The sequence below is a fragment of the Convolutriloba macropyga genome, chromosome 4, assembly GCF_964194025.1.
Source record: "Convolutriloba macropyga chromosome 4, txConMacr16.3, whole genome shotgun sequence".
Taxonomy (NCBI): Eukaryota; Metazoa; Xenacoelomorpha; order Acoela; family Convolutidae; genus Convolutriloba; species Convolutriloba macropyga.
In genome coordinates this window covers 43,341,696-43,413,784 of record NC_134471.1, presented here as the reverse complement: position 1 = coordinate 43,413,784, position 72,089 = coordinate 43,341,696, and the positions used below count along the sequence as shown (strand labels likewise).

The window sequence follows — 72,089 nt, the reverse complement described above, 5'->3', positions numbered from 1 at the left end:
AATCTTTTCGCTGGTTTTTAGGAATGGTTTGTTCTAGGAAACGTTATAGTTCGTGGATTAATCAAGAAAAACCTCGAATTTGCAATTTAGTGAAAAATAACTTGATTTATGGGTGCATTTTTTTTTTGCTTGCGAGAGGGGCTGTTGGTGTCCTTTCTTTTCGACCTCCTGGAGAAACATATATTGGTTTCTGATGGTCGTTACTGGTTCCAAACGCTTGGTAGACATCTGGAAACGGGTGCATAAAATATCTGAGGCCTCTGATGCGTTTTCATCTTGGTGCTTTTTTGGCCTGAATGAGGTTGCGTTTTTTCTCATGTTTGCTGTATGTTTCATCAAATTTCTCATCTATTGGAACTTTTTTTGCTCCCAATGTGACTAAAAGCCCCTCTATATTTATCAATAGACATAGTGTGATCAATTGGAGCCCAAAAGAAGGCAATTAGTGGTTTTGAAAGATGAAAATTTGTGCCATATGTGGAAATTTACTAGAAATGAGTTTTTTTCGAACTTTTGAGTGGTCGGGATTCCAAGACAGTGAATCTTTTCGCCTGGTTTTTAGGAATGGTTTGTTCTAGCAAACGTTATAGTTCGTGGATTAATCAAGAAAAACCTCGAATTTGCAATTTAGTGAAAAATAACTTGATTTATGGGTGCATTTTTTTTGCTTGCGAGAGGGGCTGTTGGTGTCCTTTTTTTCGACCTCCTGGAGAAACACATACTGGTTTCTGATGGTCGTTACTGGTTCCAAATGCTTGGTAGACATCTGGAAACGGGTGCATAAAAAATCTGAGGCCTCTGATGCGTTTTCATCTTGGTGCTTTTTTGGCCTGAATGAGGTTGCGTTTTTTCTCATATTTGCTGTATGTTTCATCAAATTTCTCATCTATTGGAACTTTTTTTGCTCTCAATGTGACTAAAAGCCCCTCCATATTTGTCAATAGACATAGTGTGATCAATTGGAGCCCAAAAGAAGGCAATTAGTGGTTTTGAAAGATGAAAATTTGTGCCATATGTGGAAATTTACTAGAAATGAATTTTTTTCGAACTTTTGAGTGGTCGGGATTCCAAGACAGTGAATCTTTTCGCCTGGTTTTTAGGAATGGTTTGTTCTAGCAAACGTTATAGTTCGTGGATTAATCAAGAAAAACCTCGAATTTGCAATTTAGTGAAAAATAACTTGATTTATGGGTGCATTTTTTTTGCTTGCGAGAGGGGCTGTTGGTGTCCTTTTTTTCGACCTCCTGGAGAAACATATATTGGTTTCTGACGGTCGTTACTGGTTCCAAATGCTTGGTAGACATCTGAAAACGGGTGCATAAAAAATCTGAGGCCTCTGATGCGTTTTCATCTTGGTGCTTTTTTGGCCTGAATGAGGTTGCGTTTTTTCTCATGTTTGCTGTATGTTTCATCAAATTTCTCATCTATTGGAACTTTTTTTGCTCTCAATGTGACTAAAAGCCCCTATATATTTGTCAATAGACATAGTGTGATCAATTGGAGCCCAAAAGAAGGCAATTAGTGGTTTTGAAAGATGAAAATTTGTGCCATATGTGGAAATTTACTAGAAATGAATTTTTTTCGAACTTTTGAGTGGTCGGGATTCCAAGAACGTGAATCTTTTCGCCTGGTTGTTAGGATTGGCTTGTTCTAGCAAACGTTATAGTTCGTGGATTAATCAAGAAAAACCTCGAATTTGCAATTTAGTGAAAAATAACTTAATTTATGGGTGCATTTTTTTTGCTTGCGAGAGGGGCTGTTGGTGTCCTTTTTTTCGACCTCCTGGAGAAACATATATTGGTTTCTGATGGTCGTTACTGGTTCCAAATGCTTGGTAGAAGTCTCGAAACGGGTGCATAAAAAATCTGAGGCCTCTGATGCGTTTTCATCTTGGTGCTTTTTTGGCCTGAATGAGGTTGCGTTTTTTCTCATGTTTGCTGTTTGTTTCATCAAATTTCTCATGTATTGGAACTTTTTTTGCTCTCATTGTGACTAAAAGCCCCTATATGTTTATCAATAGACATAGTGTGATCAATTGGAGCCCAGAAGAAGGCAATTAGTGGTTTTGAAAGATGAAAATTTGTGCCATATGTGGAAATTTACTAGAAATGAATTTTTTTTCGAACTTTTGAGTGGTCGGGATTCCAAGAACGTGAATCTTTTCGCCTGGTTGTTAGGATTGGCTTGTTCTAGCAAACGTTATAGTTCGTGGATTAATCAAGAAAAACCTCGAATTTGCAATTTAGTGAAAAATAACTTAATTTATGGGTGCATTTTTTTTGCTTGCGAGAGGGGCTGTTGGTGTCCTTTTTTTCGACCTCCTGGAGAAACATATATTGGTTTCTGATGGTCGTTACTGGTTCCAAATGCTTGGTAGAAGTCTCGAAACGGGTGCATAAAAAATCTGAGGCCTCTGATGCGTTTTCATCTTGGTGCTTTTTTGGCCTGAATGAGGTTGCGTTTTTTCTCATGTTTGCTGTTTGTTTCATCAAATTTCTCATGTATTGGAACTTTTTTTGCTCTCATTGTGACTAAAAGCCCCTATATGTTTATCAATAGACATAGTGTGATCAATTGGAGCCCAGAAGAAGGCAATTAGTGGTTTTGAAAGATGAAAATTTGTGCCATATGTGGAAATTTACTAGAAATGAATTTTTTTTCGAACTTTTGAGTGGTCGGGATTCCAAGACAGTGAATCTTTTCGCCTGGTTTTTTGGAATGGTTTGTTCTAGTAAACGTTATAGTTCGTGAATTAATCAAGAAAAACCTCGGATTTGCAATTTGGTGAAAAATAACTTGATTTATGCGTGCATTTTTTTTGCTTGCGAGAGGGGCTGTTGGTGTCCTTTTTTTCGACCTCCAGGAGAAACATATAATGGTTTCTGATGGTCGTTACTGGTTCCATATGCTTGGTAGACATCTGGAAACGGGTGCATAAAAAATCTGAGGCCTCTGATGCGTTTTCATTTTGGTGCTTTTTTGGGCCTGAATGAGGTTGCGTTTTTTCTCATGTTTGCTGTTTATTTCATCAAATTTCTCATGTATTGGAACTTTTTTTGCTCTCATTGTGACTAAAAGCCCCTATATGTTTGTCAATAGACATAGTGTGATCAATTGGAGCCCAGAAGAAGGCAATTAGTGGTTTTTAAAGATAAAAATTTGTGCCATATGTGGAAATTTACTAGAAATGAATTTTTTTTCGATCCTTTGAGTGGTCGGGATTCCAAGACAGTGAATCTTTTCGCCTGGTTTTTAGGAATGGTTTGTTCTAGCAAACGTTATAGTTCGTGGATTTATCAAGAAAAACCTCGAATTCGCAATTTGGCAAAAAATAACTTGGTTTATGGATGCATTTTTTTTGCTTGCGAGAGGGGCTGTTGTTGTCCTTTTTTTCGACCTCCTGGAGAAACATATATTGGTTTCTGATGGTCGTTACTGGTTCCAAATGCTTGGTAGACATCTGGAAACGGGTGCATAAAAATTTTGAGGCCTCTGATGCGTTTTCATCTTGATGCTTTTTTGGCCTGAATGAGGTTGCGTTTTTTCTCATGTTTGCTGTTTGTTTCATCAATTTTCTCATGTATTGGAATTTTTTTGCTCTCAGTGGGACTAAAAGCCCCTATATGTTTGTCAATAGACATAGTGTGATCAATTGGAGCCCAAAAGAAGGCAATTAGTGGTTTTGAAAGATGAAAATTCGTGCCGTATGTGGAAATTTACTAGAAATGAATTTTTTTTTCGAACTTTTGAGTGGTCGGGATTCCAAGACAGTGAATCTTTTCGCCTGATTTTTAGGAATGGTTTGTTCTAGCAAACGTTATAGTTTGTGAATTAATCAAGAAAAACCTCGACTTTGCAATTTGGTGAAAAATAACTTGATTTATGCGTGCATTTTTTTTTTTGCTTGCGAGAGGGGCTGTTGGTGTCCTTTTTTTCGACCTCCTGGAGAAACATATATTGGTTTCTGATGGTCGTTACTGGTTCCAAATGCTTGGTAGAAGTCTCGAAACGGGTGCATAAAAAATCTGAGGCCTCTGATGCGTTTTCATCTTGGTGCTTTTTTGGCCTGAATGAGGTTGCGTTTTTTCTCATGTTTGCTGTTTGTTTCATCAAATTTCTCATGTATTGGAACTTTTTTTGCTCTCAATGTAACTAAAAGCCCCTCTATGTTTGTCAATAGACATAGTGTGATCAATTGGAGCCCAAAAGAAGGCAATTAGTGGTTTTGAAAGATGAAAATTTGTGCCATATGTGGAAATTCACTAGAAATGAATTTTTTTTCGAACTTCTGAGTGGTCAGGATTCCAAGACAGTGATTCTTTTCGCCTGATTTTTAGGAATGGTTTGTTCTAGCAAACGTTATAGTTCGTGGATTAATCAAGAAAAACCTCGAATGCACAATTTGGCGAACAATAACTTGATTTATGGTGCATTTTTTTCTTGCTTGCTAGAGGGGCTGTTGGTGTCCCTTTTTTGACCTCCCGGAGAAACATATATTGGTTTCTGATGGTCGTTACTGGTTTCAAATGCTTGGTAGACATCTGGAAACGGGTTTATAAAAAATCTGAGGCCTCTGATGCGTTTTCATCTTGGTGCTTTTTTGGCCTGAATGAGGTTGCGTTTTTTCTCATGTTTGCTGTTTGTTTCATCAAATTTCTCATGTATTGGAACCTTTTTTGCTCTCAATGTGACTAAAAGCTACTATACGTTTGTCAATGGACATAGTGTGATCAATTGGAGCCCAAAAGAAGGCAATTAGTGGTTTTGAAAGATGAAAATTTGTGCCATATGTGGAAATTTACTGGAAATGAATTTTTTGAACTTTCGAGTGGTCGGGATTCCAAGACAGTGAATCTTTTCGCCTGGCTTTTAGAAATGGTTTGTTCTAGCAAACGTTATAGTTCGTGGACTAATCAAGAAAAACCTCGAATTCGCATTTTGGTGAAAAATAATTTGATTTATGGGTGCATTTTTTTCTTGCTTGCGAGAGTGGCTGTTGGTGTCCTTTTTTTCGACCTCCTGGAGAAACATATATTGATTTCTGATGGTCGTTACTGGTTCCAAACGCTTGGCGGACATCTGGAAACGGGTGCATAAAAATCTGAGGCCTCTGATGTGTTTTCATCTTGGTGCTTTATTTGGCCTGAATGAGGTTGTGTTTTTCTCATGTTTGCTGTTTGTTTTATCAAATTTCTCATGTATTGGAACTTTTTTGCTCTCATTGTGACTAAAAGCCCCTATATGTTTGTCAATGGACATAGTGTGATCAATTGGAGCCCAAAAGAAGGCAATTAGTGGTTTTGAAAGATGAAAATTTGTGCCATATGTGGAAATTTACTAGAAATGAATTTTTTCTCGAATTTTTGAGTGGTCGGGATTCCAAGACAGTGAAACTTTTCGCCTGGTTTTTAGGAATGGTTTGTTCTAGCTAACGTTATAGTTCGTGGATTACTCAAGAAAAACCTCGAATTTGCAATTTAATGAAAAATAACTTGATATATGGGTGCATTTTTTTCTTGCTTGCGAGAGGGGCTGTTGGTGTCCTTTTTCTCGAAGTCCCGGAGAAACATATATTGGTTTCTGATGGTCGTTACTGGTTCCAAATGCTTGGTAGATATCTGGAAACCGTTGCATAAAAAATCTGAGGCCTCTGATGTGTTTTCATCTTGGTGCTTGTTTGGCCTGAATGAGGTTGCGTTTTTTCTCATGTTTGCTGTTTGTTTTATCAAATTTCTCATGTATTGGAACTTTTTTTGCTCTCATTGTGACTAAAAGCCTCTATATGTTTGTCAATTGACAGAGTGTGATCAATTGGAGCCCAAAAGAAGGCAATTAGTGGTTTTGAAATATGAAAATTTGTGCCATATGTAGAAATTAACTAGAAATGAATTTTTTTCTTCAAACTTTTGAGTGGTCGGGATTCCAAGACAGTGAATCTTTTTGCCTGGTTTTTAGGAATGGTTTGTTCTAGCAAACGTTATAGTTCGTGGATTAATCAAGAAAAACCTCGAGTTTGCAATTTGGTGAAAAATAACTTGATTTATGTGTGCATTTTTTTCTTGCTTGCGAGAGGGGCTGTTGGTGTCCTTTTTTTCGACCTCCTGGAGAAACATATATTGGTTTCTTATGGTCGTTACTGGTTCCAAATGCTTGGTAGACATCTGGAAACGGGTGCATAAAAAATCTGAGGCCTCTGATGCGTTTTCATCTTGGTGCTTCTTTGGCCTGAATGAGGTTGCGTTTTTTCTCATGTTTGCTGTTTGTTTCAGCAATTTTCTCATGTATTGGAACTTTTTTGCTCTCAATGTGACTAAAAGCCCTTATATGTTTGTCAATAGACATTGTGTGATCAATTGGAGCCCAAAAGAAGGCAATTAGTGGTTTTGAAAGATGAAAATTTGTGCCATATGTGGAAATTTACTAGAAATGAATTTTTTTTCGAAGTTTTGAGTGGTCGGGATTCCAAGACAGTGAATCTTTTCGCCTGGTTTTTAGGAATGGTTTGTTCTAGCAAACGTTATAGTTAGTTGATTAATCAAGAAAAACCTCGAATTCGCAATTTGGTGAAAAATAACTTGATTTATGGGTGCATTTTTTTCTTGCTTGCGAGAGGGGCTGTTGGTGTCCTTTTTTTCGACCTCCTGGAGAAACATATATTGTTTTCTGATGGTCGTACTGGTTCCAAATGCTTGGTAGACATCTGGAAACGGGTGCAAAAAAAATTTGAGGCCTCTGATGCGTTTTCATCTTGATGCTTTTTTGGCCTGAATGAGGTTGCGTTTTTTCTCATGTTTGCTGTTTGTTTCATCAAATTTCTCATGTATTGGAACTTTTTTTGCTCTCAATGTGACTAAAAGCCCCTATACGTTTTTCAATAGACATAGTGTGATCAATTGGAGCCCAAAAGAAGGCAATTAGTGGTTTTGAAAGATGAAAATTTTTGCCATATTAGGGAAATTTACTAGAAATGAATTTTTTTTCGAACTTTTGAGTGGTCGGGATTCCAAGACAGTGAATTTTTTCGCCTGCTTTTTAGAAATGATTTGTTCTAGCAAACGTTTTGGTTCGTGAATTAATCAAGACAAACCTCGAATTCGCAATTTGGTGAAAAATAACTTGATTTATGGGTGCATTTTTTTCTGGCTTGCGAGAGGGCTGTTGGTGTCCTTTTTTTCGACCTCCTGGAGAAACATATATTGGTTCCTGATGGTCTTTACTGGTTCCAAATGCTCGGTAGACATCTGGAAACGGGTGCATAGAAAATCTGAGGCCTCTGATGCGTTTTCATCTTGGTGCTTTTTTGGCCTGAATGAGGTTGCCTTTTTTCTCATGTTCTCTGTTTGTTTCATCAAATTTATCATGTATTGGAACTTTTTTTTTGCTTTTAATGTGTCCAAAAGCCCCTATATGTTTGTCAATAGACATAATGTGACCAATTGGAGCCCAAAAGAAGGCAATGAGGGGCTTTGAAAGATGAAAACTTGTGCCATATGTGGAAATTTACTAGAATTGAATTTTTTTTCGAACTTTTGAGTGGTCGGAATTCCAAGACAGTGAGTTTTTTCGACTGGTTTCTAGGAATGGTTTGTTCTTAAAAACGTTATAGTTCGTTGATTAGGCAAGAAAAACCTCGAATTCTCAATTTGGTGAAAAATAACTTGATTTTTGGGTGCTTTTTTTCTGGCTTGCGAGAGGGGCTGTTGGTGTCCTTTTTTTCGACCTCCTGGAGAAACATATATTGCTTTGTGATGGTCGTTATTGGTTCCAAATGCCTGGTAGACATCTGGAAATGGTTGCGTAAAAAATCTGAGGCTCCTGATGCGTTTTCATCTTGGTGCTTTTTTGGCTTGAATGAGGTTGCCTTTTCTCTCAAGTTCTCTGTTTGTTTCATCAAATTTATCATGTACTGGATTTTTTTGCTCTTAATGTGTCCAAAAGCCCCTATCTGTTTGTCAGTAGACATAGTGTGATCAATTGGAGCCTAAAAGAAGGTAATGAGGGGCTTTGAAAGATGAAAATTTGTGCCATATGGGGAAATTTACAAGAATTGAATTTTTTTTCGAACTTTTGAGTGGTCGGAATTCCAAGACAGTGAGTTTTTTCGACTGGTTTATAGGAATGGTTTGTTCTTACAAACGTTATAGTTTGTGGATTAGGCAAGAAAAACCTCGAATTCTCAATTTGGTGAAAAATAACTTGATTTTTGGGTGCATTTTTTTCTGGCTTGCGAGAGGGGCTGTTGGTGTCCTTTTTTTCGACGTCCTGGAGAAACATATATTGGTTTCTGATGGTCGATATATTGTGTTAACAGGGATGCCCCGGGTGTACACAAAAAAAAGATCAACAATCTTCCAGGAATACAGAATGGAATGTGCGCTAAAATCTGTTGATGCTGGTTCGTCTTTGAGAGCTGCGTCTCGAAAGTTCAATCTTCCTTACTCGACTCTGAGACGACGCTTTTGTAACCAAGCAAATAAAATTGGAAGGCCGCCAATTTTCTCCGAGTATCAACAGAGATCACTAATGAAGGCACTCTCTTACCAGTGCTTGACCTTTGAAAAAATGAGAAGAAGAGCCTACATATTTGGAAAAAATTTAAATGTCAAGTTACCAGCCACTTGGAACACCCACCGAACTGTTGTAGTAGAATGGATGATTGGTTTTCTAAAGAAGTTTTCGCATCTCAACTTACTTATTGTCAAAGGAAAGTTCTTTCAAAGAAACGATTTTGTTTGCGTCAGATGCATGGGAAATAAGCAAAGAGGAGAATTAGGATTTCTGTGCGAAAGTTGCTGCCTTTGCACATGTAAATCTTCCTTCAGAAAAAGTGCAATCTGCTGTGTTGATTAATGTTTTTGTGATTTGTTTGTCATACTGTTATTGTTGGTGGCTTGTTTGGTGTTATATTTATTTCAATTGATATTCATTTGAAGGGCGCTTGGAACGCGTTCTTTTCTTGCAAATCTCTTCAAAGGATTCAAAGACCGCTCTCAAATTGACAGTTTTTCGTTAGGCTAGAGGACACCGCCCTGCCTATGAAAAAGGGTCAATTTTTTGAAGTTTTCTGGTAATCCCCGTTGGAAAATGAGAGCCGCCTACGAATAAAAATTGTCTTTTTTGGCGCTTCGAACGTTCTCAATTCTTGCAAATTTTATCAAAGTAGTTAAAGACCGCTCTTAAATTGACACTTTTTCGTAAGGCTAGAGGGCACCGCCCTGCCTATGAAAAAAGGTCATTTTTTTAAACTTTTGGTTATCATCGTTGTTAAATGAGGGCCGCCTAAGAATAAAAATTGTCTTTTTTGGCGCTTCGAACGTTCTCAATTCTTGCAAATTTTATCAAAGTTGTTAAAGACCGCACTTAAATTGACAGTTTTTCGTTAGGCTAGAGGGCACCGCCCTGCCTATGAAAAAGGGTCAATTTTTAAAATTTTTTTGGTAATCGCGTTTGGTAAATGAGAGCCGCCTAAGAATAAAAATTGGCTTTTTTGGCGCTTCGAACGTTTCACAAATTTCTACAAAGGATTCCAAGATCCTACATATTGACAAATTTTCGATAGATCAGAGGGCACCGCCCTATCTGCGAAAAAAGTCAATATCGTTTTTTTGGTAGTCTGCGCTGGAAACTGCGTACCGTTAGACAAATAAAATGCCCTCTGCTTTTTCCTGTGGCGCCTCGCTAAATTTCGGCTGTTGAATTTTTCAAAGGGAACAAAGACGTCACTGACGGTTTCTCATAGGCTAGAGGGCACCGCCCTACCTACGGAAAATTGTCAGTATTGTCTATCGGTGCTTCAAATAAGGTGGCGTTTTACAGAGTAATGGCTCTTTTCAACGTTTTGGCAAAAATGGACCTGACTACCTTACAGCGTGAGCGCCTCAGTGGCATAATTGAAAGTTCGTGCATGACATTGAGGTCATTCAAATTGCTCTCGGACCAGGAACTAGTGGGGGCTGGTTTTCTTAAACCAGCAGTGCTTGAGATGCAGGCTATTATTGGAACCATGACCGAGGAAGTACCTGCAATGACGCCGTCAACTTCTGCAATCGAAACATCGTTTCGAGGCAGCTCCTTTGAACCGAGCCAGGTATCTTCACCATTGAGCGATGCCTTCAGGATAAGTAACCAGGAAAACGAACTGCCTGAGTTGACAGCAGATGCACTCCGCTTGTTGACACAAAGCATTGATGTTGGGACTTACGCAGGGAAGCATGAGTTCAATAGAATTCTGGTGGCTGAAATCAAAAAGGTCCATTTTTTTCTCTTTTTTTATTACAAAAAGGTAATAGAATTTTGAGTGCGTTTGTTTTTTGCAGAGACAACCCGAGGACGCAAAGTTAAATCCAACTTCAAGAGACAAGCTTCGGTATGCAAAACTGGCAATTGAGGTAAAGCCAGAGTTGCGGTCCATAGATCCGGTCTATCCATGTGTAATAATTTTAATTTATTTTTCTCCATTTTTGGAGCTGAGGGTTTTTTTTTATAACAACAGTACTTTTAAGGCTCAGTTCTTTTGGCCATACTATCTGGAGAACGGTAAACCGAGATGCGCAAAAGGGCTCATAGAGGAGCACCTGAAGTCTCTGCGGGCGAGAGCAAAGCGGCAAGAGGCTAAGAGAAGCGGTTAGATCAATTTTTAAACCAGGGAACCAAGTTTCTTTGAACCAAATGAGGTGAGCAATTTGATCTTCAGGAACACCCTTGCAACCAAAACGAGTAAGAATCAATCATCAGTCCCAGGAAGCGTCAAATGTTGACTTAAGTTGCCTGCAAGATCTTTTCGGACAGGAGGAAATGGATTTCAGTACTCGAAGGCGGGAAACGTTCGAGACACGAAAAAAGTTGCTCTCAGAAGCAGGAACGGTCAATTTTGATACCTACATGTACTATATTGGGATGGAATTAAAGGACATCGGTGAGGTAAGAGTAATTTAAAAACACCTGTATACCGGATATTGGGCTATTCTCAAATTAGGTAATTTTTTAAAGCTGGAGGAAGAATTCAAGCTATGGGTGCCGAACTTGCCTAAGGATGCCTTTGGGAAACTCTTCCTGCCACTTGTGGCAAAACTAATAGCTCTGTGCGACGATCCACCTAGAGAAGCGGTAGACAAAATACTGGTCCTGAAGAGCAAAAGACGTAAGCTTTTATTTTTGTTTTTTTGGTCATGTACTAGTTTTTCTCTTTTTTGTAGTTTCGGAGCCCGTTTTGGCCTTGAGGGCTCTTCCCGCTCTGATGCCAGTAAAACAAAGCGTCGGCAAGGAGCGCAAAAGTACAAATGCTGAGTTGCGCTCAATGGCTGTTACAAAATTTGTTCGGTAGCTTCCGGTAAAAATTTTAAGTCAGTTATACCATTTTGCGCATGAATGAGTGAAATAAATATTTTTTTAAGGATTTTGGGAACCTAGACGAAATCAGCCGAAATGAGAGTATCGGCGCCATCCTATGCACCAGCAGCCAGGTTATTGGTAGTTTTTTTTAGCTCTTTTATCCTGTAACATCTAATGTTTGGTCTACTGCTAGGATGTCCGGTTTCAATTTAGGTTTTTGTGGTTGGACCAAAGCGAGTGATCTCGTGTGAAGATCTCTTTCAAGCCGTAGATGTTGCATTCAAGCTCTTCTACATTTTGAACTTGAAGTTCCCCCGAGAGACTTTCGCGGTCTGGGGTTTTATACAAATCGTTGTATACAAATTGACAGCTTCGCATGTGCCGCCGCAAGTTGACAGCTTCGTGGCGAAAATGAATGCTCTCTCTGAAAACGAGTAATAGGACAGTCATAGGTTGCACCAAACACGAAGTAATGTATATCGCCAAAAAAATTTTTCGGTTTTGTAAAAGTGCTTGCTTTCATTTGAAATGTTCACAAATTTTTTGTTCAAAATAAAAATAGTTCGTGTGATTCAGTCTTTTTTTGAAATTTTGAACTTAAATGGATAATCAACTTTCTTGACAGCTCTCGCCGCTCATCGACTTTTTCAGTGCAAACATGGGTAAATCTATTGAAACGAATGTGCAGGACTACTTCGAAGTTGCTAGTGTTGATTGGATGCTACTGATAAAGGCGGAGTCAGAAGTCATCGTGCAATTATAATGGATCAAAGGGTTGAAGTGTCGAAGAACTCCGAACTCTATAAGTATCTGAAGGATTGTATGTAACATCTTTTTCTTTTGTCTCATATGAAAAAGAACTTTCATATTCTGAGGATAAAAATAGAGGTTATTGTGGCTACAAAATTATTGCAAAAAAACAATTTTAATGTTGGTGAAGTAATACCTGGGTTGAAGGGAATTGTTGCCTCATGCCCTCAAGATATCGATGACACTCCCGAGTTAAACTATTCAATTTTTTTCAAGGGAAAGTTTTCGTACACTTTACAAGGGCCACTGTCTTTCGTTAACCATGCTTGTGTCCCAAATTTTAGGTATAAGGAACCAAAGAGTAAATCTGTTCTGGCGGTGGTTGAAGTGATCAAAAAAATTGCAACAGGTGATGAAGTAACAGTTTTTTACGGAAAAGAATATTTTGGGAAAAATAATGAGTTGTGTTTGTGCCCTCATAAAGAAAAGCATGTGACAAAAGATTTCAATTTTTTACTCGAAAATGTTTCTTCAGGTTCAAAAACTAGATCAGGACTGAAACGAACTATTAACTCCTCTACTGCTCCTAATATTGAAAACGAAAATGTCGCTCCTAATAAAAGTCTTACATCTCTTACATCAGTTAATGAAGAGAGTGTGTCTACTAATCATGTGAACTTCAAAACGGCTGATGTTTTGTTAGAAGAATCTTCTGCGTGTCTTTCTATTGTTTCAGTTGCTCCTGAGGTATCTGCGAAAAAGCAAAAGACGTTTGTTCAAACGATGGTTCCAGTAGATGAGGATCATTCGATGTCAGAACAATCTGCAGAAGATCAGAATGCAGCTTCTGAGGATGCCCTATGTGTCGGTTTAGTATCAAGCCAACGGTTCTCCAGAAGAGTCAAGGAACAATTAGAAGCATGTAACGAATTGGAGCCTAGTAATGTTATTCTAGATTGCGAGTTTTGCAGTTTAACACTAAAAACTTCAATGGATTTTGTGTCGCACCTAAGAGTTCATAAGCTTGAGGCTTTGTTTACTTGCCCTTTTTGCAAGCGAATCTTTGGAAGTTATCCGCGTTACGTAGAGCACATTAAAAATCATTTTTTTAATATGAGTTCGAAAGGTTTTGAGTTCTTATTGTCATCAAAAAACAAAAAAAGTAAAACTATCAATGCTGAGCCAACATCGGAAAGACCTAAATCTAACCAAATAACCAATGTACTACTGGAGAAAACGAATATAAACTCTGATTCTAAATTGACAGTAATAAGTAATTCAAGCGCTTCTGAATTACCCCAAATTTTTGAAAACGGTTTAAATAATTCAGAAAGAACTGAGGTGCAATTGAAGCCAGTAAAATTTTATCCTTGGACACAAAAAAAGTTCAATTACAACCTAGAAAACACAGAAAAATTCAATTGTAAACAAGACGACTGCAATTTTTCTTATATGACGCTAGAAAATTACGACAGACATTTAAGCGATTTCCATTGCTTGGCGTCAAGTTTTTTGTGCCCTTTTTGTCCTAGAGAGCATACATCACTGAGGTATTTACAAAAACATGTTAGAAAAATGCATGCGGTAGCTGAAAGTCCTAGTGTGATTGATGAACCGCCCTTATCAATAGAGGAAGCTGAAATTGCGCAGGATCTTGAAAACATAGACAAACAACCGGACGCTTTTGCGAAACTTGATAGCTTGCAAAATGGTTTCTGTGGTCGCGAAGTGCTTCTAAAGAGTGTTTGCCAAACGTCATCGACTTGGACACAGTGTCTCTCTTTTTCGTCTATAGCATGCTCTGCTTTAGAGGAAGTAATGAGTTCAGTGAGGCTAGCTTTGGATGAAGTTCAGAAAGATACTCCCTCGGTATCAGAATCAGCAATCTTTGCAAAACTACATAGTTGTACCGGGAACTTTAAAACTACTGATGTGAGCAACCAATATCAGTTGATCTCCTTTCTCAAAAAACAGGAAAAGTTTGTAGAGCACCTCGATCTAAAATTTGGGGAGGAAAATGAACTAAGGAGCGTAGGTGGTAAGAGTCAGTTTAAAGAAACCATTAGAACGGGTCCGTTTATCCCCATATCTGAGGTTCTGTCAAAAATAATTTTCCAGGAAGAAGATGTTTTTCAAGTTTGCTTGGCTTATGAAAATTTTTTGAAAAAATTGTCCTGTCAACGGGTTTTGTTCGACATTATTCAGAGCAAAGGTAGTTTGAATCTTGATGCAAAATCCGTTATTAGAGAAGTAAGTTCAATTGTTGAGTGCGATGAGGGAATTTCAGTACAAGTAACATTACAGCTCTACTTTGACGAACTGGAGACCGCTAATCCCATAGGGTCTAGAGCAACGATACACAAAATAGGATGCTTCTACTGGTGCTTGAAAAGTCTGCCTCCATGGTTAAATTCTGATATGCGATACACTTTCGTCGTTGCTCTTGTGTCCTACCTTGATGTAAAATCTTATGGTTTTTCTCCCGTTATAGACGCCATAACGAATGATTTGGTAAAACTAGAAAATGGAATATCAATCACCACAAAAAATGGAAAGGTTTCAAAAATAAAAGTAAAAAAATGAGTTTTGTTGCAGATAACTTAGCTTATCACGCCGTTTTTGGTTTCAATTAGAATTTTTCATCGGGCATGTGCTGCGAAAAATGTTTTGTGCCACAATCGAAATTTAAGCAAGTTTTTGAGGAAGATGCCGAAAAGCTCCCCTCACCCGCTTCTTGTATAAGTAATGTAGGTGTAGCTGGCTCAGGTAAAAAAAGCGTATGTCGACTCAAAACTTCTTTTTTCGAACCGTATGAAAATTTTACAGTGGACTCGCACCATGATATATTCCAGGGAAGCCTGATGCACACTGTGAAACTTGTTCTTAACAGTCTCATTTTTGAATTAGGTTTTCTTTCTCTGCAAGATCTGAACTCACGAATCAACTGGTTCAACTATGGACGAGATATTGATGGAAAACCCTCCGAGTTTGCTGAAGAAAGGTTCTTTTCTTGCTCAATCCTTGCATTGGTTCATTCGGAAAAATAATTGTTGTTTTTGGTTTAGGATAAAAGAGAAAACGTCCAAGTCACTCAAAGAGAAGTACGATCAGATGTATACCCTCTTCCGCTTCTTACCGTTGATGCTGAGTGCTGAGTGACTTGGTTCCCGAGGGTAACTCGGTTTGGGCTTTTCTACTGGACTATTTTAATCTCGTCGAGATGTTGCTGAGCCCCGCTTTCGATGAAGATGACATCTGAATCCTTGGTGTTTTGGTTCACAATCACCTTAATTTGTTCTCTGAAGTGTTTCCTGATAGTAGTGTTATATTTAAACAGCACCATCTCATTCATTATCCTACGGTCATCAGGTCGTGCGGCCCCCTGTTATATCTAAGTGTGCTTCGTTATGAAAGAAAACATCAGTTTTTTTAAAAATTGGCAAACAATATTTGCAATTTTAAGAATTTGATTAAAAGCTTGGCAATGAGACACCAAATAGCGCAGTTTGTTGATTGCAGAAATGGATTGCCGGTGAAAGAACACGATTTTCCTGGTGCTAGGCTTGTAGAATTCTCTGAATTTTTCAAATCTGAAGACTGTAAAACTGAAGAAAAATTTAAAAATTGCAATGTGCTTATTTCCAAACATGCTGTTATCAAAGGTACTCGCTACAACATCAACGAGGCAGTGATCAAATCAATATCTTCTCAAAGTGAACCTGAATTTGGATTGATAAAACACATTTTGGTTGATAAAACAGATATATATTTCGTTGTTGTGAATTTGAAGTTGCATTACTATGATGCTCACTCAAGATCTTATGCTGTAACGCAGGAAGCGTCCGGTCACTTTTCGTTTATCGCATATGCAGATCTCTTTGATTATCATCCCCTCTCTTTGCACTCTTGTTTTCTCAACACCTGTAAATCCTCTCATATCTGTTTACGCCATAGACTTACTTTCAACAATTATGCTAGCTATTTTGACTCAGAGAGCTGTAATTAAAACAGCAAAGTTTTGCGTATCTTTTGCATATCTTTTTTCTATTTTTCGTCAAACAGTAGGTTCGATAGAGGTCTGGATTTTTTAATGTTTTTTTGCGTTTTGTTGTTTTCGGTCTGGTTTCTTGTCCCTGTCCATAAATTTTTTGTTTAGTCTTTTGTTTTAAGTGGGCCTTATGCTGCTTCAGAAATGGAGCATCACGAGGAGGAAGAAGAATTACTAGTTGGACGACTTCAAGCTGGATAGTTGGTATCAGACTATGCAATAAAATTATTATGGGAAGTACAAAATGGCTATGTTGAGTTGGATAATAGGATAGTTTTCATCGGACACTCAAATTTAAGAGACGCTTATGAAACTTGCTCATCATTCGATATTCTAAAGTCTTACCATAACAAGTTTACAATTTGCGCTAAGGGTGGTCGTCGACTGTCGCATTTACCTGAGTTGTTTCCTTCAGTTGCTAATTTCAAATATATTTGTATTTTATTGGGCGGCAACGATTTAAGTACAAGATCTGTGGATGAAATGCTTAACGACAATGCGGAATTTAAATACCATCTGCCGGCATCTTGGCCGAAACAAATTTTGTGTGTTGTAAAATTATTTTATCGTGGTGACCAAACTGAAGAACCGCTTCTATCCAAACTGAAAGATTTTAATAGTCGTTTAAAAACTGAATTTATAGCTGATTACTACCCAAATACCCAAGTTAGAGCTAAGGTTTTCCCCGACCATCTGATCGCGTCAATAATAGATTCTTCCATGATGAAAATGGAAAAATGATTCCAAATTATCATCTAAAAGTGCAATGCAGAAGCCAATACGCAAAACTTCTCAGTAAAATTTGTGATCATATGCTGAATCGTTCAAGTGTTCCAGACTATTCTTAATCATTTTTGTGAACTGTTCTCCAACTGATTTGTAATTATTTGCTCTTCAAAACATTGTTTTGACAGTTTGTTTAGTTGTAGGGCAGTTCTTGAATATCTTATTTTAAGCTGTCGTCTTATTAGTTCACGGAATGATCTTGTTTTAATCTGCATGCAGAGAATATGTAACATTGCATGTAAATTATGTCCATTTTGTAAAATTTTAATAAAAACAAAAAGCAAAAAAAAACAAAAACAAAAAAATTAGATAGATTTGTGATTTTGCTGTTCTGACTAAAGTTTGCTGTTCTGTATGCTGTCTGTTGAACCATCTGCTTTCATCAATTTTATGTATTTCCACAGATCTGCTAAATTTCTGCTGCCTATGTGTTATTATATTCCGATATATCTCTGCTCAATTTTCCCAATTCCATTAAAGTTATACTTAACTGTATGTAGTCCTAAAGATGTAATTAACTGCAATTTTCTATGCAAAAGCATGCAATTTTACATGTAAAAACATGCAATCTTTCGTTCGTAACTAATTTCAATATTTACTATGAATTGTAACGCTTATATCTAAAACAGATAATTTAGTTCTCGAGCTGTTGTTTTAATTGTTGTTTACTTTATCAATCTTATAGACTTTAAAACTTACAGTTTCAATATAACTTAGCTGACCTTGTAAATGGGAAAGGAACTGATGGAAAATCTCGGAATAAAAATTTGTAGATCAGTTTGGCTTCACCTCGGTGAGGCACGCTTTTTGATTAGTGGGCACCGCCCTCTCAAAAGGCGTGCCTTATTGAGGTTTAAGTTGTACGAGCTTTTATTGGAATAGTGTTCCGCCTAATAATTGGAGTAACTTGTTGAGAGGGCACCGCCCTATCAGGTTAAAACTCTCTGGTTGGTAAGGTAAGTCGTTAGGTTGATGGTTTTCTGTTGTTCCTTTCCCATGGCTCCGGAAAAAATTTGATGTTCTTTTATTTTGGAAATTGGATCTCGGTTGGCCATTCCTTTTTCCGGGGCCTTTGAATAGTTTCAACTCATGTATTATGCATGTAGACCATGTAACTCAGCTTGTAACAAATTGTGCTTTGCCTAATTATAATTGTTTGTGCTTCAAAATGGCCATCCTTGAGCCTAGTGTTGAAATCTTGTGGACGCCTTCCCATTGGTGGTTTTGTATAAGTCGTGTACTATGTACATGGCGAGCTGAGACCCACGTAAAAATTAAAATATAATGGGAAATGCAAAACTGATAATCTGGTCATACCAGGTTTTTTTGCACACCCGACAGAAGCTGCTTACTTATGTCTTTTCAGCCTAATTTTTGCATGTAAATTGATTATGATTTAAAGGTAAATTTACCTAGATTTTGCAAGTAAATTGTTCTTTAATGCAATTCACCTAGAATCTACCTGCAAACACATTACATTACCTGCAAATCTAGGTAAAATTTCCTGCATGTTACCTAGAATTTGCAGTTATATCCTCCTAGAATTTTACCTGCAAAAAAAATTTTCTAGATAAATTTACCGGCAAAAAGCACGCGCAAACTGCAGGTAAATTTACCTAGAATTTCATTTTTGCAGGTAAAATTCTAGGTAAATTTAAATGCAATCTACCTAGAATTTGCAGGTAAAAACACCTAGAACTTTACCTGCAAAAAAATTTTCTAGGTAAATTTACCGGCAAAAAGCACGCGCAAATTGCAGGTAAATTTACCTAGAAAATTTTTTTGCAGGTAAAATTCTAGGTGTTTTTACCTGCAAATTCTAGGTAGATTGCATTTAAATTTGCCTAGAATTTTACCTGCAAAAATGAAATTCTAGGTAAATTTACCTGCAATTTGCGCGTGCTTTTTGCCGGTAAATTTACCTAGAAAATTTTTTTTGCAGGTAAAATTCTAGGAGGGTATGACTGCAAATTCTAGGTAACTTGCAGGAAATTTTACCTAGAATTGCAGGTAATGTAATGTGTTTGCAGGTAGATTCTAGGTGAATTGCATTAAAGAACAATTTACTTGCAAAATCTAGGTAAATTTACCTGCAATTTATAATCAATTTAGTAGTATACCAAAGTGGGCAGCTATAATAAATACACTTAGTTTTACGTTTTTCGTTTGTACCTTCTTTACAGGTATAAACGTTTTTATACTATAAAAACTAATATAAAATGGACAATCGAAAACTTTTGTACAATCGAATATTTTCACGCTGCTTTCTTAAAATTTTTGCTAAGCTCTGCCAATAAGTAATGATTGAATTTGTTGCCACGCAATACAACAAAAGCTATCTGTCGACATGTTTTGTCAGTGCAAAATAACTGGTTAATCGCTTCGACTCAATTTGGATGTGGCTAGCACAATTTGTATGCATAAATCCAACTTCGAGATTTTCAGCATACCCAACTTCGAGATCATTAATTCAACAAAAATAGCAGCCTTTGACGTTTTGACTGATTCCAAACAACTACACAGGTACGGTTAAACAAAAAACACCTTTTAGAAATTACCTGCATGATTAGATAAAATCAACATGAATAAATCCTTTTAAAGATGCAGAGAAGGAACTGTCAATTTTTAATTGATTTGATTTAAAAACGAACGTTTTCGATACTTGCCTTCATAGTCAGGTTTACCTTAAACTGATTTCACAAGCGAACAAAATTATTTACAAACTGTATAAAACTGTCATTAACTCTATTTATCGATTTCTACTAAATGAGTTAAAATAACATGCAGCAGAGATCAGCAAGCAGACTGCTTGGCCTTATTTTGACTTTAATAAAGCATTTGATACTGTCCCACATCCTTTGGTTTTGATTCCTTTTTTATTGAATTGTTCTAGTCTCTTTTAAACTGCAGAACACAGAAAATTAAGGTTGACAATGCTTTCTCTAACAAAGAAGAAGATTTATTTCTCAAGCTAATCATCTGATAAAATGAGAGAGGAGTGAAACTAGCCTAGAGAAGTCAAAAAAATTTCACGCAAATGGGTATCTGATTGTGGACACTAAGTAATTGAACTACAAAAAATCTTAAGAAAAGAAAACAAAACGCAAGAAGTTTAATTAAGCTTAATTCTGAAACCATTATTTTATCTCGTTGGGTCTGGTTGTAAACATTATCTGTCGTTAGTTGAGCCCTGATGACAAATTCTTGTCCGTAATTTACAAGAAGTAAACACGATTACTGTCTTTTTCTGGAAAAGAAAAAAGATGAAAAATTATTCGTTCTAACCTGGGTTGATGACTTAGTCATAGCGAGAAATAGTCAAACAGAGATCAACAAATTGAAAAGTTCGCAAGAATTAAAATTTAAAATTGACGACAGGCGATCGTGAATGGTTTCTTGGAATGCGAATTCTAAAAACAGAAAAAAAGAATAACTTCAGATCAAGAAAAGCACACTCATAAGATTTTAGAACAGTTCAATATGCAAGGCTGCCAACCAAGCAAAACACCAGCAGAAAATAACCTAAAACTGGAAGTAGTTCAAGAAAGTTCAGTAAGAGTAGATTCACTCGAGTTTAGAAGTCTAGTAGGTTCACTAATTTACCTAGCTTAGCAAACTAGACCAGATATCACGTGGATCACAATTGTCTTATCACGCTACATGAATGGCCTAACTGTTGAGCATTTCAATGCTGGCAACCGCTTGTTGAGATAATTACAACATACGAAACCTCTTAGACTGTTTTTTCCATCAACAAGCAACAGCACTCAAGTTGGTGAGACATATGCAGACTGGAGTGGAGACGTGAATGATAGATGATCGACCACAGGATACTATTTCAAGCTGGGACACCGTGGCCGATCTGAAATTTGGCAAGTCAAGAAGCAACCGACAGTGTCACTTTAGTCTTGTGATTCAGAATATAAGGGTTTAGCTGCCGCGGTTCAAGAAGCCATCTTCTTGCGTGGTCTTCTTAAAAACTGTGGTACGGACAGTCTGAGCCCACAACCATAGAAGAGGAAAACCAGAGTTGCATAAAGCTTGCAACAAACACAGTGCTTCACAAACGATCGAAGCACATTGACACGAAATATTATTTAATCAGCCAACGAGTTGTTGACAACTCAATCAAATTGGTCTACACGCCAACAGATGAAATGGCAGCTGATCTTCTGAGAAAATCTTTGTGACAGCAGAAAGTAGAACAACATCGAGAACAACTATTGGGCGAGTCCAGATTTTTACCTAGCGGCAACAATCTGGGTGAGGGCATTGAAGCACAGAAAAAAACTTAGAAAATATCTTAGAGATGAATGTCTATCAGTTTTGAACTGTGCTTTCTCAAATTGTGATTTTTATCTACTAATTTTGAATGGGAAATGCAAATTTGTGAACGATCTCAAGTGAATTAAATTTTTGTATGTACTAATGAAATGACGCCCACTCATACGCCTCAAAATCGCCTAATTTTTGATACTTTAACCTATTAACAAATGTAAACTGTAAATATTTCAATTTTTTTTCAGACTAAATATACGACTGACTTTGGTTAAAATCTCCACACTTCTCTTCTCTTTTGAATCTCCTAAAGTTTATTAATCTTAGTCTCTCTAACATCTTTTGAGCCTAAACAGCTTCCATCTCTAACTTGCCCAAACTCTTCCCGCCTCATCGGGGTTGTTGCGTTATCATGTCTTTAATCCTGCTAACAAAAAATATCTCTATCAATACAGCGCATATTATGGAACCAACCACCGAAGAAAAAAACACGAAAAATCATTCGAACTAAGACAAAAACAAAACAAGTAAGCAAGAAATCTTTAATCATTTTTTTGCAAACAAAGTCAGTCAAAATTAACGTCAGTCAAACAAAAAGACAAAAAAATACTTTGTCCAATTTCGCCCAGAAATGCTAACATAAAAACATCTTGAAGACTTGCAAAAAAATTTTGAGCAAAGCGTCTAAATCTGCAAAATTGTTACAAAAATAGCTCGGAATTGCATCCAAAACTCTAATTCTTCCGATGGATAAAAACGTTTACAAACAAACATCCGACAATTTCTTTGCATATCAAACTCTTGCTCTTTAAACAGCAGTGAAAACAAAACACGACCATCGCATTTTCACTCCAGTTTGCAACTTTGTTCATCACTCAAACCACTCCGGAGTTTTAGACGCGTTTTTTTCATGATTCAATTTTTTCCCAATAAAATTGAACAGGAAGGCTCGCTCGTTCTGTGCGTGGCATAAAACGTTCCAACATTCGCCTTTGAAAACAAAACAAGCCAATACATGGAAAAAGATCTTTCAGAAACGTTTGCTTTTGCACAAAACATTGTTATTATCAAGCTGTTACGAAAAAAGTTGAAGTTATTTAGTTGAAGTTTGAAGCAGATACAAAAGAGAAAATTAATTGATTTTTCAGAGCAACCAAAAAATCTGAGTAACCTTCAATTACGAAGTAATTAGTAGAATTTTATTGATGATAGATATTATTAGAGGAGTTTTCCAAACACGCGTTGTAATTGAACACGGACCTTTAGACTTGAAATCTTTTGAATTAGTGAGGATGTTGATTGAGCCTGATCAGTTTTTTCCATAACTATTTGAGAAATTAAATATTTTATAAAAAATTCAAAAGTCAAATCGACAAATTTTGATTCCAAGTACACTGTTAACGTTAAATAACTATATTTTTTAGACGTAATTGTGGCTGTAGAAGTTCGAAAAATTTTAATTAAACACAGCTTTCATGTTTTCTCGAGATAATAGAAATCGAGCCAAAAAATCAATAAGAGAAAAGCGGCTCTACGTCAAGTGTAGTCAGTGAAACTCTTCTCAATTCAAGTTTTTTGTACTCTGAACAATTTGTTTCAGAAATGCGAAATACTGGAAACAAACGATTTTTTTAAACAATTATTTGTCATAATTATTTCGATTGTGTGACTTAAAATGTCAAAGATACAAAATTGTCTTAGTTTTTCTCAAGTTTTTTCTTTGGCAGCATTCGCAATACGTTGTTTTGAAGAAACAGAGAAATTGAATGACAAGAAAAGGGAAAACGAATTTAGATATTTGTATAATCAAGCGACAGAAGCAGGTGAAACGAATCAATTAGTTTGAGAAACTCATAAACATAGGACAATTCCTAGCATAAAAAAGTCAAGAATTGAAGAAAAACAACCTGGGCAGTTCAGTAGAAACTTTTTGAGGCATCCGAAAAAGTATTGACAAAATTGTGCTATATAGTGTTTTAACACTCCGAGAACGATCATTATAGTCAGAGCCTGGCAAGAAAACGAAGACTCGCAAAAATCTTATTTTCTCTTAGCTCAAAAATAGAAGTTCGAGCACCGAAGCTTAATGTTTTTGTTACCCAAATTTTGATTAGCCGTTGGGCTACCTGATGTGCCCCCTATATTTGACTTCCATTTAACCTCTTAATCATCAAAAAAGAAGAGTTCTTTAAAAAGACTGCACCCAAAAAAACTAGTTGATATGAAATTGTCACTCACTAATAGTTGACTGAGTACGTGCAGCCACTCCTAGCAACTCATATTTGTTGTAATTCTGATAAAAACACAAATATAAAAAAATTAAATTCATGTCATAAAATATGACTAAACATTAAAATTTCCTTTTTCAAATCTCAGTGTAGTCCAAAAAGTACAAAATGCAGAATAAATCAATGTTGATTGGTGTTCCGTCACTTCAGTGCATGACGAAATGGTACAGGCTTTCACTAACACTGAAAATTTCTCTTAGTTTTTTTGAAGAAGAGACCTTTAAGAGACAGATCTGAAATATTTTTCTCCGTCTCTCAAGTTTTACACAAAGATTTGAAACGAACTGAACCATTGACGGAAAGTTAAGATAACACAGGCGAGAGACGGTTCAGAATTTCACAAAAATGTATAAAAATTAGCTTAACAAGTGTTGCAAATTTGATTCTGAGGGTGACATTGAGAAAACAATACACTTGTTTTTCAAAAACGACCTCGAAAAAACCGCTAGTTGTTGTTAATGATTGAATTTTGACCAAAGTGTTTTTTCCTAAATTTGATGAAAAATTAGGTTGAATTGCCTGAAATTGTGGGTAACAAATGGTGAAATTTTTTTCCAAAAAAAATTCTAAATATCTTGTAGTGAAATTCTAGACGCATAGAGCTTCAAATTGATCCATATGCTGTTCTAGCATGCCCTCAAAAAAGTCAAATTGTCTGAAAAGAGGGGCGCTAGCATAAAATTCTCTCTCAAAAAATGTGAAAACAATAAAAACGGCACTTCTGCAATACTCCTCGAGTCGTATAGACGTAACCATAACTCCTCTTCGAGTGTGGCACACCAATACATTTCGAAACCTTTAACTCTTAATTGAATTTAAAAGAAAGAGTAGGGCAATAATAGCTCACCATTACAGCTCTGAAAATGCTTTTTCTTCACTCCCCTCAGTCTTAAAATTCCTATATTACTCAGCTTTTCTTACAACAATTCACCCATCCCATTTACCCATGTTATATTTACACAAGTGCCCATATTAACATCTCAACTTATGAAAATACCCAAAAAGTCTAGTCGATATCAGTTTTTAAAATAGTTACATGGTCCAGTTTCTTAATTTATGTAAAGTCTAAGCAGTTTTTTCTTAGTTTCAGTCAGAGACGGTCTTTTCACGGGTCGAAAAGTAGTTTGTTTAATTTGCTTCTTTAATTCCCAAAAACTTCTATTAGTTTGTTTTTGGCTTGAGCAATTGTTGAAACAACACTGGCAAACGGCATAGGAAATCCAACTTAAAACAGTTGGAAAAGTAGCAAAAAGCTAAATAAGCCTTGGCGTAAATAATAAACAACAATTTGGTTATAATAACGCATTACTTGATTAGATAAAAATTGATGAGTTAAATGCAACAGTCGCCATCCATTAGTGTTACAGAGTGTTAGATTTTTTCAACCGTTTCATTTCAAAACTCAAAACTGTTAAACACTTTTCAGCCAATTAGCATTGGGTAAAATTTGGGTCGGGAAAACTCCATGAGTCCATTTGGGTCAACCATATACCTATTCATAGGTAATTCCGGTGAATCGTGGTCCTTTGAGACCCTTTTCATCTAACATGGTCTTTCCATAAGTGGGTCTGGTCTAAAAGTTAAAGTTTCCCATTTTGTAAAAGGCTTTCAACCAGTACAAACAAACTCTTCCATCAAAGTAGCCCTGCACTTTCATCAAAATGGAGCCGAACTTGGACAACAAAAGGACTTTTGACAGCAATTGTGGACACTTGGGAGAGACAGAGAGACCCGGTTCCAGATAGGGTCAGAATAGCCGCCCTGCTCTGATCCGGCCTGTTTCCAATCAAGGCGGCTTCCTCTACTATTTCATTTTGATCTTGCTGTTCTCTGTTCTCACAGTAACTAACAGTAACCTTGCTAGCTTCCAATTTTGCCCAAAGGCTCCTCTCAAACGAGGTTAACTGTTTACTTTTGGGAAGCATACATTTGTCAATACGGTAGACCAGGCGAAACACTTTCCTTTGATCTGGAGTTGCACATGCCCGACATTAATTATGCCCCAGCTAGGGATCAAAACTGGGAGAAGGTGTGTGTAGATTAGTCTAAATTTATTTAATCTGATCGACTCGAGATAGGTGCGTACTCTTTCTCTCTCCCGCTCTCTCCTTTCACTCAACCCTCCCAATCAAATACGCTTCACCCTCCCTTACCCCTACCCCTCAACCACTCCCCCATTCGTTCCAACCAACAGCCGCACTAGTCTTTTCAACAGGTCCACACTAACCGACTCTTAAGCAGAACTCTAACTCGCTCTGTTTTCCATGTACCAACATTTTTAGCAAGAAATGTTACCGAATTCGTAGTCTTAATAATTGGATCTTAATTTACAGACGTGTGCGATTTCTGCATCGGTCAATACAGCACGGCACCCAAAATTGTTTTTTTTTACAGTTCAATAATTCAACTGTCTGTCAATATTATCTATTAATACTCTCTATTAATACTATCAATTGACGGACGGATCGGAAACAAATAATCAGGTATGCTTATAAGTTATGTGTGAATCGGTACTGATTTAAGACTTGCACAGTACTGATATCGACTTGGGGTCAGGTCAGGGTTGAGATCTTCATTTCATGTTTATCATTAGTCAATGTCTCTAACAGCATTTGGATACTCGTTATTAATGGTTTCACTTTGTGGCCTATTGGCCTCCTTTCAATCAATTAATAACTCGATGTGTAAAAGCAGTAGTTAATATACTTAATCTTTTTAGTACAGGTTTAACACATGCGACTTAATTGTTAAGGTTTGTCAGTGTGATTATAGATTCAGATATCTTAAAATGATGAATCCAGTTTTAAATGCGGAAAATTTGACCTTATTTGGTAGTTGCTGCCAGTAATGTCCAATTTCAGCAACATTAGTACGGCTCAAACGTTCAAAACTGCCATCAATCAATCAAATTTTTATTTGTCGCCCTTATTTAGTCAAATTGGAACACGCTGCCAATTTGAGTGGTGATAATGATTTATACTTAGTTATTAATACTTGTAACTTTATTAAGCTACCTCACTTAATGTTTCAATATGGAAAGTTGACTAGCAACTTTCAATAATCATAAAAATTAGCAAAACCACTTTTTAATAAAAAGAATCTCCGCCTAAGTACAAATTGGGTGGTTTTGGCTGATCAATTTGTCACAATTGAATCTGACAGAAGCGCTTCAAACCATAAATTATGATAACTTCTACTCTGACAAAAATAAATACCCCTGTTCAGGCACTAGTTATAGTCCAAAATCTGCTAAATTAATCCAACCTAGTCGCCGTTTGGCGTTTCAAAATATATTCAACTAGTTTTGCTAAATGCGCGTTAGGCTCAATATAACAAGTGTATTCGTTTTGACAATTGTGTAGGCCGTGTAATCATATTCTACAGCTACTGTTACTAGTCATAATAGTTACAGCAATAATAGTAACCGGTCAGTAATAATTCCTTCACAATGTCACCACCCCTCCCCCTCCCCTTCCCTAATTCACACTCCCCGGTCTAGTCCTACCTGGCTGGTTTTTGTGCGCTGTGGCCTGCTGTTGCTGCTAGTTGCTAGTACCCCCCCCCCCGGAGTGTTTACCTGTCAATCATTGAGGGGGTGTTGTGTGAGTGTCACTCAAATGAGTAGTAGTCTTTTGGCACCTCGCAGCCAGCAACTGAGCCAAACAGCGGATGCCTGTAGGACCCGCTCAATCTCTCTCTCTCCTCTCAGCCTATTCTTCACAATTACCACCACAACCACCACCACTCACTGCCTCGCTTACACATTCAACCCCTTTCTTTTACATTCTCTCCAATAGAGAAGACACGATCATTTTCGCCCCGTGAGCTACCTTCTACTAATCAATTGCAAACCATTTATCGCCACATTCCTCAAATCACCACCTCAGCTTATTCTCGTTCAAGCCACAATCGGTGATCAAAACTTGTCACTGTCATACTATTCAACTCACAAATATACCTCCGCCACCTCCACTTCCATTCGCCCTCTCTCTCTCTCTCCCTTTTTGGTACAGGAGCCGGGGCCGACCAGCCGGGGTGTAAGAAGCGCAGCACTAGTCCACACTACTCGCACAACCCGGGACGCCCCCAATTTGTTTGGTCTTCAAGTGGTAAACTTTAAACACTCGCACACGCTCCAGCCACGACGACAATTAAATCCCCTCAAGAAACATACCAACCACACCAAGAATATCTCTGCAGGAAATATTTTAAAAATAATCATTACAACAAAATTACAAGATAAAAATTCTCTCTTTCTCCCCCTAACGAGCCCCTTTGTCTCTAGTTTGTTCATGTTCTAAGGACATTCCTTCACTGGATAACTTTTATTCACTCTCAATTCAATTGTTTATGCATACTTGACAACCAGATTTGATTTGATTTGCTGTTGAAACATTGCTTCATTCTAATTGGACAACAACACTCAGTATACTTTACGCAGATTAACTAAATCTTGTTACAAAAACAACCTGTCTTTTGAGTGAAGCTAGCCTGTCTAAAAACCTGCCAGCTTTCCTATTTACCACTCGTCATTAATTACAACACTCAATCCAATCAATCAAATTTACTTTGAATTTTTCTGACTTTTATAACCATACAAACAATTTTGTTGTTCACCAAATTGACAAAATGCATCCAGTGTTAATCGGACCCTACGAGGAAGTTGCACTAACTTGGACCAATACCAGACATAGGACCAGAAAAGGGTCCACCAATGCCCAAAGTGTTTTCTCATCCACAGGGTTCTCACGCACAATTGCACTTTTGGTTGCATCATTTCTACTGCAGCTTGGATGCAGTGTGCAATCGGTGCAGGCAGTTGCAGGAAGCAAAGAGAACGTGCACTACTGGTACCTGCCAACAGCATCAGATATTCGGGAGGCAAGAGAACAGCAGAGATTCCACAAACATGACCCAAAATGTGTCAAAATCACCAGCAACTTGGCACCCTGTGACAGCATGCAGTACAAGTCGATGCGAATGCCAAATCTACTTCAACAGACAACCCTCATCGAGGTATCATTATTAGTTTTCTAGAACTTTTCTAGCCTCTGATTTCACCACCATTTTGATTTAAATTACTGACTCATTATTTCTAATCCGGGGTTATTAAATTGGAGTTAAGTCACAGGGTTGTTGTTAGAGTACGAGATTGAAAATAGAAATTTTCTCTTAATTTTTTTTTGAAATTCTACAACTATTATGTCAATGCGCTAGCACAAAAATACCGTTCACGTCCATGTGCAAAGAAAAAAATCAATCACTAAACGAGTCAATTAATAACTATGTTAGAACTGTCAGCTGAACGAGACTGCATAATTTAGAGATGTGTTAACATCAACGGAATTTCCAAAATAAACCCAATAGTGCATTTTTCAAAACTCTTTGCCCAATGTTACCTCTGGGGCTCATCTAGAACTTTGTTTTGTCTTCATTTTTAAGCAGACTTTTTAAAGCATTTTCAAATCATTTTCATACCTGGAGATGAAAAAAATCTTTCAACATTCGCCTTTGAAAACAAAACAAGCCAATACATGGAAAAAGATCTTTCAGAAACGTTTGCTTTTGCACAAAACATTGTTATTATCAAGCTGTTACGAAAAAAGTTGAAGTTATTTAGTTGAAGTTTGAAGCAGATACAAAAGAGAAAATTAATTGATTTTTCAGAGCAACCAAAAAATCTGAGTAACCTTCAATTACGAAGTAATTAGTAGAATTTTATTGATGATAGATATTATTAGAGGAGTTTTCCAAACACGCGTTGTAATTGAACACGGACCTTTAGACTTGAAATCTTTTGAATTAGTGAGGATGTTGATTGAGCCTGATCAGTTTTTTCCATAACTATTTGAGAAATTAAATATTTTATAAAAAATTCAAAAGTCAAATCGACAAATTTTGATTCCAAGTACACTGTTAACGTTAAATAACTATATTTTTTAGACGTAATTGTGGCTGTAGAAGTTCGAAAAATTTTAATTAAACACAGCTTTCATGTTTTCTCGAGATAATAGAAATCGAGCCAAAAAATCAATAAGAGAAAAGCGGCTCTACGTCAAGTGTAGTCAGTGAAACTCTTCTCAATTCAAGTTTTTTGTACTCTGAACAATTTGTTTCAGAAATGCGAAATACTGGAAACAAACGATTTTTTTAAACAATTATTTGTCATAATTATTTCGATTGTGTGACTTAAAATGTCAAAGATACAAAATTGTCTTAGTTTTTCTCAAGTTTTTTCTTTGGCAGCATTCGCAATACGTTGTTTTGAAGAAACAGAGAAATTGAATGACAAGAAAAGGGAAAACGAATTTAGATATTTGTATAATCAAGCGACAGAAGCAGGTGAAACGAATCAATTAGTTTGAGAAACTCATAAACATAGGACAATTCCTAGCATAAAAAAGTCAAGAATTGAAGAAAAACAACCTGGGCAGTTCAGTAGAAACTTTTTGAGGCATCCGAAAAAGTATTGACAAAATTGTGCTATATAGTGTTTTAACACTCCGAGAACGATCATTATAGTCAGAGCCTGGCAAGAAAACGAAGACTCGCAAAAATCTTATTTTCTCTTAGCTCAAAAATAGAAGTTCGAGCACCGAAGCTTAATGTTTTTGTTACCCAAATTTTGATTAGCCGTTGGGCTACCTGATGTGCCCCCTATATTTGACTTCCATTTAACCTCTTAATCATCAAAAAAGAAGAGTTCTTTAAAAAGACTGCACCCAAAAAAACTAGTTGATATGAAATTGTCACTCACTAATAGTTGACTGAGTACGTGCAGCCACTCCTAGCAACTCATATTTGTTGTAATTCTGATAAAAACACAAATATAAAAAAATTAAATTCATGTCATAAAATATGACTAAACATTAAAATTTCCTTTTTCAAATCTCAGTGTAGTCCAAAAAGTACAAAATGCAGAATAAATCAATGTTGATTGGTGTTCCGTCACTTCAGTGCATGACGAAATGGTACAGGCTTTCACTAACACTGAAAATTTCTCTTAGTTTTTTTGAAGAAGAGACCTTTAAGAGACAGATCTGAAATATTTTTCTCCGTCTCTCAAGTTTTACACAAAGATTTGAAACGAACTGAACCATTGACGGAAAGTTAAGATAACACAGGCGAGAGACGGTTCAGAATTTCACAAAAATGTATAAAAATTAGCTTAACAAGTATTGCAAATTTGATTCTGAGGGTGACATTGAGAAAACAATACACTTGTTTTTCAAAAACGACCTCGAAAAAACCGCTAGTTGTTGTTAATGATTGAATTTTGACCAAAGTGTTTTTTCCTAAATTTGATGAAAAATTAGGTTGAATTGCCTGAAATTGTGGGTAACAAATGGTGAAATTTTTTTCCAAAAAAAATTCTAAATATCTTGTAGTGAAATTCTAGACGCATAGAGCTTCAAATTGATCCATATGCTGTTCTAGCATGCCCTCAAAAAAGTCAAATTGTCTGAAAAGAGGGGCGCTAGCATAAAATTCTCTCTCAAAAAATGTGAAAACAATAAAAACGGCACTTCTGCAATACTCCTCGAGTCGTATAGACGTAACCATAACTCCTCTTCGAGTGTGGCACACCAATACATTTCGAAACCTTTAACTCTTAATTGAATTTAAAAGAAAGAGTAGGGCAATAATAGCTCACCATTACAGCTCTGAAAATGCTTTTTCTTCACTCCCCTCAGTCTTAAAATTCCTATATTACTCAGCTTTTCTTACAACAATTCACCCATCCCATTTACCCATGTTATATTTACACAAGTGCCCATATTAACATCTCAACTTATGAAAATACCCAAAAAGTCTAGTCGATATCAGTTTTTAAAATAGTTACATGGTCCAGTTTCTTAATTTATGTAAAGTCTAAGCAGTTTTTTCTTAGTTTCAGTCAGAGACGGTCTTTTCACGGGTCGAAAAGTAGTTTGTTTAATTTGCTTCTTTAATTCCCAAAAACTTCTATTAGTTTGTTTTTGGCTTGAGCAATTGTTGAAACAACACTGGCAAACGGCATAGGAAATCCAACTTAAAACAGTTGGAAAAGTAGCAAAAAGCTAAATAAGCCTTGGCGTAAATAATAAACAACAATTTGGTTATAATAACGCATTACTTGATTAGATAAAAATTGATGAGTTAAATGCAACAGTCGCCATCCATTAGTGTTACAGAGTGTTAGATTTTTTCAACCGTTTCATTTCAAAACTCAAAACTGTTAAACACTTTTCAGCCAATTAGCATTGGGTAAAATTTGGGTCGGGAAAACTCCATGAGTCCATTTGGGTCAACCATATACCTATTCATAGGTAATTCCGGTGAATCGTGGTCCTTTGAGACCCTTTTCATCTAACATGGTCTTTCCATAAGTGGGTCTGGTCTAAAAGTTAAAGTTTCCCATTTTGTAAAAGGCTTTCAACCAGTACAAACAAACTCTTCCATCAAAGTAGCCCTGCACTTTCATCAAAATGGAGCCGAACTTGGACAACAAAAGGACTTTTGACAGCAATTGTGGACACTTGGGAGAGACAGAGAGACCCGGTTCCAGATAGGGTCAGAATAGCCGCCCTGCTCTGATCCGGCCTGTTTCCAATCAAGGCGGCTTCCTCTACTATTTCATTTTGATCTTGCTGTTCTCTGTTCTCACAGTAACTAACAGTAACCTTGCTAGCTTCCAATTTTGCCCAAAGGCTCCTCTCAAACGAGGTTAACTGTTTACTTTTGGGAAGCATACATTTGTCAATACGGTAGACCAGGCGGAACACTTTCCTTTGATCTGGAGTTGCACATGCCCGACATTAATTATGCCCCAGCTAGGGATCAAAACTGGGAGAAGGTGTGTGTAGATTAGTCTAAATTTATTTAATCTGATCGACTCGAGATAGGTGCGTACTCTTTCTCTCTCCCGCTCTCTCCTTTCACTCAACCCTCCCAATCAAATACGCTTCACCCTCCCTTACCCCTACCCCTCAACCACTCCCCCATTCGTTCCAACCAACAGCCGCACTAGTCTTTTCAACAGGTCCACACTAACCGACTCTTAAGCAGAACTCTAACTCGCTCTGTTTTCCATGTACCAACATTTTTAGCAAGAAATGTTACCGAATTCGTAGTCTTAATAATTGGATCTTAATTTACAGACGTGTGCGATTTCTGCATCGGTCAATACAGCACGGCACCCAAAATTGTTTTTTTTTTACAGTTCAATAATTCAACTGTCTGTCAATATTATCTATTAATACTCTCTATTAATACTATCAATTGACGGACGGATCGGAAACAAATAATCAGGTATGCTTATAAGTTATGTGTGAATCGGTACTGATTTAAGACTTGCACAGTACTGATATCGACTTGGGGTCAGGTCAGGGTTGAGATCTTCATTTCATGTTTATCATTAGTCAATGTCTCTAACAGCATTTGGATACTCGTTATTAATGGTTTCACTTTGTGGCCTATTGGCCTCCTTTCAATCAATTAATAACTCGATGTGTAAAAGCAGTAGTTAATATACTTAATCTTTTTAGTACAGGTTTAACACATGCGACTTAATTGTTAAGGTTTGTCAGTGTGATTATAGATTCAGATATCTTAAAATGATGAATCCAGTTTTAAATGCGGAAAATTTGACCTTATTTGGTAGTTGCTGCCAGTAATGTCCAATTTCAGCAACATTAGTACGGCTCAAACGTTCAAAACTGCCATCAATCAATCAAATTTTTATTTGTCGCCCTTATTTAGTCAAATTGGAACACGCTGCCAATTTGAGTGGTGATAATGATTTATACTTAGTTATTAATACTTGTAACTTTATTAAGCTACCTCACTTAATGTTTCAATATGGAAAGTTGACTAGCAACTTTCAATAATCATAAAAATTAGCAAAACCACTTTTTAATAAAAAGAATCTCCGCCTAAGTACAAATTGGGTGGTTTTGGCTGATCAATTTGTCACAATTGAATCTGACAGAAGCGCTTCAAACCATAAATTATGATAACTTCTACTCTGACAAAAATAAATACCCCTGTTCAGGCACTAGTTATAGTCCAAAATCTGCTAAATTAATCCAACCTAGTCGCCGTTTGGCGTTTCAAAATATATTCAACTAGTTTTGCTAAATGCGCGTTAGGCTCAATATAACAAGTGTATTCGTTTTGACAATTGTGTAGGCCGTGTAATCATATTCTACAGCTACTGTTACTAGTCATAATAGTTACAGCAATAATAGTAACCGGTCAGTAATAATTCCTTCACAATGTCACCACCCCTCCCCCTCCCCTTCCCTAATTCACACTCCCCGGTCTAGTCCTACCTGGCTGGTTTTTGTGCGCTGTGGCCTGCTGTTGCTGCTAGTTGCTAGTACCCCCCCCCCCCGGAGTGTTTACCTGTCAATCATTGAGGGGGTGTTGTGTGAGTGTCACTCAAATGAGTAGTAGTCTTTTGGCACCTCGCAGCCAGCAACTGAGCCAAACAGCGGATGCCTGTAGGACCCGCTCAATCTCTCTCTCTCCTCTCAGCCTATTCTTCACAATTACCACCACAACCACCACCACTCACTGCCTCGCTTACACATTCAACCCCTTTCTTTTACATTCTCTCCAATAGAGAAGACACGATCATTTTCGCCCCGTGAGCTACCTTCTACTAATCAATTGCAAACCATTTATCGCCACATTCCTCAAATCACCACCTCAGCTTATTCTCGTTCAAGCCACAATCGGTGATCAAAACTTGTCACTTTCATACTATTCAACTCACAAATATACCTCCGCCACCTCCACTTCCATTCGCCCTCTCTCTCTCTCTCCCTTTTTGGTACAGGAGCCGGGGCCGACCAGCCGGGGTGTAAGAAGCGCAGCACTAGTCCACACTACTCGCACAACCCGGGACGCCCCCAATTTGTTTGGTCTTCAAGTGGTAAACTTTAAACACTCGCACACGCTCCAGCCACGACGACAATTAAATCCCCTCAAGAAACATACCAACCACACCAAGAATATCTCTGCAGGAAATATTTTAAAAATAATCATTACAACAAAATTACAAGATAAAAATTCTCTCTTTCTCCCCCTAACGAGCCCCTTTGTCTCTAGTTTGTTCATGTTCTAAGGACATTCCTTCACTGGATAACTTTTATTCACTCTCAATTCAATTGTTTATGCATACTTGACAACCAGATTTGATTTGATTTGCTGTTGAAACATTGCTTCATTCTAATTGGACAACAACACTCAGTATACTTTACGCAGATTAACTAAATCTTGTTACAAAAACAACCTGTCTTTTGAGTGAAGCTAGCCTGTCTAAAAACCTGCCAGCTTTCCTATTTACCACTCGTCATTAATTACAACACTCAATCCAATCAATCAAATTTACTTTGAATTTTTCTGACTTTTATAACCATACAAACAATTTTGTTGTTCACCAAATTGACAAAATGCATCCAGTGTTAATCGGACCCTACGAGGAAGTTGCACTAACTTGGACCAATACCAGACATAGGACCAGAAAAGGGTCCACCAATGCCCAAAGTGTTTTCTCATCCACAGGGTTCTCACGCACAATTGCACTTTTGGTTGCATCATTTCTACTGCAGCTTGGATGCAGTGTGCAATCGGTGCAGGCAGTTGCAGGAAGCAAAGAGAACGTGCACTACTGGTACCTGCCAACAGCATCAGATATTCGGGAGGCAAGAGAACAGCAGAGATTCCACAAACATGACCCAAAATGTGTCAAAATCACCAGCAACTTGGCACCCTGTGACAGCATGCAGTACAAGTCGATGCGAATGCCAAATCTACTTCAACAGACAACCCTCATCGAGGTATCATTATTAGTTTTCTAGAACTTTTCTAGCCTCTGATTTCACCACCATTTTGATTTAAATTACTGACTCATTATTTCTAATCCGGGGTTATTAAATTGGAGTTAAGTCACAGGGTTGTTGTTAGAGTACGAGATTGAAAATAGAAATTTTCTCTTAATTTTTTTTTGAAATTCTACAACTATTATGTCAATGCGCTAGCACAAAAATACCGTTCACGTCCATGTGCAAAGAAAAAAATCAATCACTAAACGAGTCAATTAATAACTATGTTAGAACTGTCAGCTGAACGAGACTGCATAATTTAGAGATGTGTTAACATCAACGGAATTTCCAAAATAAACCCAATAGTGCATTTTTCAAAACTCTTTGCCCAATGTTACCTCTGGGGCTCATCTAGAACTTTGTTTTGTCTTCATTTTTAAGCAGACTTTTTAAAGCATTTTCAAATCATTTTCATACCTGGAGATGAAAAAAATCTTGACGTTCCAGTAATCGGATAGTTATCAAATATTTGTTACCAAACTTGAGAGGGCAGCGTACTTGTAAACGAGATGAATACTGGCATGGATTAAAATATATTTTTCAATGTCACCTAATCAGAGAGGATAACAAATTTTAACGCCAATTAATAGCGCTCCGATGTTTTTGTCACCCAACGAGTGGGGCATCAAACTAAGATCCAATTGAAGATGGTGGTTGAGCCAGGAAATCAAAAGGGGCTCAATTTGAAAAAATCATCAGCTGAAAAACAACAAAACAACAGTATGTATCCAGAAGAAATCCCTCTAGCTATGTTAATTCCTCCAATTTTTATTTTGTTCTTACTTGACCAAAGTGGGGAGAAAAAAAGCAAATTGTAAATAGTGTTTGATGAGTGTTTGATTATAATGAATGTTTGATTATTCAAACACTTAAGCATGTTTAGAACCATTTGATGACCTCTTCAACAGACTTTCAACCCTTCAAATTATCACTGTACACATTTAAATAACGCTGACATTGGTGGCAAATTAGGAATCTGGTGACTCAACTATTCTGCAGCTTGTGTTTATAATATATTAAAAAGGTCATTTCCATAAACCTTGACCTTTCTTGCTTTTTTATTCGAAGTTCAACTTGCCAAAACTTGAGTAATTTTATTTTGTTCCAATTATCTTGGTCCTGTTCAACCACGTGCATCTTCTTCGCTCTAGGCCCTCACATTCCTTGTAACTTTTCAGTCTCACCCTTTTTCAACCTCTTCTATTACTTTCTTGGTCTTGATATTTTTATCAAGTTGATCTCACCTCATCAGGTGAATCAAAAATAAAAGTCTCAAACATTTTCCTCGCCCATTGGGTGAGCCAATTAAGACGTCTCTAACACATGGTCTCCACTCATTGGGTGATGAAATTTGTTTATTTGCTCTCCCCCAATTGGGTGAGAAATTTTACAGACTCGATTGTACACGATGTATTTGAGCTTGTAGTAGCAATGACAGAAATCCATCTATGCTGTGGCGAGTAATTAGCATACAAAACAGACAATAAAAAACTGATAAAAAAATTTCTTCATAGAACTGCGATCTTCAAAACAATTAATCGCAGTAACAAAAAATTTGGTGAAAATTTAAAGTAACATGATTTGCTCATGTATTAGCTGTAACAACTGATACAACTGCACACAGTTTTCGGTAGATTTTTGCCGTTCTTCTGAGCGCAGATGTTTTGAAAATCTATTCAGATTATTTGAAAAACTATTGGAAAATCCAAGTCAAACTTTTTATTGAAAAAGCTTTAAGAGCATAGGGTTGCCATAACCGACTTTTTGAGAAGTCCAGTCGTCGTGAAGTCCCGTCTATCTTCGAAAATAGGGATTTGAAAAAGCAATTTATTCTTTATTGGTAAAGAGAATAGAGCTCGAACCTAAAGCCTCTCTTAGTTATCGTGAGGCTGAGGATAGAGTTAATCGATAAGAATCGGTCAGCTAGATTGTAAGGTATAATATGGTTTAAGGTTCGCAACTTTCTGGACAGTTTTGGGGACACGAGATTCTTGACTTGTGACCCATTTGCAAAAGCCTTCCTGTGTTCACTCGTCACTCCAATCTGCTTCAAAGACAAGGCAGCGTTGGAGATATTCCCGTGCAAGCGAGTGTGTGAACAGGTCATGAACAACTGTCGCAGTAAGATGTCCATGGTGGGACTGGGAGTTGCACAGACATTCAACTGTTCCCAGTTTAAGGATGACAGCATGTGTATGGATCCACGGGGCGATGCGTCCGCCAATAATTCTTCATCATCATCTTCGCCAAACTCATCAAATGCTTCCAATAATCATGCACATGGTTCGTACTACTCACTTTTGATCGATCAAATTACAAGAAATTAATTCAACCACTAGTTAAGTTATACTTTATGATGACCAGAACAATTGTTTTGGGGTAATTGAAACATCTCTAGTATTTCTTCAAATACGAAAAACTTGTTCAACAAAGTGGAGTCATTCGCTGAATTTGAATTTCAGTATCAATCACAATGCCAAAAATCTTCATTCCTTCCTTTCTCGAGACCCTAGAAATATCAGAGCAGTGGTTTTTAGTTGTCTACCGACAATCCTTTATCACAAATCAACTTGCAGACATTATATAGCTACTTGAATCGAAGAATTCTTTTTTAAATGTAAGGATCAACAATTTTTTGCCTTTCTTTCAATTTTTGATTAAAAGGTAGAAATCATACTGATACCCAGACTCATATGCATAATCATGCTCATCCAGAGGAAAGTAGATTGCCAAAGAATGCATGCTGTCCAGTTTTTAGAGTACAGGACTATCACTAGCATCCAGTGTAACGACTGTCTGTTCTAGAGCCAATTACTTAATTGGAAACATTTGATATTGTGATGTTCTTTTTGCAGATGTTTCAAAGCTAGATAACAATTTACAACCGATTTCAGTTGACTGTGGGAAGCATCTATAACAATTTGATAGAAATATGTAAGGTTTTGAGCAGACCAAAGTTTAGCCCTTATATCAGATTAGTAAAAAAATACTGCCTTAAATACCTTCAGTTGAGATTCTACTTAAGTAAACTGCAATATTTTCACACAAGCTTTTTAAATAACATAGCTGGATGAACACAGAACTGGCCAGCGAAGGGTTTAACAATAGCAAATGTATTGCATTTCTATAATCTAACACTAGAAATGAACGAAAAATTAAATACGTTGTCAATTGACACACTGAACGTATCTGATATACCCACTTGGATTGATAGCCACCCAATTTCATGATCGACATCAAAAAATGCTCTCGTATTGCTGCACTTTTGGTCTTGTTTCTTACACCAGGTAGAAATAGATAGTTTAGAATTCATAATTATGCGCCCTACAGCGGTAGATAACGTAAGTCCAAGCAGGTAGTAATTGTAACGTCCAGTCCAAGCAGTTATGAGGCTATTGGACCTATTATTGCTTCAAAAAGACGCATTTTCCTCACACAGTGTTATGACCACTAAAATATTGTTTACACGGCACGGCAAATGAAACTCGGAATGCCAACTTTTGCTAAGGTTCCCATGTTTGTTTCATGTTTAGCCAACACATTTTTGAAACTTATATATTTCGAAGATTACTGATAGATTAGGTTCAATTTTACCACCAGATTAAAATAAAATGTTTCATCTCATGCACCACAAAAAGCATTATAATTAACATCAAACATGTTTAGCTAAATGCATCATGGTTAAAATTTAAGATGCAATTGTGAAGTTGAAATGTGCAATGACTATGTTATTTCCAAGGTTGTAGTTCCAAACGAAAACAATTGCTAATCAGAGGTCACTTTGGCCAGAATTTTTTAAAAAATTAACATAAGATACAAAGAAAACGAGAAGGAGATGTGACTTGCGCTAATTGTACTGTTTAAATATTAGGTTCAACTCCTAAGAAAGACAAGAAGCGTGATCCTACAACAACAATAACAGGAGAGGACAACAATCAGCCAGCTGAAGTAACACCCAACTACCTTTGGACAATGAAGGCCAAGTCCACTGTGGTTAGTCACTTCACAATCTCTCTCTCTCACACACACATCAAACTACAACTTATTCATCCATAAAACATCCACTTCTCAATTGCATTTCTTTGCGCACGGTTTGTGTTAAGTGCTTAGGGATTGATAGTCAAAATTAAAGATTAGTAAGGCATGGGGAAAGGGTTTCGGGGTTAAGTGTGCGTGGTAAAACGGTATAAGGGGTAAAAGATATGTTAAAATATGGGGGGCTAAATGAACCACTAATTATACATGTTTTTTTGAATTCGTACCCGTTAAGAAATCGTGTTCTGACACTTAAGATAGGAAAACACACTGGGTTTCAAACTAGTGTTTTGAATTCCTGATTCGCAAATCGGGTGGTTTAAAAATGCACATTTCGGTCAATTTTGAAAAGGATAGGAGGTTAAACAAATAGGGGCGAAAAGCGGGACACTGGTCAAATAGTTCGTGAAGTGTACTGTATGCGTAGAATACTGTATTGACTGGGTTGTTTGTTTTTCTGTTCAGGTCTACGAGAGAGACGTGAATGAGATGAATCGGACGGACATTGAGAATGCTCTCTGCCACAGACCCACCAGTTCAAACTCGAGCATTAGTAAGCTCATACTAACCCACTAACTTTTATGTGCTACCCCCTTACCCCCCCCCCCCCCCCCCCGCGCTCAAGTGCTTCAAATTTTGAACGAACGTTAGTTAGAAAATTAAAGATGCCTGCCCCTATACCAATAGGCTAAGTTCGCAAGAGGATTTCTCAAGGATTCAAGGTTCTTTTCCGTTATTGCCCCCCTCCCCTCCCCTCACTCAACTCTGCTGAAAGGATCCGGATTCACGTATAATGTTTCGTAAAGAGGTATTATATTCATTCAGCGTGTAATGAATCACTCCGGACCTAACGCCAAGTCAAGTTCAGTGCTGTGATCATGTCACTTTCTCTCATTACTCAGTCAATCAACCGCATTTAAGATTAAAGATTAACATTATAAACGGTTTGAGGTGCTATAAGCGGTGAGTGCATAAATTAATAATGTGGTGAATGCGGTCAATTACTATTTCTAGCGGCATTTGACGTATTCATGAAGTCGTTCCGTCTTATTGACTTTCAGCACATAGCACGCAATTGATGGGGGACTGTGGTTAGTGTCCACCTAGATCTTTCCAGTCTGAAACATAAACGCCAAATAAAGATTTTCGAGTTGATTATTGACACTTTGATTTAAAATGCGCTATGAAACCGCATTTGAGTTCTGAAATTTGATAGTATACTTCCGCCGATTAGAGCTCAATTAATAGCACGCAAACTCTGAATGCGACAAAATTAGGTCACGCAAAAATCAATAAGTTAGGCGTGAATATGTCTGTATCATGGAAGCGCAGTAGTCGATTTGGGAAATTGAAAACCATTACTTTTATTAAATCATTGCTTAGCTACCGAATCAAATCGTTGTTACTATCACTGTGTTTATTTCAATTTTCATCATAGTCAATTTTGCGGGCGTTCTTAAGGGAATGATCTTGTTGGTAACAGTCTGAGTAACGGAAATTTGTTTTTCAAAATATTACATCGTTTCCACCAGCCTAATATCAGAAGATTGATTTTGGCAAAATTTTGAAGGAAAAAAAGACAAGGCGGCTCAGCAATGTGCGATGGCACATAAGGTTCCGACCCCGCCCATCCACAATTTTTGCAAAATTGTCTACCAAATGAGGAACAGATAGAAAACCAAAAAATTAATTTTTGGGAATCCCAAAAAAGCCCAAGTATTTTAAAAAAAATTGTTTATGAACGATAAGACAGCCTCCAAAGCAAATATCTCAGTGGAGTAAAAATTGAAGCATTTAATTGCTGTGATATGCCAATATTAAGAAAGCGAGTCAAGACGAACAGCAAAATCAAGCAACAACAACAACAACAAACAATAATTACATAAAAAATGTTTTGTCCGTTGTAAAAAACAAAATTTAATAACAAAGTCAACATACCGTCAGATGAACCTAAAACTAACCAAAATAACCTATAAATCACCAGAAAAGACATGGACCAGTCCATAAAAATGTTTGGTAACAATTAGACGAAAAAGAACAAAAACAGTAAAGTTAAAAAATTCGCTTACTTTTTTAAAACAATTAACTTCAAAGTAATTAAAACCATTAGAAATCAAGTAAAATATCCCAAAGGTTTACGATTACCAATGCTTCTATAGAAGGGCATTAGGACCTGTTCTTATTCATTTCTTTAAGCGGCTAAAAGAACAACAAAAAACAACAAACAAAAATTCAATTGAAACTTGCCAGAAAACGCTGTCAAAACCGTCAAGCCATATTTCGGCCCTCAAAATATATTTGTTTGCGCCTTCTTCAAACACCAATAATGTAGTATTTGGCCATTTATGAGTGAGACTAGGTAACAAGTAGACAAAAAAGAGAAAAGTAGACAAAAAAGACAAAAGTATGTAATAATTTTGATTTTTTTTTCGAAACAAAATTATATCCAAAGTCATGAAAAACATTAGTTACAAAATGAAATATTTAAATAGGGTCGTTAATTCATCTATAGGAATTCTTTAGTACCTGCAATTATCCACTATAATTCTTGCGTCTACAAAAAGAACGTCAAACATGACAAAAATCAAATTAATTTACTTTTTTGTGAAAAACCGGTGTCGAAGTCAGTAAGGTTATAATGCATTCTTTAAAAAAAAGATTTTGGGAAATCAATCCCCTTTGACGCCTTCCCTTGACACTCACAATGTCATATTTGACCTGTAATTAACGAGATTAAGTACCGAAAAGAAAAATAAAAAGAACAAACTTCCGAAGTTACAAAGTTTTTTATTTTTAGTTTTGGAAAACGATGGTTTTCAAAGTCATGAAAAACATCAGCTATCTTCTGATATCCGAATATCAGCTCGTCTTTTCTTCCATAAAAAGTCAGTGAAACCTATCACTATAGAGGAAAATTCATACAACTGAAATGACAAAGTAAAAATGACAGTTAAAGACAAAATTAAAAAATCAATTAATTTCTTGAAGAAACAAGTGTCGAGTCCGTTAAAACGATAATCTAAATCTTAAAGGATTTTAATATGTTCAATTGTGTTTCATTTTGAACGCTAATAATGTGATATGAGAACTGTCAGTAATGTGATAATGTGACTAGAAAACGTGAAAAACTGGCAAATTTCTAAAAACAAAAATCTGAAGTCTAATAGTATCAAAGCCAGAAAACTCTAACTTAAGGCTTAAAAACGTAATCGATACCAAATATCTAATCAGTAGAATGAAGAAACACTCTTTTTTTGCTGACACTAAGCTGCAAGTTGACCAAATTAAGAAAAAAAGTAGGAAAAGTTCATTAAGCCATTATTTAAAAATCAATTATTTTTTAAAGTCGAAACGATCATAAACTTTCAAGTAAAAAACTAAATGCATTAGCTTGGAGTGGCTTAGAAAGCCAATTGGACCTATCACTCCTGAGCTTTCATTTGATATGTTCGGTTCTTTCTTATTAAAATAAGGTCTTTTTTCAAAAAAAAGACCGACTGATTGCAATCCGAATTGTTTTTGGATTGTAACAGTCCAAGATTGGCCCAAAACTAGCCCTGCTAATGCTTATTTTCTGTTAGGAACCATTGATTTTTCAAATGTTGTAGATATAGATAATTTGTTAGTTGAAAACTCAAAAAAAATTCTGCATTTTTGATAATAAACGAGTAAAGCTAGCAAAAAACGGCGAAGTTTTAGTTACAGAGCACTCTCAGCGGAAGTTGAAGTAGGAATAGGCCCCTTCTGAGCCTTCAAAGGTTGTATTAGTGTTGTTTGGGGGTGTAGTGCCGGCAAATTTTATCAAAGTGGACTAAAGTAGCTTATGTCGTGCTGTTTTTGATTCAGCCTGAGTTTTTGACCAAAAAAATTAAATCAGAATAATCAACAAGGCTTTTGTCCTTAAAAATAAAATCAACGACACTATTCTTAAAAACTTCAACAAATTTTAGCGAAATTGACGAAAAATTAGGCAAACATTTCGGAAAATGTGAATAAAACAACGTCAATTCACTCTACTTTTTTCAGAAGTTTAAACTTCGATAACACCCTGTAGAAAACGAAAATTAAAAAAGTCATTTTAATTCCTTATTCTACGCTGGACGAGCTTTCTAATGATACCAGTCTCAACTCACTACGCTGAATATATCGACCGGCGAAAATTGACTGAACAAAAAAAACCCATTTGAGTATATAGTTCCTCCCCCCTCAAGAGGGGTCGGAACAATAAAAATGTTGCTTTATGCTAAATATCAGAACTAGGGATATCGGAAAATTGCTCAACATTCATGAAACCTTTGACTGTTTTGTAAGTCATTATTATGTAAAGACAATAGTTAGGGACACTTTAGTGCTTCATAGCGTCAAGTCGATTTTGAAGTACCGTCTAAAAATGTTTTCAATGCTTTTCGCCTAATTTCCACAAGAATTTAGTTGAAATTTTCCCTAATGGCTACAATTGGCTTCGCCTAATCGAGCTTCGTCTAATATCCCTCCCCTAAATAACACAAAGAAAGCATAAAAACTGTTCAGATAAAAATTTGGCGTTCAATTATTGAGGAACTTGGGGCTAATTAATTTTTAAATAAATAGAACTCTAGGAGCGGTGAAATTTGTCACATTAAACCCCGAAGAGAGCGTAGGATATATTAGGCGAAAACCTGATTAAGCAAAAATGATTTTTGGAGACACTACTTTTTTACAACTTAGTGAATAAAATTTCTTAGCTGTCAGAAATTTGCTACAACCACGCTAAAGAGAAATTAAAAGCTGTTCTTGTACTCATCTTAGATAAAATAATGCTAAACTTTCAAATCTCTCCACTTTTAGGGCGAATCATTTTGAATCTTGAAAATTACAATTTCGAAATTACGAGGTTAATGACTATCATAATTCTGAAGAAACTGTTTCAACTCGCCTGTCATTGGGTGACAAACAATTGAGTTTATAAAATCTTGAACATGCTCATTCGAATGGCTCATTTTCGCTTAACTATGGTGAGAGTTGTTTTTTAGTTGTGAGAGCGAGACTGAAGACGATGCGTCCCAGGAATGGGAAGCAGAAGAGGAGGTCTGTTGGGGGACAGGAAGCAGATGGGGGGAGAGTGATTGCAGACCACGGATACTTCATGAAGTTAAAGAGCAAAGCACTCAAAGTATTCTATGACAGAGAAGACATTCTTTTCACTACAGATAATGTAAGCTATATAATTTCACAATGATCATTTCAACTACCTCTCGTATTGTTATGACTGCGTTTTTTTAAAAAAAATTCGGGAACATTTAAAGTGTCCAGGGTTCACAAAACTTGGATACCAAAACGGGCCATATATGGTATCTATCCCATGAACGGTGTGTGTATGTTTTATTAAGTTTACAAAAAACCATAAATGGTAACTCATGAACTACAAGTCCCTCTGATTGTAGCCAACGCGAGGTAGAAAAACTCCATTGCAGTGATTAATGGCAGAGTCCACCCATCTGTTTCGTTAAGGATAAAATTTACCGTAGCTATACATTTTTAATTTAAAAGGTTATTCATTAAAAGAGGATGATTAGGATAGGTAATCAAACGTTTGCCCATCTCAAATGATCCATACCAAATTCCGGGATCAGTTCGGGTCAAATTCAATTTAAAAATTTACATGTTTTCTGTACTTTTTCATGGATCTAATCTCTGGTTAGCAAGTAAAGTGTACGCATCGGAATGGAAACTCTACAGCACGCTTGTGTGAAACGGGCCTGCCTGTTCAATCAGAAATTTAACTGATAAAGATTACGTTGGTTGCATGCAAACATCAGATTTGCTACCAGTTTTGTATAATGTTTTTGCTACAATGGTAAATTTGAAAAAAAATCTCGAACAATCTTGCAAAAATACAAGCTGGTAGCCGGTGACTTTTAAGAGATCAGAAACGATAATTAAAAAAAGATTCAAGGTGAAAGTTTCTCTAAAGACAAAAAACAAGGAGGCTCGGTAATGTGTGTTGTCACACAAGGTTCAGACCCCGCTCGAACACATTTTTGCTTTAACTGTAAACCGAATGAAGAGATAGGACGGTGAAAACATAGGAAAGGAGACAAACAACAAAAAACATCAACTACGGCTAAAACTAAAAATATCTTTTTAAACAACTTTTAGTAAAAGTCAAAAAACCAACACATAGAACCTAAATTACACAAATTCACTTGCCGTTCACTAGAAAGTAGATGGGAGCTGTCCTTAATGAGACAAGGTAGCACGTCGACAAAGAGAAAAACAACCATTAGCTTTTAACAAAACAATAGAACAATTCACATATAAACTCCTGAGAAGCTAATGGGATCTGACAGAAGGTTACAAAAAAAGCAAAAAAGACTGAAAAAATTTACAAAAACAAAGTTTCGAAGGCAATAATACCATTAGCAAATTAGTGAATATTGCATGTCATTCCAGTTATTAATTATTGAGACACCAAAATGAACCACAAATATTAACTACTCACAAAACTTTCAAAACACTTAGCGTCTAAGGAGCAGAACATATATTAAAACAAAGTCAATAGCAACGTTAAAATTTGTTTCCTAAGAAAATGAATGGAATCTGTTATTGTTGAGTCATATTTGCTCAAGTAGCCAAAAAGAAGAAAAACGGCCAAGTTCAAAAATACGCAGTTTTTAAAACCAAATAAAACCAAACATAAAAAGTCATTAGCTGTCAACTCGACACATTAGATTTGATTTAGATTAATTTATACCTCATTAGGAAGCTAAGGAGATCCGACATTAATCAAAATAATTATAAAGAATACAAAAAGATCAATAAAGAGGCAAAACGCAGATATTCAATCGAAGAGAGTAAGAAAAAAGTATCAACGCCAATAAAAGCAAAAGCAAATCGCAGACAACCTTTACCTATATTCAAATTGGCCTCTAACAATTGATAATGGGACCTCTCATTCATGTGATGATGTAACAAGACTTCATTAAAAATATCAATATAAACAAAATAGACCAGCCATTAACCAGAATAAATATTACGACTACAAAAGTACAACAAATACAGGCAAAACTAACAATTACTAAAAATGTACAAGAAGTAAATATCAATGCCGTTAAAACCAGCCATTCGCTGAAACCTCATATACTTTCAATTACGCCTCTTTTCAACACCAACGGGAACAGCTATTTTAGTGATAAAGTGAAAAGACTTCAAAATAGACCACAATTATGAACAAAGATCCAAAAATCGGAAAAATTTCTAAAAACTCTAGTATCAAAGTATTTAAAAACCGCAGTTAAAAAAACCACTGAACAGATTAAATTTCGCTTCACTGGAAAGAGGGTAGGTTTTGACATCAGTGAGAACAAGCTACAAGTTGACAGAAATAATACTAAAAAGGCAAAACTCAAAACATCGTTTATTGAATTTTAAGGCATAATAGCGATTTGGCTATCAACTCAATGCATTAGATAAGCTCCTCTGATCCTCTTTAGGAAACCAATTGGAGTTTTGATTAATGAGACCATAAAACCAGTGTCGAAGCCATAAGATCCATGAGCCATTTCCTGTAAACAAAATATATGTTCATTGGTCCTCATTTAGAAGTAAATGGAATCTGTCACTAATTAATCCTTCATATGAAAACTGACTTTTCTTTAATTAACATAGGATTTAAAAAACATCATTCCAATACAATTCCAATTCTCTTGATTGCAAAACTTTACGATGAGACCAAAACTAACTTTTCTACAGCTCCCCGTCTAATAAGAGAACAATATTCTTCCAAATCTTACCGTAAAACATAAACCATTTGAAAACATTTGATACAAAAAACTTTAACTCAAGAAAAATGACGCGAAAAGTGAACAAAATGCCGCTAATAGTGAGTAAAAGGACATCAAATATCAAAATTTTAAACCCCGATAACTCATCGAAAAAATTCAAATAATCTTAAAATTCTACACTTGAAGGGCTTTCTGATGATACCACTCACAACACTCAACAACGAGTATATAGATCGGCCAAAATGGCCTGAACAAAAAATAACCCGGTTGAGCATATAATTGCCCCTCTCCACAAATTGGTGTCGGAACAAAAATAGGTAGCAGGAAATGTCAAATGACTATTTCACTCGAATTGCAGGCTTGAATAATTCGTTCTCAATCAGACAAGATTTTCGAAAACGCTGTCCTTTAGGCATTCCAGCTAAATGAAGACAGCTGCGGGACTTCCTCTTCAGTAAATCAAAACAAAAACGCAGCTACAAATCGCACCTATGTGGATGAATTTGTTTTTTATAACATAACGCTCTAACTTTTGCACCCCATAGAAGAGCTTACCAAGTTTGTTGAAACAAAGCTTGCTTGAATTAATCATCATTAATCTTCCTTATTAATTTTGAAAAAAATCTAGCTTAAAAAATAAGACAAACTGCCTAACCACCGCAAACAACAGAGCACAAACTCTTACCTACATATAAAACACTTTGCATAACATGTCTCATCCACTCTGACTTCTGATAAATTACTAACATAAAAAGTGGAATTTTAAGCAACCAACCATTTTGTGAATTACATAAAAAGAAGTCCGCAAACTTTTTTTAACATAGCTGGCAGATTACCATAAAATAGCCTCGATAGCTTTGTAGATCTGAAGTCTCAAAAGATATTAAAAAGACCAAAAAAGAAATTTCTTTTGAGTGCTCGGATGTTATATTTTGATTAGGAATCTGTTCAACTTATTGCTTGTTCTTTTAGGCGCTTTTGAATAACCTTCAATTAGAGTGATACACACTCAATTGACCTTATCTTTTTGAATTAAAGTAAAGAAAAATCAATTTGAGAGTGAGGAAGTCACTTTTAAGAGTGAAGTAAGTCAAGTATGACCAAAAAACGTAATCACTAGAATGAAAAAAACTTGCGATTCTGAGAGTGAAGAAAGACATCACACACGTAATTCAACCGAAATTGCATGAGCGGATCCAAGAGGATAAAAATCCAAGATGATAAAAATAGCCCCAGCTATTGCTTTGCTGCTATTATTAAAATGATCTTATGGTCCTTTAGTTGTGCAAAACAAACTGTCTTAAAAACACAAGTCTGATATATTTTTGAGCAATTTAATAGGCACTCCAACACTTGCCATGTGTCTAATTTTGGCTCATGTGCTGAGACTTTTTTTGAATTCGAGAAACAACTTATGTGAAAGTTGACATCATTTTTATTGTAAAATTTCCTTTTGATGAAATGCAGATGAAAACTCCACTAAAATATAATTCCCAAATTAAAAATCAAACAACTCTTCTACACCCCCCACCCCTCCTCAAAAAAACAAAAGTAACTTTAACAAACAAATTGATTTTGTCTAAATGCTCTAAAGGCAACTGATATACGTTAAAATATTATTTGAGAAATATTCAAAGTGCAACACGAACGTTTAACACCAGAAAAAAATACAGACAAAAAGTTGCAAAACAAAATAAACAAAGGATTTTCTTTAGTTTTATATACTTTAAAATTCAACCATCCTAGCGTCATAGAGCCTGTTAAGTACAAGGAAACCGCTAGCTAAATTTATGTACTGAGCTTTTCAGGATTCATAAAAACACACAAAACGAAATGTTTGCTGAAAATAGGTCGCACACCTTTTAGATGAATTTTATATCAGTTGTTGATAATAATTATCAATAAACCGCGCATTTAATCTGAGAGACCTGCACTGCGCGACTTTACTCGATCTTTACCAGTTTATCCTGGTTCTCATGACGGCAAGAAAAATCAATTGGACCTAACACGATCAGGAGAAATTTCGCATAAAAAACCAACAGGAACACCTTTATTTGAGATCAATTGACAAATGAACAAGTGAAAGAGAAACATATTGCAAAATTTAGATATAGATTTAAAAAACAATATCTTTTCAACTTTTTAGATATTTAGAGTAATACTGTGTTATAAACTTAATTTCCATTAAAAAGGTAACAAGATATGTAAATCAGTCACCATTTTCAGAAAATTGCTTATGCAGCTATTTATATTAAAAGACAAAAATTCCTTTTAAAAGACTAAGAAAGAAACTCATTAGTGAAACCCTAAGAAGTTGTCAAACCTCCACATTCGGCCAGCTCTTTGCTTTTTTCATGCCAAAGGTTGGCTTCCCGGTCAACTTACGATGTCAACTTTCAAAAGTAAGTTAGCATCGTTGCAAAAAAAAATTTAACTCATGCCAAGTATAAACTGATACTCATTTGGGCAACGAAATTAATAACTTCTACCTTTGTTGAAACTATCTTTGTTTTTTTCCATATGGTAGGTTAAACTAGCCCCGTTGTCTGTCCTCACCAATTCAATATAGTGTGCAGTAATTTTTATATTATTCATTGGAGAAATTAATTCTTTCTTTTAAAATGTTAGGTTTGAATTATGGTAGGTTAAAATAAGGCATTTAAATTGAAAATCTCTTTGATATTTCCGAAAGGAAGGAAAGCCGATATTAAACAAACGATTACCATTGAAGATTCTTGGAGAAGAATCGTGTTCGAAATCGCCACATTGACCAATATTATGAAAATCGCAATATTTTTGCACTGAAAATTTTGCGTTTATTTTTCGTAGATTACGATGAGCAAATTGGACGGTAAATATCTGTGGTCATACCACTTCATCACAATGGACACAATGTACGGGAAGGACAAGGCCACAACTCCCAGGGTGAAAGACGTCGTGTACCTGTTCATGGTGCCCCAGATCAGCACTAAGGGGGGAGTGACTTCAATCTCACACTTCACTGTACAGTACATTGTGCCCGATAACGGAAAGACCCAACTTCGAAAATTGATGAACAGCGCGGCTGATAAAGAAAACCCTATCATTTGTACACAGTAGCAACACACAGAACCATCATAATCATCATCCCACATTATACGCAACGCCCAAGGCATCTGTGATACAAATGCATTGCCATTAATATTATAATTATTACTGTTACCAACATTACAACTAATGTCGATTAGTTAATACAATATTACCACACTAACTTTCCTTTCATCAGCTATGAGCAGCAGAAAGAGACCAATCAGATAGGAGGCTAAAGAGGTCGTCTATGTAAATTATTCGTCACAATTTGCTACAGCATACGCTACTTTTATTTTTTCCGCTAATTTCACGTTCCAAATCGAACAGGAATAACTCGAGAAAGTTAAACTGGGCGATAAAACCTTGCTTCAACAGAAAAAAACATGACTTATCTCATGACTTAAAAGTTACACTAACAAATATTTTCTCTCGAATAATATTTGAGAATTAAAGAAGTCAGTTACAAGCACAAAGTTATGTCAAATAGAGCACCGACGTCAAATAGAAGACGCATTATCTTAAAAACTGTTTATTCTCCCGAGCTATAGAATCTTGGAATGAATTCATCATATCCAATCCAATTAGTAATATTCTCAATTTCAAACTGTGAAACAAAAAGTCAGAACCATTTATCTTAGAAAATCAAAACCTACTTTAAGTTCAGGTAATGTTACCCAACTAAGACAATAATTATCCCATTATCCCGTAATAATTATCCCGTCCAATTATTAATTTGTAAACAAACCTTAAACTCCCATTGGCATAAGGTCACCATAGGTGATTGGAATTCAAGAATTTATTGTTCCGACCCCTCTTGAGGGGGGGAGAGGAACTATATACTCAAATGGGTTTTTTTTGTTCAGTCAATTTTGGCAGATCGATATATTCATCGTAGAGAGTTGAGACTGGTATCATTAGAAAGCTTGTCCAGCGTAGAATATGGAATTAAAAAGATTTTTTTGATTTTCGTTTTTGACAGGGAGATATCGAGGTTTAAACTTTCGAGAAAATAGAGTGAATTCCGTTGATTTCATTCACCTTTTTTCGGAATTTTTTGACTAAAACTTCCCCAATTTTGATAAAATTTAATAAAATTTTTCAAGAAAATGTTGTTGAATTTACGTTAAAAGACAAAACATATTGTCGGCTATTTTCATTGATTTTTTTTGTCACAAATTCCGGCTAAATATTTCACAAATTTCAGACTTTTTCATCAAAAACAGCACGAAATAGGTTTCTTTAGTCCACTCTGATTAATTTTGCAGGAAGTGCACACCCAAAAACCACAAACAAAATCTTTGTAGACTGAAAACGGGGCTAATTCCACTTCAACTTACGTTGAGAGTGCTCTGTAAATAAAACTTTGCCGTTTTTTTGCTAACTTTATTTGTTGATTATCAAAAACGCAGCATTTTTTTATTTTTTAACTTACAAAATATCTATATCAATGACATTCCAAAATTAAATATTCCTAAAGGACAATCAGCATTGGCAGGACTAGTTCTGTACCAATCTTGGACGGTTAGAATCCAAAAAAATTCGGATTGTCGTCAGTCGGTTTTTATAAAAAAAATTCGATCTTTTTTATATTAATTAATTAACGGGACATTTCAAATCAAAGCTCACTAGTGATAGGTCTTATTGTCTTCCTAATTAGCTCGAAATTAATTTATCCAGTTGATTGCTTGAAAGCTTATGGTCGTTTTGACTTTTGAAATATTTGCTTTTTAAATAAAAAATGGCTTATTGAACTTTGCCTCCATTTTATTGTCTGTTTGTTACCTGGTCTCGTTAATTAAAGGTTAAAGATGACATTATTTTTGTCAGGGGAAGGTGTCAAAAGCGATTGGTGTCACAAAATCTAATGTTTCTAAAGAATTAGTTATGACTTTACTGGCTTCGACACGGGTTTTTCACAAAAAAAAGTAAATTATTAATAGATTTTTGTCATATTTGACGTTCTTTTTGTAGACGTAAGACTTGTTCTGGATAATTGCAGGTCTCAAGGGCTTCCTTTGAAAGAATGAACAAACCTATTCAATTTTTTGAATTTGTAATTAATGGCTTTCATGTCTTTGGAAATAATTTTTTTTTCGATAAAAACAAGTATTACATAATCTTGCTTTTTTCTTTTTGGTTTACTTATTACCTAGTTTCATTAATGAGACGTCAGATAATACATTTCAAGGGAATGTGTCAAAATGGATTGGTGTCACAAAATCTAATGTTTTAAGAGAAATCGTTATGACTTTACTGGCTTCCACACGGGTTTTTCACAAAAAAAAGTGAATTTTTGATTTTTGTCATATTTGACGTTCTTTTTGTAGACGTAAGACATATTCTGGATAATTGAAGGTCTCAAGGCTTCCTTTGGAAGAATGGACGAACCTATTCAAATTTTTCATTTTGTAATTAATGGCTCTTATGTCTTTGGAAATAAATTTTTTTCGAAAACAAAACAAGTATTAAATAATTTTGCATTTTTCTTTTTTTTTTGTCTAATTGTTGCTTATTTTCATTAGTGATCGGCCTTTTTCCGGAATTTTTGACTAAAACTTCCCCAATTTTGACAAAATTTAATAAAATTTTTAAAGAAAATGTTGTTTGATTTTATGTTAAAAGACAAAACATATTGTCGGCTATTTTCATTGATTTTTTTTGTCACAAATTCCGGCTAAATATTTCACAAATTTCAGACTTTTTCATCAAAAACAGCACGAAATAGGTTTCTTTAGTCCACTCTGATTAATTTTGCAGGAGGTGCACACACAAAAACCACTAACAAAATCTTTGTACAATGAAAACGGGGCTAATTCCACTTCAACTTACGTTGAGAGTGCTCTGTAAATAAAACTTTGCCGCTTTTTTGCTAACTTTATTTGTTGATTATCAAAAACGCAGCATTTTTTTATTTTTTAACTAACAAAATATCTATATCAATGACATTCCAAAAATTAAATATTCCCAATGGACAATCAGCATTGGCAGGACTAGTTCTGTACCAATCTTGGACGGTTAGAATCCAAAAAAATTCGGATTGTCGTCAGTCGGTTTTTATAAAAAAAATTCGATCTTTTTTATATTAATAAACTAACGGAACATTTCAAATCAAAGCTAACTAGTGATAGGTCCTATTGGCTTCCTAATTAGCCCGAAATTAATTTATCCAGTTGATTGCTTGAAAGCTTATGGTCGTTTTGACCTTTGAAATATTTGATTTTTAAATAAAAAATGGCTTATTGAACTTTGCCTCCATTTTATTTTGTGTTTGTTACCTGGTCTCGTTAATTAAAGGTTAAAGATGACATTATTTTTGTCAGGGGTCAAAAGCGATTGGTGTCACAAAATCTAATGTTTCTAAAGAATTCGTTATGACTTTACTGGCTTCGACACGGGTTTTCACAAAAAAAAGTAAATTATTAATAGATTGTTGTCATATTTGACGTTCTTTTTGTAGACGTAAGACATATTCTGGATAATTGAAGGTATCAAGGCTTCCTTTGGAAGAATGGACGAACCTATTCAAGTTTTTCATTTTGTAATTAATGGCTCTTATGTCTTTGGAAATAAATTTTTTTCGAAAACAAAACAAGTATTAAATAATTTTGCATTTTTCTTTTTTTATGTCTAATTGTTGCTTATTTTCATTAGTGATCGGCCACATAATACATTATTGGTCTTCAACGAAGGTGCAATCGAACATATTTTGGGGGCCAAAGTATGGCTTTACGGCTTGCAAAGCATTTTCTGGCAAGTTTTTATTGATTTTTAGTTTGTTGACTATTTGTTGTTCTTTTTGTAATTGCATAAAAAATTGAATACCAAGAGTTCATAATTCATTTCTATAGAAGCATTGGTAATTGTAAACCTATGGGATATTTTAGTAGATTCCTAATGGTTTTCATTACTTTGAAATTAATTGTTTTTTTTTAAAAATTCAGCGAATTTTCTAACTTTAAAGTTTCTGTTTTGTCTAATTGTTACCAAGCTTTATTATGAACTGGTGAATAACCATATTTTTCTGGTGAATTACAAGTTATTTTGTTTATTTTCAGTTTTATCTGACGCTATTTTGACTTTGTTATGAAGTTTTGTTTTTCAAAACGGATATAAATTTTTTGATGTAATTAATGTTTGTTGTTGTTGTTTGATATTACCGTTCGTCTTCGTTCGCTTTCTTAATATCGGCATATCTCATCAATCTAATGCATGATTTTTTACTCCACTGAGTTATTTGCTTTGGAGGCTATCTTTTCGTTCATACACCAGTTTTTTTTGAAAAATACTTGAATTTTTGGGATCTGTTCCTCATTTGGTAGACAATTATGCCAAAATTGTGGATGAGCGGGTCGGAACCTTATGTGCTATCGAACATTACCGAGCCGCCTTGTTTTTTTCTGGTTTCAATACCCTATATCAGATATTGAAAAGTTGGTGTGCTGTTTTTTTATTCGTAGTTTTAATAAGCATGTGGTTCGAACACTTATCTATTGGTTTGAATAACCTGAACTGCTTATTTTAGGAAAAATTACTTTATTTTGGTTTTGCTACCCTTTCGCTATGTATTTGAAATTTTATGAAGTTATTAAAGGATGGTTAAATTTTCAATGATTTCTATTTAGAGTTTTCGATTATTTATTTGTTACGTTTTGCTCCAACAACCCTTTTGGGCGCCGAAACTTTTTTTGTTAGGACATTTGTGGCCGATCGATATCTTTTGCTTTGGGAAAATAAATTGGTACAATGAAGCTCTTCAATTTTTTGCAAAAACTTCAAGATTTCCTATTAGTTCATAAAACAAAGGTTGACGTCGTCTTTTGTTTACATCAATTAGCGTATTTGAATAATTATATTTCACCAATTTTTGTCGTTCCACTATTTCATATCTTGACGAAAAATTTGGCGTCCTGGTTTCAGAAGTAAACAAAATCTGAAAAGCAAATGCCGGATAGAAAAAAAATTACCAACAGCTTGCAAATGATGGCTTCCCTTTAACTTCGTTTCTCTCCACTTAAAAACCTCTAACGCTCAAAAAATAGACCATGGTGCAGACTAAGCGGCTGTAATTTGAAACTTCGTAAACCACCAACTTCTCTGCCGTTCAATCCGCATTTATAGTATCCAATCCGTCAATATTGATTTGCATGTTCTAAAGCAGCATTGCTACATTTTCAGCAATCACAAAAGTCCAAAACTAGATGCAGAAATTGAAAGGGACACAACTATTAGCAATTTAGGCAAAAAAAGAAAACATGGAATGTATACTTTGGCTGTTCCAGCAATACTAATTTTATGTCATTGTAAAAGATATTAATCTACGAAAATTGACTTCTCGCAGAAATCAAAACGCTGGGAGTTGGCGAAACCTCGTATGTTTGCATCACGCACTAGCGCTAATTGCTCAAAATCAGTAGCTAAAATTTCTGCATTTAAATGATGTGATTTGACTGTTCTTCACTTTACCTTCTGGTCCCCAGTTAAAATAACTTCTTCATCAAGTTTCTTGTCTATTCCAGATATTGATTGCCACTTTGGAAAACCTTCCGTTTTCCGATTTCTCTCAATGCCTAGGATATGGGATAGGCACAAATCAGCTGAAGGAAGAAATTCTTTCCTTATTGCTTTCCGCGATATACATTACTTGCGTCCAAAACACCAGATTTTTTTAAAAACTAACGTCGGAAGAATTGCTCTCGAACAACTAGTGGGAGCTCGACTATATTGCAGCCTAGCGGGGGGAGGTGGTAACTTCACTAAGAGTCTTCAAGTGAAAAAATACACCGATTTTGGCGCACTTTTCGTTTGATCTTTAGCAGTGAACTGCATTCACTTGAGTTTAGCTGCTGACACTTGTGAATGAGAGCGAAATTTAGATCACACAAAACGAAAACAGCGTAAAAATCGCTCAAAAAGTCAATGCGATCAAGCGAAAATTGTGCAAAAAAAGACCAGAAGATTTAAAAATAATTGCTTCAAACTTCGTTCGAGAGCAATTAAACACTACATCTAACTTCCATTATCTGTCAACAACTTTTCAATTAGAAAAACACTACTTGATAAATCATCCCTGGCATTACTAATTGGGTGATAAGAAAACAAACAGTAGAATTGCTCCTATCCTTATCATACCTCATAAAAATTTGTATTCCTAAGTAAGTAATAAACTGAAGAAATCGAGGTTTAGATTTAAAAAAATTGTAGCACATTTACATTTAAAAAAAATTGTAGCATATTTGGCGTGGAAATCAAATATATTGGTTACATGACAAAATACCCAATGCCTTTATACACAATTTGGATGTTTTCAACAATTGCCCCCCTTTGGTAACTTTGTATTCTCGATCCAGTCTTAAGTAATTAATAAATTGAAGAAATCGAGGTTTAGATTAAAAAAATTTGTAGCATACTTAGATTTAAAAAAATTGTAGCATATTTGGCGTGGAAATCAAATATATTGGTTACATGACAAAATACCCAATGCCTTTATACCCAATTTGGATGTTTTCAACAATTGCCCCCCTTTGGTAACTTTGTATTCTCGATCCAGTCTTAAGTAATTAATAAATTGAAGAAATCGAGGTTTAGATTAAAAAAATTTGTAGCATACTTAGATTTAAAAAAATTGTAGGATATTTGGCGTGGAAATCAAATATATTGGTTACAAGACAAAATACCCAATGCCATTATACCCAATTTGGCCAATTTTCAACAATTGCCCCCCTTTGGTACCTAGTAAAGAATCGCCACCCCTTCTGTTCTATATTCTATCACAATATTACTAGGCCTACAGTGTAGATAGCCGAATATTAGTTTAAGCGCAATTGAGAACCACTGTTCATGGCCATGCCTCTCATGCACTGTGGTATGTAATCCTGAAATCGCGGCGAAGCCGCGACGCGCGCCCACCGACCCCCCAATCGGAAATTCTTTTCGCTTTGTATTCCGGTTCGCCTAGTTGCTATGCCACGGTGTATTTTATTGTATTCAATTTAACATAGTATGAGCATGCGTGGAAAGTTATTAGTAGTCTCTGATTGGTTAATAAACAGCTCGCTTAAATTCTGTTCAAGAATAGCCCCCCTTTGCAAAAGGGGGGTAATTGTTGAAAAGATCCCCCAATTTATTCACTTTGATCTTTGCGTTCATTATTCCGATTACAAATTCGCACCCGTTTTACGGGCATGTTTCCTCATAATTAAGCTGATAATTTAATCACATGTTTGGTTGTATCACAGTTTTATATCAAGCCCCACGAACCACTGAGGAACGCCCATGGCATGGCCAAATGCACTAGTTAAATATGATGCTAAATTATCGTTCTGGTAGTTTTAGCATTAGGATAAAATGCTGGGTATGGATTGGGTGTTTTCACTAACCGTGAAAATGATTGACGGAACTCACAAAGCTTTTGTCACTGGTTTCCATGGTTAACGTATGCTATTTCACGGTGAGTAAATGTTGTTAAAAATGATTGGAAGATTTCTTCTGTGTTGGTGGAAGAACTTAGCAGAGATGTAGACGTGTCAATAGAACTTGACACTGCAGTTTATCTTGATCAATTTGCCTCAAATAATACTGGCGCGTCAAGTTGTTTTCATATTAAGAGACTCAAGAAAGAGCACTTACCTACTGAAATGAGATCTCAACGTACAATGCATAATGGGTACCCGTCCATTGCGAATGCTTTTAATGCTTATTTTATGACAGTCTATCAGCCTTCCATTGGTTTTTTCGACGACTTTGAACAACGGACCTTAAATGAGCTGTGCTTTACGATGGACGATATTCGAGCCGCCTTATCTCAAGCTTTCCTCGGTAAAGGTTTTGACAAATTTCAGGTGACTTTCTTCGGATGGCTACAGATAGTTTAACTTATCAACTCATGAAACCCTTTCAAAGCATTGCTGAAACTTCGACCTATCCAAATTTATGGAAGAAAGCAATAATCATACCAACTTTTAAAACGGGTTCCAAATTCAGTATTCAGTCTTACCGTCCAATTAGTAACTTAAATTATCCCCAGTGTTTGAAATGCTCTATATCCATTTGTCAGAAAGAGAATATCTCCTCGTCAATTCGGATTTATGAAAGGACGCTCAACAGTAACTCAACTTATATTGTATCTTGATGAAATTTACAAAGCTCATGACAAAGATGCTGATCTATTTTGCCTATATTTAGATTTCAGCAAAGCTTTTGATTGTGTTCAACACTCAATACTTTTAAACAAATTGAGAAGCTTTTGAATTGTTGGAAAATTATTACAGTTGCTTCCTATTAACGAACAGAGAACAGTATGTCAAGGCTGAAAGTTGTTTATCTTCATGGGCTTCCGTTTCAAGCGGAGTTCCACGGGGTTCAATTTTGGCATCATTGCTTTTTCTAGTATTCTTTATTGACCTACCTTCTGCTGGTGTGTCAAGTTTTTACCTCTTTGCTGACGATGGGAAAGCATTGAATGATGATTTGTAGACTTTACAAAACGACGTGGAGTCATATTTGAATTGGGCCACGAGAAACTCAATGATGTTTAATGTTTCCAAAACTCAAGTTTTTGTTGGTTGGAAAGACCAATGACCACTGATATTTAAATACTGGGGGTGAAGTAGTTCATCCCGTGAACACAGTCAAAGATTTAGGTATTTATGTTTCCGAAAACCTTAAATGGAACGCCCATATATTGAGAAGACTTGGCCTATGTTTCTCTCTTCTGACATCAGTCAAAGAAATCTACTTTTTGACTTACCTCTCCAGACCAAGTTAACAACGTACAAATCATTCCTTTTGTCAACTCTTCTTTACGGATCTGAGATTTGGTCTCCCTCCTGAACTAACAAAATTAGATAGTTTTCAAATCAAAAGTACTAAGTGGATTTGCTCAGGAAGCTCGTATCGCGACAGACTTTTAAAGTGTAAATTACTGCCGATTTGCTGCATGCTGCAATTCAAAGATCTTACGATGCTGAATAGAATCTTGACGGGCAAATATGATTTGAGTGCGATGCAACTCATTCAAATTCAATACAATCAACGCTTGCGAAGCTCGTCCAAACCAATTTTAAAAGTAAACTCTTTTACTTGCTTTTGTTAATGAAAAGTTTGATAATTATCATTTTAGGTGTTTATTCTGATTTCCTTTGATACATAATGCCTCATGAAGCAATTAAGTCTTTTACTACTACTACTACTACTACTAAAAGTGACATTATGTGCAAATGTGACCAGGTATTGTCACTGTTGTCCACTAAAGCCATCAAAAACTCCAAAGTCATAGAAGAGTTCTATTTGCGGCGTGCTTAATCATGGTCCCCAAACAGACTGAACAGTCTAAAGAGGTTATCAAACATCTGGTTAAAAACTCCATGATTCGGACTATTTTAATTATGAAACGAGAAAGAGGACAAGTTAAAAAGCTATATAACAATTCACTCAAATTATCACAAATCTGAATACTGAAACGCGACTCTGTCATTTTCAATTAGAAACAGAAGATCACTCATTTGTTGTTCACCCATTTCAGAAATCGATCGCTCACTGAAAGGCAAATAATTGAAATTTTCTGAAGACGGCGGATACTTAAATGTAGGTCCAAAATTAAAAGTTATACTACAGTTTTTGTACAGAGATGCTGCTGGAAAATAGTGACCTCGAAAAATGTTTTCGAATGCAGTACTTTGGCATTGTCCATTTTTAAAGAATGTTACTTTGCTTCCATCTAAGGTCTTCATCTTGGACTCCTGTTCTTTTGCATTCCGCTTTGTTTCATAGTAGAGAAAATTTTTAAATTTAATTAAAGGCCTTTCCTTATAGCATTCGGGCAGCACCAACTGGTTGCCAGGTAGCTCAATCATGACTCCGACGGTGTCACCAGACGTAAAACCTTGACCGTAGCTTTTTCCAACACTTTTATGAAAACGCGTTCCCTTTCTGCTACGGTATGAATAGCCAAATGAATCGTAGCCCAGCGGTGCCTGGTTATTGGCAAATTCTTGGCACCAACCGATACGGCATGCTGAGTTATTTGGCATACTTACAACCTCAACTTCGTAATAATAGCACCCTTTATACGCTGAATGAGATCCTTTGATCAAACAGTAGCCCTTTTCGCCGCTAACAGTTAGCCGATTATCAGCCAATTTTAGCTGGGGCGCTCGATCGTGCATCGACAAGAACACACCTTTACTAATGCCCTTTCGGTAGGAATAAGGAGGTATAAGTTTTGACGCGTCGTATTCTTCGTCATCCTCTTTCTCCGCATAAGGGTCACTCTCCGCAAAGATGTAACACCATTCGTCTTTATTGAACGGGTGGTCAGCCGGATGACCGTGCGCTGGAAGCTTCAAGACCACTTCAGTTTTCACCCTTTTGTTATCATTCCCAGCAACTGTGCTAAACGAATTACTCGATCCCGCCTTTCTCTTAAGATTTTTTGCCTGTTTTGAAGTGCTGTTACTCGAATTGGTAGTTGGACAAGAATTCTGCTGTTTGGCTGATTCGTAATTTGGACAGATATTGCGCACGTCAGTATCATGCATTCCGAAAGAATTTTTGCTTCCGTCTGATGTAGAATGAAGGTAAAATAAAGCTGGATTTTGACCCAAGGTTTTTGTTACAGTAGCATGCCATGTGCTTTTTGTCTTGCGAGATGCTAGAGTCAGCGCTTCCCAATTAACTTCGATAAAAGGAATTATGTCCTTATCTTTGGAGAAAACTGTAAGCCCCGTGTCTTTGTTTTGGTGGATCAAGTTAGCAAAAGTGCTTTGTAGCATCTGCATAAATGTAGCTGGTTTCTTGAGAAAACCATCACATTTGGTAGGACTGCATACTTTGCAATGAAAAGCATAAGAGTTCATGAATGGTATGAGAGGACCAGTATCTGCCTCTGCTAAGTTTAAGCAATCTCTATGATGCCATTTCAGACATGACATACACTGTAGTTCGACTGAGCCGAGCTGTCGCACGCCTTTGCAATAACATTGTCCGCTTTCTTCTGAGCTATCACTGACTAATGGTGAGTCATCGCGGTCCGACATGGTCACACTAAAATGTAGCCACAGAATTAAAAGTCGAGCTCGTTTGCGGCAAAAAGGTGGAAGAAAAGTAGTTAGAGCAGCAATTTCGCGCGCAAACACTGAATTAAATGAGATTGGGCACAAAACACGCTACAGTCAAACATGCGACTCACAAGACAGCACCCGTGGTGACTTCAAAATCGGAAAACAGGTCGAGAACATCAAATAACTTTTCTATCGTTCAAAATTACTTCATAAGAGCATAGGATCTTTTCTGTTTGTGCCCCCCCCCTTACAAAGCACGTGTCATTACACAGTAAACCATTACGTAAACATATGTCACTTGCGTCTGGGGGCGCAAATAATATGAACCCACTAATAAGCTGGGGGCACAAACGGAAAAGCTCCAAATCATAATTAAAAATCTGAAGGCTGGCGACGAAATCAGCAAAAGTACATTATTAAAGATTTACTCTTGCTCATACCATCGTCAAACAGAAGGTAAACACAATGGATATATAGCGAAGGTCATTGACCTAAGCTGAATCAAATAGCTGCTTCTAGCTTTGTCTAGTGAAATTATGTAAAAGGAACCAATTTGTCAAATTAAAATTACTTTCGATATTAAAAACAAACGTTTTCGAACTTTACGTTCATCGCCAGGTTAAAACTGTTTCACAAATTGTTACAAATTGTTCACAAATTGTTAAGGGATAAAATGAATATATATTTAAATTTGTCTGAAACCACCATTAAAACAATTCTAGGAACTATTCTAGACAACTAAATCAACAATTTTTTCCTATATACAATATTTAGCCTATTTACCACTCATATTTATATCTGTTATCAACTTCTTTAAAAACATTCCTATTCCGGATTTTTTTTTGGATTTTGATCATATTTTTATATTTCTAGGGTTATTCCAAATTTGCCCTAACCCTAAGTATCCATCTTTTTATCATTCACAAAATGTTTTTTGCCCAATGTCTCCTTAGCAAGTCAAAATTATGATTTGAACTAATATATTAGCGTGAGTTCCCGCCCCCTATAATCATCACGTGTGTTTATTGCCTGCCTCAGCTTACCGATGTATATAGCTTCGATAGTCATTAACTGTTCTACTGTCCGACGGGCGTCCAGAATTTTCCATTCAATGTCATTCCTGGCGGCACAACATTCAACCAGATGTTGACCGACCAGTTAATCCTGCTTTTGATGTTCTGATATCCTAGTGGTAACATGCCGCCTTGTTTGCCCAACATAGATGAATCCGCATCCATTACATTTTATCTCATATACCACGTGGGATTTCAGGTCTCTATCGAAAGATGATTTCAGGGTACGGAGTTATGTAAAAGAAACCAATTTGTCAAATTAAAATTACTTCCAATACTTAAAACAAACGTTTTCGAACTTTACGTTCATCGTCAGGTTAAAACTGTTTTACAAATTGTTAAAAGATAAAATGAATATGTATTTACATTTGTCTGAGATGACAATTAAAACAATTCTAGGAAACATTCTAAAAAATTCAATCGAAAATTTTTCCTTATATACAATATTTAGCCTATTTACAACACATATTTACATCTGTTATCAATTTACTTAAAAACATTCCTATTCCGGATTTTTCGATTTTGTCCATGTTCTTGTATTTTTAGGGTTATTCCGAATTTGCCCTAACCATAAGTATCCCTCTTGTGGAGGTTTTGCAAATTTCGTTTTGTCATGCACAAAATGTTTTTTGCCCTATGCATTCTCATTTAGTCAAAATTATGATTTGAACTAATATTTTAGCGTGAGTTCCCTCCCCCTATATTCGTCGCGTGTGTTTAGTGCCGGCTTCAGCTTGCTGATATATATAGCTTCGATGATCATTAGTTTTTCTACTGACCGACAGGCGTCCAGAATTCTCCATTCAATGTCATTCGTGGCGCCACGACATTCAACTAGATGTTGACCCACCTGTGAATCCTTCTTTTGATGTTCTGTTATCCTTGTGGTAACATGCCGGCTTGTTTGCCCAACATAGATGGATCCGCATCCATTACATTTAATTTCATATACCAGGTGGGATTTCAGATCTCTATCAAAGGATGATTTCAGGGTGGGGAGGCACGATCTTAATTTTCGCGTTGTAAAAACTACTTGCAATTCGCATAGTTTCTTCAATTTGCTTGCGAAGTTTTGAGTGAGGTTGCCTCTGTATTGTAGAAAAATAGTTGGCTTATCATTAGATTTAGTCTTGCTTTTTTGATGCTCTTTTGGTGTTGTTCTTAATTGGTCTTTACCGCCACTTATTATTTTTTCTAGAGTCTGATTCACAATTTTTGAAGACCATTCCTCTGGATATTGATTTTTGGTCCAGCAAGATTTGTTCTTTTCAAGAGCCTGATCGAAGGCCAACCAATTAGAGGTTGCATTAAAAACCCTGTGAACCGTCCCTTGAATCACATTTTTCTTATGTTGAAGCGGTGCACAGCTGCGAAAATTCAGTATTATTCCAGTGTCAGTTGGTTTTTGATACCAATGACAGGTACGGAGTTATGATCTTAATTTTCGCGTTACAACAACCAGTTGCTATTCGCATAATTTCTTCAATTTGCTTGTAAAGTTTTGAGTAAATTTGCCTCTGTATTGTACAAAAAATAGGGATCTATTCTGTTTCGGCCTCCAGTGTTTTTTATGACCTTCAGTTACAAATTATATGTTGTTATATAGAACGTTAATAAGTAAGAAAATAGCACGTGCGCCTGGGGGTCATAAAAAATTTTTGCTTACTAAGCTGGGGGGAGGGCGAAACAGAACAGATCCGAAAATAGTTAGCTGATCATGAGATCTAGTCTTGCTTTTTTGGTGTTCCTTTGGTTTAATTCTCAACTGGTCTTTACCGCTTTTTATTTTCTTTTCTAAAGTCTGGTTCACCGTTTTTGAAGACAATTCCTCTGGATACTGATTTTTGGTCCAGCAAGGTTTGTTCTTTTCAAGAGCTTGATCGAAGGCCAACCAATTAGATGTTGCAATAAAAACCCTGTGAACCCTCCCTTGAATCACATTTTTTTTGTGTTGAAGCGTTGCACAGCTGCAAAAACAGAGTATTATTCCAGTGTCAGTTGGTTTTTGATACCAATGACAGATGATATTACTTTTGCTGCTCACACTTCTGTGATTTTCAGGAAAAGGCAAATTCCCTTCTATGTTAACTTTTTCTCAGATAAATTGCAGTTTGTTGTGCAATGAATTTCCAAATTTTAAGTACTTTTTCGGGTTACCATTAACCGTGCAGAAAACACCGTCCACATACCTTTTAAACAATTTCATCTCCTCATACGGCCCACTGTCGTTGATTGCTGTAATAATCAGTAAAATTAGTTGAACAATTAGTAAAATTAACTAGTAAAATGTTTATTTAGTATAATTAGCTAAACAAATCGGAGATAGAAAAGTATAATAAAATAAAAAATAATAGACGACTGAATTATGAACGGTGCAGCCCTCCTTCTCCAAAAATTGCAGACACAGAAAAGTTGGTGGGTGTGTACGACTTCTTGAGGGCTCTAGAACCCATGAGAAAGCTTTGCAGGAGTGCGAGACTTACCTTGTTTCGGATTATGTTGATTGTGTCTGAGTATCGTTCGTTTTTTTTTGTCGGCTATTTCTTCGGCTATTTTTTTCAGGTCTTTGGTGGCTGAGAGACCAGCACCACCAGTGCAGGCAAAAACTAAAGGATTTAAAGATCAGTTTTCAACTTTGATAATGCGGGACTCATATTTTAGTCTATTAAGCTGTTTGTGATATGTGTAGTCCTCCTTGATCGTTTTTGGGTATGCTCACTGAAGTATCTTCAAGCGCTTGCAAACTTTGACATCGAAATAAGTCCTACAGAATCGAGTTTGCCCTGAGTGAATTCGCTTTGATGTCTAGCCGAGCGTCGTCATCAGTGCTTGCGGTTTCAAATGGAAAGCATTCTCCTTGAAACCACTGGAGCTTTGCTTCTATTTCGACATCAAAAGACACTTAGTTAATCAAACTCGCGAACGGATTCCGTTTTTGCAGATGTGCGTGTACCCACCTTTTGCACAGTGCAGATCATCTGTGATGCTGAATTTTCGAACCCATTGACATGGACTAGGCGTTTTCGTCAACTCGCGTCCATATCGTAAGTCAAGTCCATCTGGAATCTCTAACTTGTTTCGGTGGAAAATTACTTCTTGAGAGGCAAAGCATATCGCCAGCTGGAAGCAAGCTTTTGTGAAACGAGTTCCAAGGATTAATTTGCTTGTTGATCCATTGCTTTTTTCAGACTATCTAGCTTGGTTTTTTCTCCTTTATATCCATTTTTCTATCGTGTTGCACACAGTGGGGCGTAAATACATCGAAGGGTTCCACCCGATGGTTCAAGACCGGTTATGGCTGGTATAAACTTCTCATGCAGAGTTGTTTCCACAGCTGTCATGGCGTCGGTTCAGGCGGGCGTTGTTTGGTTGATGTAGGCAAGTTTGTGCTGGACGTCTATGGTTAAGCAGCTATAAATATTTTGCAGCGATAATTGCAATGAAAGAACAGACCTCCTCCATTGTCATGTCAAGGACAACTGCACATTGCGTACTGTATCTAGATCTGGAAATTGCAATCCTTAGACAAAATTTATGTATGCAGACTGACAAACGAGGGTGCAAAAGATACCCAGATTCATCAACTACTACCACTATTATTGTCAACAATGATACAGATCTTGAGGTGAACGCCTCAAGATTCTCTTGATCAGTCCATTTTACGACTAGGACAGCGACTTGCCAGACAAAACAGACCAAATTTTGCTATTATCAGAGTTTAGACAGGGGAATTGAGTCTCATTATTATTCTAGCAGGACCGTTCCAGCGACGATGACAGAGAAGGACTTAGACCAAAAATAAAACCCCGACTAATAGGCAATTTTTGCTTATTTTAAAATTATAAAAGATGTTCTGATAGTTTGAAAAATGCAAAGCTTTTCATGGCAAAAAACAACTTTATCGTCCTTATTTCCATCGCCAATAAAAGGATTGATTGCACATTTATAATGATCTAACTTCAAGGTTATGATTTTTGATTTGAGAATCCACATTTAATCTGAAAGGCCTATAACAATAATAATAATAGTAATAACAATAATAATAATAATAATAATAATAATAATAATAATAATAATAATAATAATAATAATAATAATAATAATAATAATAATAATAATAATAATAATAATAATAAAAATAATAATAAAAATAATAATAATAACAATAATAATAATAATAATAACAATAATAATAATAATAATAATAATAATAATAATAATAATAATAATAATAATAATAATAATAATATTAATAATAATAATAATAATAATAACAATAATAATAATAATAATAATAATAATAATAATAATAATAATAATAATAATAATAATAATAATAGTAGTAGTAGTAGTAGTAGTAGTAGTAGTAGTAGTAGTAGTAGTAGTAGTAGTACTAGTAGTAATATTTATAGTAGTAGTGGTAGTAGTAGTAGTAGAAGTAAAAGTTTCAATACCAAAATAGTGGTGAAGAATTGTATTAGTGTAGTCATAAGAAAAATTAAGAGCGACAATTTTTAACAAACAATTTTACCAAGTAAGAACACGAAATTGACGCTAAATTGAGTTAATTTTGCAAATAGATTTTTATGTAATTTATTTTGATATAATCTAAGTGGCCTATCTCAATTGATAACAATGTTTAAAGGAAGTTAAATGCTAATTGGTGCAGTTCTAAATTTAAAAACAAATTTTTACGCTATAAATGACATCGCCAGGTTATCAATTTCACTTTATGAGAGTTATCAACCCAAATGAAAATTTATCTACAACCAAATTAAAATTTAAATATTTGGAGTTCTTGGATTTCGTCAATTTCTTTAACTTGAATTTGAGAACTTCTAAAAATCATTAATTTTCAACTTTCGAAAAATGTCGCTAATTTTCATTTTGAACATTTGAGACACTATTTACGACATTAGCCTAATTTTTCGCTCTTTTATTGTAAAATTTGTTCTTTAAACCCTTTTTGAACAAACCTACATGCCAGACTACCATGTGGGTGTCATATCCCGCCCGAAGATTGGGTCCAAGTGTTTATTTTTGGTTTTTATAGCCTGATTTGCAATGCCTCTATGGTGATCAGTTTTTCAGTGTCCCTGCACTCTTCATTGATAGGCCAAGTAAAAGCCTTCGATAAAACGCAGAAGTTGCTATTGTGCTGCCCACCTAATGAACCACCAAGCTTCTGTCATCCTCGTGATAATATAACGGCAACTTAGCTTGTATAGGTGGATTCACAAGCATTACAAGGAAATTCATAAACAACGTGAAGTTTTATATTTTTTTTATCGAAACTAGACTTAAGCGTAGGCAATGAAGTCTTTATTTTGATAGTCGTAAAAATAATGTTTAACTGAGACATTTTTCATAGTTATTATTCAATTCGCTAGCTTAAAATGCACATGTTTTGCAAAAAAATGGCTAATTTCTCTTAATTATTTTTCTCCAATGATATATATTTTTTCTCGGTATTTGATTCTTCCTGTGTTCCTGACAAACGTTACAATTTTTGTAGTCCAATTTTCGGTGTATCCTAGATTGTTTAAATTGCCTCCTCAAATTCTCCAATTGCTCGTGCATATGCGCAGTGTTTTGCGCTATATTTGTATAAGGTCGCAATCGGAGATTGAACATGAAAACTTGAATTCAACTAAGAAAAATTTAGAATTGTGGATGTTTATTGGCAGGCTTACAATACCAATTGCATGAAAATTTTTTTCCCTGGTAGCACAAGTGTATTCATGTCCAGAAAAACGAGCTCGACGTTTGTATCTATATTTTGTTAATGCGAATTAAAGAGTTTTAAACTATGCATTAACTTGTTCGAGCAATTGCATTTTGATTTTTTGGTACATACAATATCGTCAACATATCGCGCAAACAAACTTGGGTTCTGTTTTGAGTAATTTGTTGCAATGGCTACAGAACCATAGAATATTCCCCAATAAATTGTTTTCCTAAACCCTGATTTTCTGGCACTTCCGAAGAAACCAATTTGCACATCATTCACAATCAATTCTTTCACTATTTCAAAGTAAATTCACTGTAGAGTGGGAGCATTTCTCACTGGGATATTTTTTTAAACCTGGTTTTTAGGAACACAATTTTTTTAGTGTATATTCAATCGATTTCATTCAAGTCTTGCCAATATGACCAAAAAGATGCGCATACTGCTAGGCCATCTACTAGACAGTACAATTTTTTGCTTAACTTGAAATGGACACTCGCCAAAGCCATCTTTAATCAAAATTTTTCGGTTAATTTTTCTATATCTTGAGCATGGTTACCTGAATAGAGACATTTCAGAGCTTTTTCTATCACCTCCGAAAGAGGTAGATTCCTGAATAGGCTTTTTACGTCTAAGGAGTTTATCAGTTCGGTGTCATCAAGCACAATTAGTTGAGGTTTTTTTATGTGCATCAAGTGTCGATGTTTCAAAGTTGGTGCGGGTAACTTTTCAAAAACTGAGGTAAAAAATTTGTTTAAGTTGTATTAGCTACTCTCAGGATTATACAGATCCTGTTTCAGTGGCATGTGCATTTCGTGAAATTTCGCGAACTCATACAGCCGAGCAGTTTTAATTCCTGTTGTTCGGAGCCCCTAGTACATTCGTTCACTTATCAATTCAGGTTTCCTCCTCATTTCTAACAAGCTGTTGTTTACTTTTTTCCACTGATACATTTTTATTAATGTTCTCACTTGTTTCTTTAACCTGCAGACAATAAGGTACATCAAAGAGTTTTTGCTGATAACGTTTCTTCTTCATTACGCAAAAACCATTCCCTTTGTAAGACGCAGAGTTAGAGATTGTTCTCAGACCCTATCTTGTTTCGGCAAATAATATCATTCAGCTTTATTTGGCTGCTGTGTCAAAAAATTTAACTTGAGCATTTTTCTGCGTTTTAGGCACGCGAACCATTCCAAGAGTCAATTACCTGGTGTCGGAAAAACTACTTTGTTCTTCACTCTCAAACTCGGCTTCTAAATTGACCATTTTTCACAGCAGCATCTCATTGAAAATTCTCAAGCTGGCTCATATACGTTAACAAAGTTTGGCAGAATGAACAGCTGTAAAGAAGGATAGAGAGGATGAGGCGCTGATACAAAATCAGTTTTCTCTTTGCTGAGTTAGTAAAAAAAAGAACTTTTCGCTTTGTAAAGTTTTAAATCTTTTTGCATTTATAGTTTTATATTAAGCCTTAGGATCTTGCTGTATAAATTGTGAATTGCAGCACGTTTTTTTTAGCCGTGTTAACTCTTCCCAGAAATCGACAGAATCGGTTTCATTGGGATGTACATTTTGGGAATTTCGCGAAATCATACAGACGAGCAGTCGTTGTTTGGAGTCTGTAGTACATTCGTTCAATTATCAAATCTGGTTCACTCATTTCTAGCAAACTGCTGTTTTTTGTTTTTTTTTCCAATTATACATAATTGTTACTGTTCTCACTTTCGATTTCTTTAACCTGCAGACAGTTAGGTATATCAAAGAGTTTTTTTGATAACCTTGCTTCTTCATTACGCAAATGCCATTACATTAGTCAGACGCGCAGTCAAAAGTTTTTTCACCGATTCTATCTTGCGACAGAAAATAAAGTGTCCGAATCCCCAAAGACTTGAATTCAACTACGAAAGTTTAGAATTGTAGAAGTTTATCAGCAGGATTACGATACCATTTGTATGAATTTTTATCTTCATTGCTGACACATATATTCATGGCCAGAAAAAATAGCTCCCTGTTTGTATCTATCTTTTTTGTAATGTTAATTGCAGGTTTTTATACAATGCATTAACTTTTTCGAGTAATTGCATGTTGATTTTTTGGTACGAACAAAATCGCCAAAAAACGAACAAACAACTTTTCTCTCCAACTTGGGTTCTGTTTTGATATAATGCAATGACTACAGAAGCATACAATATGCCCTGTTATTTTGTATTCTTCAATCCTTAGGTTCTGACAATTTCCCAAGAAACCAATATCCTCATCGTTCACAATCAACCGGTATATTACTCCAAACTAACTTCTTGAACAGTCGGAAAATTTCTCACTTGGATGTTGAGAACCTGGCTCAAGAACACAATTTTTTTCTCTTTTAGTATAATCGATCGATTTCATCCAAATGTTTGCCAATATGACCGCGAAAGGTGCGCCAATTGCTAGGACGTTCGTCAAAGCCGTCTGTAATCGAAAATTTAGGTTGATTTTTCTATATCCTGAGCAAGGTCACCTGAATAGAGACATGTCAGAGCTTTTCTATTGCTTCCGAAAGGGACAGATTCGTAAATAATCTTTTTACGTCTAACGAGACTATCAGTTCAGTGTAATCAAGCACAATTGGTTCAAATTTTTTATGTGCATCAAGCATCAATGTTTCAGTGGTTGCTTCGGGTAAATTCTCAAAAGTGAAGTAAGGAAATTTTGTAAGTTGTGTTAACTATCCCCAGGAAACGACTCAACCGGTTTCAATGGTATGTACATTTTCTGAGTTTTCGCTAAATCATACAGACGAGCAGTTGTAATGCCTGTTGTTCAATTGTTCACTTATCAAATCCGGTTTACTCATTTCTAGCGAGCTGCTATTTATTGTTTTTTCCACTAATACAGTTTTATTACAGTTCTCAATTTCCATTTCCTTAACCTGCTCTCAATTAGGTACATCAAGGACTTTTGTTGCTAGCCTGCTTTCTTCATTACGCAAATGCCAATCCATTTGTCAGACGCACAGTCAAAAGCTCGTTCTCAGACTCTTCCTTGTGGCAGCAATTAAGAGAATCTGATTCCCCAAAATTTTGAACACAACAACAAAAATTTAGAAGTGTGGAGGTTTATCGGGATTATCGGAAGGCTTACGATACCATTTGTATGGAATTTTATTTTCCTTGCTAACACGTATTTTCATATCCAGAAAAGACACCTCCTTCTTTTTATATATATTTTGTAATGTAAATTGAAGGATTCTATACAATGCATTATCTTTTTCTAGCAACTGCATGTTGATTTTTTGGTACATACAATACCGTCAACATATCCCGAAAACAAAACTTCTCTCTAACTTGGGTTCTGTTTTGAGTAATTTATTGCAATGACTACAGCACCATATAATATGCCCCATTTTCTGTATTTCTCCAATCTTTATGTTCCTACACTTCCAAAGAAACCAATCTCCTCATCGTTCACAATTAACTCTTTTGCTATTCGAAACTAAATTTTTTTGAAAAGTCGGAGCATTTCTCACTTGAATTTTTCATTAAATCTGGCTCAAGAACACAACTATCTTCTTTTAGTGTATAATTGACCAATTTCATCCATGTTTGTTAAAATGTTTGCCAATATGACCACCAAAAGAAGCGCCCATTGCTAGGCCAACTTTTTGGCAGTACAATTTATTGTTTAATTCGAAATGGACATTCGTCAAAGCCATTTTTAAATGATTTTTTTTGTTTTTCTTTATCTTGAGCACTATCACCTGAATACAAACATGTCAGAGCTATTTCTATTACGTCCGAAAGAGGCACATTCGTAAATAAACTTTTTACGTCAAACCAAACTATCTGTTTGGTGTTATCAAACAGAACTAGGTCAACTTTTTTTAAGACCATCAAGCTTCGATGTTTTAATGTTTGCTCCGGGTAAATCTTCAAAAAGTGAAGTAAAGAATTTTTGTAAGTTGTGTTTACTATTCTCAGGAAACAACTGAACCGGTTTCATTGGCATGTACATGTTGTAAATTTTTGCAAAAT

The 72,089-nt window shown here is 35.9% G+C and overlaps 3 protein-coding genes across 4 annotated transcripts; 2 read left to right on the top strand and 1 right to left on the bottom strand.

Moving 5' to 3' along the window:
- Positions 1–25,641: 25,641 nt before the first annotated feature.
- Positions 25,642–28,720, top strand: LOC142338446 (secreted frizzled-related protein 1-like). The gene is made up of 2 exons (XM_075388211.1): positions 25,642–25,964; positions 27,161–28,720. Exon 2 carries the CDS (start codon positions 28,111–28,113, stop codon positions 28,516–28,518), a length of 408 nt encoding a protein of 135 aa, XP_075244326.1. The 5' UTR covers positions 25,642–25,964; positions 27,161–28,110; the 3' UTR covers positions 28,519–28,720.
- A 3,742-nt stretch (positions 28,721–32,462) lies between these two features.
- Positions 32,463–50,399, top strand: LOC142337692 (uncharacterized). Of its 2 annotated transcripts, XM_075387135.1 has the most exons (7): positions 32,463–32,772; positions 33,970–35,306; positions 37,304–37,634; positions 39,223–39,344; positions 39,852–39,939; positions 44,399–44,580; positions 49,979–50,399. In XM_075387135.1, exons 2-7 carry the CDS (start codon positions 34,920–34,922, stop codon positions 50,246–50,248), a joined length of 1,380 nt encoding a protein of 459 aa, XP_075243250.1. In that variant the 5' UTR covers positions 32,463–32,772; positions 33,970–34,919; the 3' UTR covers positions 50,249–50,399. The 2 variants fall into 2 exon arrangements, with proteins under 2 accessions (XP_075243250.1, XP_075243251.1); XM_075387136.1 differs by lacking the exon at positions 32,463–32,772 and having other exon boundaries at positions 33,936–35,306.
- Positions 50,400–59,581: 9,182 nt separating this feature from the next.
- Positions 59,582–61,376, bottom strand: LOC142338445 (set1/Ash2 histone methyltransferase complex subunit ASH2-like). The gene has a single exon (XM_075388210.1). It carries the CDS (start codon positions 61,249–61,251, stop codon positions 59,656–59,658), a length of 1,596 nt encoding a protein of 531 aa, XP_075244325.1. The 5' UTR covers positions 61,252–61,376; the 3' UTR covers positions 59,582–59,655.
- Between the last annotated feature and the right edge of the window lie 10,713 nt (positions 61,377–72,089).

Excerpts from the sequence above, each read along its gene's own strand:
- LOC142338446 (XM_075388211.1), top strand. The coding sequence starts at position 28,111 with ATGCATCCAGTGTTAATCGGACCCTACGAGGAAGTTGCACTAACTTGG.
- LOC142337692 (XM_075387135.1), top strand. The coding sequence starts at position 34,920 with ATGCATCCAGTGTTAATCGGACCCTACGAGGAAGTTGCACTAACTTGG. Across the intron at positions 37,635-39,222 it reads TTCCAATAATCATGCACATG|GTTCAACTCCTAAGAAAGAC; the intron begins GTTCGTACTACT and ends TTTAAATATTAG. Across the intron at positions 39,345-39,851 it reads TGAAGGCCAAGTCCACTGTG|GTCTACGAGAGAGACGTGAA; the intron begins GTTAGTCACTTC and ends TTTTCTGTTCAG.
- LOC142338445 (XM_075388210.1), bottom strand. The coding sequence starts at position 61,251 with ATGTCGGACCGCGATGACTCACCATTAGTCAGTGATAGCTCAGAAGAA.